Source organism: Simochromis diagramma, unplaced genomic scaffold (assembly GCF_900408965.1).
Source record: "Simochromis diagramma unplaced genomic scaffold, fSimDia1.1 OVJJ01000517.1, whole genome shotgun sequence".
Classification (NCBI taxonomy): domain Eukaryota; kingdom Metazoa; phylum Chordata; class Actinopteri; order Cichliformes; family Cichlidae; genus Simochromis; species Simochromis diagramma.
In genome coordinates this window covers 286,683-350,019 of record NW_024387173.1, presented here as the reverse complement: position 1 = coordinate 350,019, position 63,337 = coordinate 286,683, and the positions used below count along the sequence as shown (strand labels likewise).

Genomic DNA, 63,337 nt, shown 5'->3' with positions numbered 1-63,337 from the left:
TGGAGCCTTGGGTCTCTGATCGGGCCCACTTCCGGGAGGTGGGTGCCCCGGCCCCTCTCGCCTGGGGCTTCGGTCACTCAGTGACATCAGCACAGCTGGCTCCGGCGGCGCTCACGGGCGCGTCACTGCAAACTCCCCCTGGCTTCTGCTCCGCGGCTGCTGAGTGAAGCCCTCATCTGGGACTCTCCTCAGCTCTTACTTGGGACAGTGGCGCGGCTGCCCCTCTGTTGGTCTTCCTTGGTCTCTTGTGTTCTGGGGGCCTCTGGATGTCTGGAGTTTTGATCTCCTCCATACCTGCTTCATGCCCTGGAGGACAGGGCTGTGGCTCCCCACACTCCCTAGCAGATCGTTACATGGAGAAACCTTTGGAATGCAAGCATGCTGATCCACACAGGTATGCACACAGGTGTACACACGGGTATTCACAGACGCGGACTACAGCTTTCTTGGCTGCTGCCTCAAAGCACATTGTGCGCTGTCTATCTTGCGTGCTGCACAATATCGTTTATTATTTAGTATCTACTGATATCTACTGCTAGCTAGTTTATTGTGATGGTGCCGTTTTTTTTTATTTATTATGTTGCTCTTTGTTGTTTGCTTTCTCTTCTGTTTTTTTTCTCCATACAGGTGACCCAGGAGTTTTGTTCTTTTTTTTTTTTTTTTTTTTTTTCTTCTTTCTTCCCCCCCTTCTCACCGTCTCTTCTCCCATTTGGTTTTCTTTCTCTCCCTCTCTTTCTTTCATTCTTTCTCCCTGTCCTATCCTCCAGTCATGTCTGTCCCGTTTGTAGCAACTGAAAATAAAATAAATTCATAATTATAATAAAGGTCAATCAAATGGACCAATATGGCAAGGCCATGACGATCCACTTGGTAAAATAAATCCGCTTGGCATCTTTCTTGGCCTTAAGACAACAATTCTGATGGCTATAGATCCAAACGGGACACAAAAAAAAAAAAAAAAAAAAAAAAAGGTGTGTTTCCAGAATCACTAAAAACTGCTGTAATCAAACCTATACTGAAAAAGGACAATCTTGACAAGACACAAATGAACAACTACAGGCCGATCTCAAATCTCCCATTTTTAAGTAAGATCATTGAAAAAGCAGTTTCTCAACAGCTCAGTTACTTCTTAAAACAGAATAATTGCTACGATGCCTTCCAGTCAGGTTTTAGACAGAACCACAGCACTGAAACCGCTCTGACCAAAGTGTTTAATGACATATGTCTGAATACAGACAGTGGAAAAATGTCAGTCCTAGTTTTACTGGATCTCAGTGCAACATTTGATACAGTTGACCACAACATATTACTCAAACGACTGGAGAACTGGGCAGGTCTTTCAGGAACTGTACTAAACTGGTTCAAAACATACTTAGAAAACAGGAAATACTTTGTATCAATAGGTAACTTCACATCTGAGCAGACAAGTATCACATGTGGAGTTCCCCAAGGTTCCATCTTGGGACCCCTTCTGTTTAACATCTACATGCTCCCACTGGCACAGATTATAAAGAACAACAAAATAAACTATCACAGCTATGCAGATGACACACAAATATATATATCACAATGTCACCAGGAGACCGAGGCCCTGTACAGGCTCTTGGTAAATGCATTGAGGAAATCAATGACTGGTTGTGCCACAATTTTCTCCAGCTAAACAAAAACAAAACTGAGGTAATAGTCTTTGGCGCCAAAGAAAAACGATTACAGGTCACCAGAGAACTTCAATCTATACATCTAAAAACCACAAACCAGGCGAGAAATTTGGGTGTAGTGATGGATGCAGACCTAAACTTAGAAAAACACATTAAGACAATAACAAAGTCAGCTTACTATCACCTCAAGAATATTTCAAGGATAAAAGATCTGATGTCTCAACAGGACCTGGAAAAACTAGTCCATGCATTCATCTTTAGTAGGCTTGATTACTGTAACAGCATCTTTACAGGTCTACCTAAAAAATCAGTCAGACAACTACAGCTCATTCAGAACTCTGCTGCTCGAGTCCTCACTAAGACCAAAAAAGTGGACCACATCAGTCCAGCTCTGAGGTCTTTACACTGGCTGCCTGTCCGTCAGAGGATAGACTTTAAAGTTCTGATGCTGGTCTATAAAGCTCTGAATGGTTTAGGACCAAAATACATCAGTGACCTCCTGACCCAGTATGAACCTTCCAGATCCCTCAGGTCATCTGGATCCGGTCTTTTATCAGTTCCCAGAGTCAGAACCAGACACGGAGAAGCTGCATTCAGCTTTTATGCTCCTTATATCTGGAACAAACTCCCAGAAAGCCTCAGATCAGCTGAAACACTCAGTTTATTTAAATCCAGGTTGAAGACTCACCTGTTCTCAGCTGCATTTGAATAAAGCACCAAATCCACACTTTTAAGCTTAAATTTCAGAACTTACATTTAACTACTGATTTTATCTACTGTTCTGATTTTATCTGTTTTGATTTTATATACTGTTTTGTTTGTTTGTTTGTTTGTTAATTAGTTAGTTTATTTGCTTGTTTTAATCAATTTTAAATCATGCTTTTTATTTGTTCTAATGTCTCTGTAAAGCACTTTGAATCACCTTGTTGTTGAATTGTGCTATACAAATAAACTTGCCTTGCCTTGCCTTGCCTTGTTACCTTCACCCTCCACATCTTCTCGAGCTTCTTGTGTTCCTTTTTCTGATGTTGCTGTCATTCCATATCGCTACCTCTGCTTGTCCACCACCAGTGTTGGTCAAGTTATCAGTAGGACATGTCCTTCAGTAACTATTTACTATTTTATAATCAGTAACTAATTACTGATTACTTCCCCAAAAAAGTAATCCCGTTACTTTACTGATTACTTATTTTCAAAAGTAATTACTTAGATACTTAGTTACTTTTTAAAAACACGATTTACAAGCTGAATAGGTGATAAAGCGATAGATCTTTAAGCCCAATTCTACTTTTTCTGCATAATCCATCATACAAAATGTAATCAAATGGAAACGTCTCTTTTTAAAAGTTGTTTTATCAGTTTTAATCTTTTAACTTTATGCATCAAGTAAAAATTTATTTATATGCAACATTCTCTGACTGGAAGAAATTAGTTTAACATTTAAACCTATTTTCTGCACATTCCAGCACATAAAATAAAATATTTTTTATGTTTACACTCAGTCTTTCAAATAGATGCAAGTAAAACACAGCAGAAAATAAATAAAGTCAAAGACTAGCGGTCCTTTTGCTCTATTTTCACCTGTAAAGCAGGACTGCGGTAGGCGGAGGTTTACCCTGGTGCAGGTGTGCCGCAGTGGTCAGTGGAAGAATCCGCGAGTTTTTCTGTGAGTTTCCCATTACGTCGTTGCGCACTCGGTGCTTGTTTAGGGGTTTTTTTTTCACTGTAAAAAGAAGTTTTCTTCCCACGCACAACGGACACTAATGTTTTTGTCACTTTTTATGGAATCAAACTCAAAGTAAGGTCAGTACTTCCACGCTTTAAAGGCTGCACGCTCATACTCTCTCCCGCACTCGATATATGATCCATTGTTGATCTGCACACAGCTGTTGTCACGAACGTCGCACTCGCTTACGTCACTGTCATGAGACATTCTTGCAAAAAAAATCACGGTTTTAGTAACGCAGTAACGCAGTAACGCAGCGTTCCTACAGGAAAGTAACGGTAATCTAATTACCGTTTTTGCGATAGTAATCCTTTTACTCGTTATTTTAAAAAAGTAATCAGATTACAGTAACGTAAGTTACTGCCCATCTCTGTCCACCGCTACTATGTCTGGTTGGTTGGCCACCACCACCACCACCACCACCACCTGAGGTCTGTATCTGGAAGTCTGGAAGCAGGATCTTAGCTTGGTCATTCTCAGCCACCCTAGGGGCGTCTCCCATTTTGACCTCGGGACAGGCCATACTAGGCACAGATGTTCCTGTATACTGTGCCAGCCACTTGGTTATGGTGTTCCATGTATGCCCTGCCTGCTAGCATCTTGCAACCTGCTGTTATGTGCTGGATTGTCTCAGGGGCAGGTTTACACAGCCTGCACTTGGGGTCTTGCCTGGTGGTGGTAGCCTCTAGGATTTTGTACTTAGAGCTTGTTTCTGTGCTGCCATGATTAGTGCCTCTGTGCTGTCTTTCAGTCCAGCTTTCTCTATCCATTGGTAGGATTTCTTGATATCAGCCACGTCTTCTACATGTATCTGCTGGGTGTACATGTCGTTCAGGAGCCTTTCCATCCATGATATTTCCTGTTCTTAGCTATCTTAGCTATTCTTTAAACACATGATTAACTGTAGATCAGGAGTAGTCTTCAGTGCCCTTCTTTCCGTTTAGCATACAGGGTGCTGGATTTGGTGGACAGTGGTTCTGATACTCACTAGCCACTGGCCAGCTTATTATCCCAGCAGGTTAACTGATCACCGGAAGGGTGTAGATGTTGATAGCTTGGATCTAACTCCTCATGACTTGTCTGACCCTCTGTAGGTATTTGGTGGTTGCAGCTTTCTAAGCGGCCTCTTCATGGTTCCCATTTGCCTGTGGGTTTCCCAGGTACCTGTAGCTGTCCTTATTGTCCACAATGTTGCCTTCTGGTAGTTCGATCCTCTCAGTTCTGACTACCTTCCCTCTCTTTGTTACCATCCAACTATACTTCTCCAGTGCGAATGACATTCTGATGTCATTTTTATATATCCTGGTGGTGTGAATCAATGAATCGATGTCTCATTTACTCTTAGCTTGATGTCATTCATGTAGAGGAGGTGGCTGATGATTGCTTCCTTGATCTTGTACAGTTCTAAGCATTCCAGGATCCAGGTGTGAGGTTTTTTTTGTAATGAATCTAGGCAGTGGACAGGTTGGTCAGTTTGGTCTTGCAGTCTAGAGTGACTTATCTGTCTGCTAGTAGCTGGTGTTTTGCTCCTCTGGCATATATATCTATGCATCTATATCTATAAACTCATCTTATGTTGACCCAAGGCTGTTATGTCTAACAAATTTTGCTTTAGTTCTTGCAAATATACAAGCATTTGCTAACTGTAAGTAGAGTTCCCCCCACCCCAATCAACCTAAAAAATAATTTTGAGCCATTCAACTGACATAATGGGCAGTAGATGAATGTGTTCACTATGGTTTCACTGCTTTGTCTGATCCAGCTGCAAGATAGAAAAAAAAAAAGTGTGACATTTTGAATTTTTCAGTATACGTTTATAGATTGGCAATTTAATGTTTTAAACTTTTTTCTATGTAAGTAAGCTCTTGAGGCTATCACATTTAGCTTACCAAGGTCCTGGACTTTAGACCTTGTGAGAGGAGAATCCAACAATGGTACTGATGCTAAGATCCAAAGGTTTCAGAGTAAGTGCGCATGTGTCGACCAGCATGCACCCTGTTTCAGTTGCTCCTGCTTTTTCTCTTTACTTTAACTTTTTTTTACTAATTCCTTTGGCCTTTACTAAGTACTTTAAACATGTGGATCGAGAAAGTTTTTTTTTCTCCTTGTTGCCACCATGGAATGGAACCGAGGTGCACACAGCAGCGTTGTTTACTCCAGAGATCAGCTGATCACCCTGATGCCAGCTGGCTTATCTGTCACAGAAGTACCAGCTGAAATCTGGAGGAAAACACACCATGGATGCAAAGGTGGAGGACAGACGGGGAGAAGGAAGGCAAAGGTGAGACAGCAAAGGCTTAAAGAGAGAAGGAGGTACAAGCTGCCATCTATTATAATTGGGGAATTTTTGGGTGCTAGCAAACAAGATGGACAAGCTAGGGAATATCTGGCATGTGGATTGATGTGCTTTACCGAATCATGGACGCACCACTATATTCCTGATGACAATACAACTGTGGAAGGCTTCCACTGTTTTGGGTCAGTGTGGGGGCTTGCCGTTCTTGTTAACAACCGGTGGTGTAACCCTGCTCGCATAACAATCAAAGACCCGACATTGAACTTGCACTGTTGGCCGTATTATTTGCCCAAGGAATTTACCCTTGTGATGGTCCTCCCTCTGCTAAGGCCACAGCTGTATGTAACATTATTCACTCTGCTATAGCCCGGTTACAGACTCAGCACCCAAGTACCTTCATGGCTATCTTGGGTGACTTCAGTCATGTCACCCTCACTCCACTGCCAATGTTCACACAGTATATGGTCTGTCCCACCAGGGAGCAGAGAATTTTAGACCTACCGATAAATCAGAAGACTCTACTCAGGCAAGTCTGCTGGACTAGAAGGGGTGAGTCCCCATGTCCTCAAGGACTGTATTCCCCAGCTTTGTGGAGTCTCTCATAAACTGTTCATATTGAGATTGAGTCTACACAGGGTCCCAATGATGTCCTGTACCAAGGATGCCACGTCCCAGTGTTCCCCAGAATTACAGGCCTGTGGCACTGACTTCCCACCTCGTAAACACCCTGGAAAGACTCATCCTTGACCAGCTCTGACCTATATTAAGACCACATCTCCTGATGAGGCCTGACTATACTTTTTGGACTTTTCCAGTGCATTCAATACCATCAGGCCGGACCTCCAGGGTGAAATAGCTGACAGTGATGCAGGTGGAGGCATTTCTTGTGTCCTGGATTGGATTGGATCTGACTGCATTATGCAGAGCACGGATGGGATTATGGCATGGGGTTAGTGTTCAGGAATGGATCTTGGCCCCTAAGTTTCTGTGAAAGGAATGCTTAATGCTTCAGTATACCAAGATATTTTGGACAATTTCACGGAGGACAGTTTGGCCCCTTACTGTTCCAACAGGTTTGGTGTGGAAGACCATGACTGGCCTGCACAGAAGCCTGATCTCAACCTCATAGAACCCCTTTGGGATGCTTGTAGAAAGCATTCCTATAAGAGTTGAAGCTTCTATAGCTGCAGAGGGTGCAGCTAATAGAATTAAACCTAATAGAATAATTCATGGGATGTCACTCAAGTTTATTGTATGTGAAGGCGAATACATTTTGCAATATAGTGTACTTCAATCAAACTAACATCAACTGCATTTGAATAGGGCATTAAAAGTGACTTTCAACCAAACAAAAACCAGGATATATTACTAGTTTCAATTACCCATAAAATACTCATAGATGATTGTCTGATTATGTTTTTTGTATTACTTTAGGGTCTTATAATTTAAAGCACCTTGAGGCAACTGTTGTTGTGATTTGGCCAGACCGTTCCCATTCCAACGCGTAACATACAGACAATTTGTCATTTCTTGAGGCGTCACAGAAGAACGTGAAAGGTAACCTTTCGCATCCCTAAGATACGCGCCAGATTGTGGATGGAATCCAATAGAATGACGCTCCCGGCGGTAACACACGTTCCAGCCTTAAATTCCAGCCCTAACCTCACCTTAATTGTATTATATAGTGTTTTCCAAAGCGATTGATGATGAGAAAGTAAAATAAATGTACATGTGTAGAGTCATTCCAAACAGTTCTCATGTTTCCAAACGTAGGGCATATGGGTGGGTTGGGTGGCCGAAAACGTAACATACGATGATTTGTCACATAGCATTGGCATGTTAAGTTTTGGGATGAGAATATGTTGGAATTGGCCCAATATAAAGAGATGGACAGTTTGTGGTTTATTCAGTGGTTTAACAAACTGCACTTATAAAACATAATCCCTAAGGAAAGAACCAATATTGTTCTTAAAACATGCGATTTTAAACTGAAACTTAGGTCAGTTGGGGACATTATCTGCTCTCAGTAGTGTCCATTCTCTCAGGTATTGTTTTGGTAGCGTTTAAGAGTTTGAGAATAAAGATTAAATATAAAAAACATAGGCTTAGTGTAAGTACAAAATTATTATTATTATTATTATTATTATTATTATTATTATGACGTCTGGAAGTACAGACTTCTTATAACAGGTCCTTGCCAAACTCCAGGACACTTTATTTTGATTAATAATTAAACTAAACCCTGTGTGATAGTCACAAAATTTTCCTTCAGTTTAGCCAAATTCAGTTCAATTTATATAGCACCAAATCACAAAAACATGTGCCTTAAAAGTTTACAGGTGTGACCAACTGAGCCCAACAGGCCTAGTCACTCTCATTTCTACAAAGCTTGTTGGAAGAGAGATTGAACTATGCAAATATTTTGCTGGAGTGATGAACAAAATTTGGTTGACTGATCCCATGTCCCTAATTTAAGAATACAGACATGAAGCACATGGTAATTTTGTAACACGCACACTTCCAAACCGAGAGCATTTCTTTATAGTCAGAGGACTGCACTAATCAAACAACTGACTGCACTGAGAATACTTTTACGCAGCCGTTTGTTAGATAATAGCAACTGGATTTATTTCGGGTAAGCACAAACACAACAGGACATTTGCTTTAAAAAACACACACGTGGTATAGCTACAGATTTTTTTTGTATTTAATGTATTGCATTTATTTATTCAAAATGTTAAATCTCTTGTTGGTAAAGTCATTTTAATACTGAGTAAAAAGTATATATATATATATATATATATATATATATAATATATCTTGCACACTTAGGCAGTATTATATATAGTATTTAATTTTTAATGAATAACCGTTGGGATATAGATACTGAACTGAAGTGCTTTTCTTTAATATTTTGTAATTACTTTATTTATTTTACTTTGCTCTTATTTTCATTGCAACACTTATTGTATCTGTCATTTTTTTTTACAGTAGAGCATTTCAACTCTTTGTCCCCGAACACTGAAAATAACACTGATATGCTGACACTTAATTCTTGGTGCAAGTGAGGTGTCCAAAATGATGAAAGGCATTGCAGTTATGATAGTCCTATCAGGTCAGTGTTAATTTTTTTTGTATAAATCTCTAAACTCCACATGTATTTTGGTGTGAATCCATGTCTGGGAGGGACAGCATTTAAAAATTAAATTAAAAAAAATTATAATGTAATGTGTAATGTGTAAACTGTATATGTGAATTGAAAATGCTGATGAATTAATCAACCTCTGTTTTGACAAATGTCAAATACTGTATGAAGTGTGCTGTAAAATATCTTTATTGTTAACACAGGACTGTGTTTCCTACCTGCATGTTTACCTCACATCTATCACCTTGTTAAAATTCCAATGAACTGGACTCAAGCTCAAAATTACTGCAGGAAGACATACACTGACCTGGCGACTGTACATAATGCGCAGGACCTTGCCGCACTCAGTGAAGTCATAGGATCATCAGGTTATGTATGGTTTGGACTTCAACCTGACACAGAAGCATGGGAATGGTCTCTGGAGAACCAGGATCACTTTGATGAAGGAGAGGCTGACTTCACGATGTGGAATAATGGGGAACCCAGTTATCGAATAAGCAGTTACATGGCTTGTGTGGCAATGCTTCAAAATGGGAACTGGGATGACCAGTTGTGTGGAAACCTGTTACCATTCTACTGCTACAACAAAAGTAATGAAAACCAAACTATGAGTGTTATTATTATTACTATCAATTATTCCCTTTAAGGCTGTGTTTGAAGCTGTAAAAGAAATCGTTGCTGAACTTCTTTGGCCATTTTATATGTTATCAATGATCCAAACAAAAATTAACCTTAAAAGTCTCTTAGAGCTCATAAATGTGTCTCTTTTCACATCTTCAAAGGAAGGGACTAAAATACAAAGAAAAGATGAAAAGAAGGAAAAATGCACATGGTATTCATTTTCAGAATCACCATAAGCGATTCTATTTGTAACAGAGCCAGATCATTTGAAATTATATTTTAACTCTGCTGTAGTCCTGGTTTAAATGACACATAAATAATTGCAGTTTTACACCATGCTGAGAAATTACAACATGGTTTCTATTACTTGTTTGGATATTTGTAATGACTTTGGAGTAAAACAAAATGTTTTCAGACACATCAAGTTTCATCTTTGTGGGTGTGAGTAAGTCCTGGAGGGATGCTCAAAGCTACTGCAGGGACCACTACACTGACCTGGCCAGTGTGAGGAACCAATCTGAGAGTCAACAGCTGAAGGCAATTGCAACTTCCACTGCTTGGATCGGTCTTTACAGAAACTCCTGGAAGTGGTCAGATGGGAGCACACTTTCATTTACCAACTGGCTTCCCAATGCACCGTCCACGTTAGTGACAGCTTCTTGTGGTGCTTCATCATCTGTGAACTGGATCAACTCTAATTGTATAAATACCCGTAACTTTGCCTGTTTCACTGGTGAGTTCTCCTCTCAGTTTTTAAAAGCAAACTAATGTTCACAGAACTCGTTAATCCTTAATTGATACAATTCAGTTTTAATTTGTTTTGCTAATGAAACAGCTGTGTCTATGAGGAAGGTGTTGAAAGTGCAGCTGAAGACAACTAACACTGCTGTGGATATGGAGGGACTAAAAGAGAACATCTTGGAAAAGGTAATTATATCTGAGTGTGAAGCAAAACTTCACCATTATAATAAAAAATGCTACATCTAGTTGTGTTATTTCTATTTCTGTTTATTTCTATTACATTTCTGCCAATATTTACAGCTATGGTTGACTAAAGTGAGGTGTTTGTGTTTCACAGTTCAGTCAGACATTAAATGAGCACAGCCAGAATGAAGAATTCAAGCTAAGATGGTTGAAGGAGCCTGATGGGAAGACCTTCAACAAGGACGACGAGAAAGAATTAGACAAGAGTTCTGGTCAGGATCAGCAGCAGACCGTATGCAACCAAATCTGACAGCGAGCCTAGATAAAGGCAATGGTTGAATTTTTTTCATGAGCTACACTTCACTGTTTAACATTTTAATTAAACAGGACTATAATTTCACTTTGTGCTCTAATGGGTACTTGACTGTTTGTTTAAATTTGGCCTCTGGAACAGGTGAAATATCATTCATAGTCGGATAGGTTCTGCTCAGCTGTACACAAATCCTTTTTTGTATAGCTTGACAGCTGTGTCTTAAGAAACGTCATAGTTCATAGTTTCATAATATATTTGATTACCTGTGTGTGTGCCTCACATGTATATCCTGTGAGTTTTAATCAATGTCACATCTTTGTTAACATATTGTGTGTAAGCTGGTATATTTTTCTCTGCTGTGCTGACCAATTTAGTTCAATTTTGGCTGTTTGTCGTTGTCTGTTCAGTATAGCAGGTTCTGCAATTGTTTCAAGGGTGACATCCTATATATATATATATATATATATATATATATATATATATATATATATATATATATATATATATATATAGATGAGAGAGAGAGAGAGAGAGAGATATCAACATAACCCACTCCTGGGTAGGGGAGGAGGTGGATATGAGTGCAAATAATGATAACACACAGCGATATCAGTCAACTGTGACTTTAGTTATCAGTAGGAACAGTCTAGCTGTCTAGCAGTTTCATGCCTGGTGTATTCATAGTCTGGAGTGCACTCTTTTTGTCTGTCCACTGTTGCCAGTTGGGATGACTGTTGGAATCCTACCACAAACCAAATAAATCATTCGCTGTCTGTCTGATGAGGAAAGTCCAGTGATGTCCAGTGATGGCGAGCCTCACACAGGTGAGGCTCGCCATCACTGGACATCACTGGACTTTCCTCATGGAGCTCATAGCAGCCACCTGTGCTGATTTTGGCAGCTCTGCCTAACATTCATCTCACTATTGAGATGTTAGCCGATAACTTCTGAAACACTTTTGAAGAACTTTCACGAAGCTTTGCTTCACTAACCGAGGCAGTTTCTGCTGCTAATCAAGACAGTGTCAGCGTTTTTCTTTTTAACTTCCAGTTTCTGGTAACAACATGCCGTGCTAACGCACAACTTCCTGATCTTCAAAATAAACATCATCACTTATTGTAACAATAAAATCAGTAAAATAAAATAAATGAAAGAATGCTTTTATAATTAAGCAAATCACTTACAAGTCTTACAGTTTAACAGACGTCTAACAGACGTGTGCAGATCAACAGTGGATAATATATAGAGTGCAGGAGAGAGTATGAGCGTGCAGCGTTTAAAGCGTGGAAGTACTGACCTTACTTTGAGTTTGATTCCATAAAAAGTGACAAAAACAGTAGCGTCCGCTGTATACTGCATGGGAAGAAAACTTATTTTTACAGCACCCCCCCCCCAACACATTCCCTGACACGGGAATGTGAAATTCACAGAGAAATCCCCGGATCCCCCCACTGACACGACCGCTGCTGCACCAGGCAAACCTCCACCTTCTACACTCCTGCTAAACAGGTTAAAATAGATTTAAGAGCGACAGGACTCAGTGCAGCTGAGTCTTTGATTTTATTTATTTTCTGCTGTGTTTTACTTGAAAGAGTGAATGTAAACACAAAACGTTATTTATTTTATATGCTGGAATATGCAGAAAATAGGTTTAAATGTTAAAAAAATTTCTTCAAGTCAAAGACTATTGCATATAATTTAATTTTTGCTTGATGTAATGCGCATAAAGTTAAAAGATTAAAACTAATAAAACAATTTTTAAAGAGAGTCTTTTTATTTGATTGCATTTTATATGATGGATTATAAAAAAAATTGAATTGGGCTGAAAGGTCTTTTGCTTTATATTCAGGTTGTGTATCATGTTTTTAAAAAGTAACTAAGTAAGTAAGTAACTAATTACATTTCAAAATAAGTAATCACAAAAGTAACGGGATTATTTTTTGGATAGGTAATCAGTAATTAGTTACTAATTTTTTTTCAAGTAACTTGACCAACACTGCTTCTGACAGTGTTCTCACATCTACGCCTTTCCTTCTAAACCTAAGTGTAGTGTACAATCCACTGGAACCAGCTTCCAGTTTGGATTCTGTAGACAGACATCCTCTCTACTTTTAAGATTAGGCTGAAAACTTTCCTTTTCGACAAAGGAATACTGAATGTATGTGGTAAAGTCAGTAACAATACATTCATTTATACAGTACAGTGTACCTACAGAAGGTTTTTCTTTTTTTCCCCCCCTGTCCTGTTTGATTCTTTAGCCATCAGAATTACTGTCTGAAGGCCAAGAAAGATGCAATGGATTTACTTTACCAAGTGGATCATCACAGCCTTGATTGACCTTTGTTATTATTATTTATTTATTTTATTTTATTTTCAGTTGATACAGATGGACAGACATGACTGGGGGTTAGGAAAGGGAGAAAGAAAGAAAGAGAGGGAGAGAAAGAAAAACAGAGTGTAAGAGGGACAGTGAGAAAGGGCACCTGGATCACCTGTTGAGAGAAGAAAAAAGAAAAAAAGCAGAAAACAAGCAAAAAAGAGAGCAACATAATAATCACAACCCCATCACAATAATCTAGCTAAGTGTAAATAACAGTAAATACTAAATATTGAATGGTATTGTGTAGCACGCAAGACCGACGATGTTCCCCTTTTTCCTTTGGTGGAGACAAGCAGACCTCCCCCGGCGCTGCAGTAGCAGGGAGGCTCCGCATCCCAGACCCCACCCAGACGGCCCAAGACCCCATACCTCCCTCCGCCTGCTCATATGTAGTGTTGTTGCGTGTTGTTCTTAAGTGCATTTAAAACTCATGAAATGTTTTTTCTTACTAAGCATATAATCAGAGCTGGATCAGGTAACCCTAAATTTCCCCCTAAGGCTTCCCATGATGATGAATTGAACTCAAGATGGTGCAGGGCCTGTATGAGAACACTGATATAAAAGGGTGTACAATGGGAGTGAGAAATGGTATTAAGCTGGATTACACTAGGGATCAGCTCTGAGCCCCTTCTTTTTTGCCGTGGTGATTGACAGGTAGACAGAGGAGGTCAAGCAATAGTCTTCATGGACAGGTAGAATGAATGAAAGTCAGTCGAAGCAAGACTGAATGAATTTGAGCAAATGAGAAAGAGACAGGTGCAATAGTGAAACTGCAAGAAGCAGAGGTAGTAACGGAAGTTGGGTTTAAATATATGACGTCAACCATGCAAAGCTAGATGAGTGTGGAGAGGAGAGAGTCAAAGTGGTGGCTACAAGATGGCACTGAGAACTGCTGTGATAGATGGTTTGGAGAGAGTGGTACAAACATCTGTGTAATATGGTACGGTCTACCTTACAATATAAAGCATATTGAGGCGACTGTTGTTGTGATTTGGCACTGTATAAATAAAATTGAAGTGATTGAAAACAAACAAAAGTAAGGAAGCTGTTTCTGGCTCCCCCAGTCTACATGTTAAATATCCTTGGGCAAGATACTAACCCCAAGTTGCTCCATCAGAGTATGAATGCGAATGAATGTGTGAGAATGTTAGCTAGAGAACACTTAGAAAAAGCATAGAAGGAAGCACTTGTGCAAATGTGGCAGGTTATATAAAGCGCCTCGAGTGCTCCAGGAGAGTAGAAAAGTGTTATAGAAGAATCAATCCATTTACCACTCTGCAAAGAACAGAGATAAAATTCTGAGGCCATCAAAGTGGAAGCCTTTTGCCAATTAGCTCCATCAGAAATTCCATTAAAATTATGAACAAAATTTGTGACAGAAGAGAGCCCAAAGTCCAACACCCACCCCAAAATAATACTTCATAGGACCTACGACCTACTTGCCAACCTTGACACCTCAGAATTAGGGAGACATTGGGAGGGGGTCATATATATATATATATATATATACATATACATATATACAAAAAACGTGAATTTTACAGTGTTTATTTATCGGATAAAAAAAAGTTAAATGTCGCCGTTATTACTGTCCAACCGAAACAGCGGGGATGTCCAGATTCAGGCTGCATCCCCCTGAGGGCTCGGCCTTCGTGGTCTACATGGGCCAGGTCCTCCAAAGGCCGGGTAGGCCGGAAGTGAGTGACTGTGAAATTGGACGGTCTAGCCCTCAGAATTACGTCACGAGCTCTCTCGATGGAGTGAAACTCTGCCATCTGCTCCTTGCTATCTAAAATATGACCGTACACTGCCGTAAATTCTCGGTCATCTCACACTTTCGTTTAATCAGTTTTCTGTTTGATGTTTATTCAGCTGTGTAAAAACCAAGGAGGAATCCACCCGAGGGATTAATAAAGTTAAATTTAATCTAATCTAATCTAATAACTTTAATCTCAGCCAAACCGATTCACTCACAAACAAATAAAACACTGAAAAAAGCCAAACTATAACGTTTTTAGGTTATCTAAGTGACTTATATATCATGTTTAACCCGAGTAATCCAAGACCACGGGGGTTTGAAAATGATGTGTTGGGATTTCGCTGCTCTTGCCAGTTCATTCATGTGCTTTTTTTGTGCAGAGGAGTTTTTTTGTTTCCTGTTCTCGTGCTGTCCTACCATGGAAGCACAGCATGAGTGGAGGTCTCTTTTTTTCCTCTTGTACCCTCCTGTTGTTGTGTACATTTCAGTGTTCTTTTCTGTAACGCTACCGATCTCCGACTTGTAACCCCATGTGATGTCTGTGTTATGTGTGTAAGGTCGGGGGGTCCCATTTCACTGCAGGGCAACCTGCTTGTGACAAATAAAGCTTTGATTGATTGATTGATTGATTGAGATAGTTGAAGTTTACACAGCTACATTCTCGCCTGAAAATATGTTAAAAGTTTATTTTACAAACCAGAAAGAGTAATACAAGTAATATTAAAGCTGCCATCATTGTTGGAAACTGGAATTAGCTGGGCCGCGCTATGAAACCAGGGATATGGTTTTTTAATTTTCTTGTCCGGGTGGAAAATAGGATGGAATTCAGGAGAATGGTGGCTCCGGGAGATTTTCGGGAGGGGCACTGAATTTCGGGATTCTCCCGGAAAAATCAGGAGGGTTGGCATGTATGTCTGACTTATTCCCAGCCATGCGGACTAAGCTCTTGCAATCTTTGTAGAGGAGAACTGGCTGACAGCCTGATTGCTGTCTTATTTTCCAGAGAGTCACTGACTTAGATTTTATTTTTATATGATATTGCATTCAAAATGCCCAGTGATATAAACTGTGTACTTATAATTTAGATTGGCTGTGTTTAAGAGGGCATAAAAATAGCAAGAAAATAATATTTAATCAGTTTACAAAGATGTAAACTTCTTTAGATGAATGAGCACGTTTCACGTGCTTAAAGCTATTTTTTATGTGGACAAAATTACATGTGAAAAGTTTGCTTGGTACATGCTTTTCACATTCAAACTAATGTATATATAACTACAACTGTATGAACCTTGAAGTGATTCATATGATTCTCATTTTGTGGCCCTTACTGAAAGTGAATCTGACACCCTTAATGTAACGAATAATATAGTTTGTATTTTAGCACTGTCACCAAGCAGTTTGTTCTAAAGGCCCTTATCTTCTCTATTTTTGTATCCTATAACTGTAAAAACTAAAAGCTGTTGTTTGAGCCACACACATCCTGAGACTCGTGTAGAGTGCCACTTCAAGTTTTTTCTCCTTTGTGTAAAATTAAATAACAGCTCTGCTAAAACAGATGAAGCTCTGAGAACTGATATTCTGGCTTAAGTCACATGTAAGTACATACTATCTCAGTTTTTACTGTTACCGGTTTTCCTTTTTTTTGTCATTTCGATTAAATTCTAATGATGATGATGTCTGAGGCTCCTTAGGCTTGACTTGAGTAACTCTAACAATTGTTTATACAAAGATAATAGAGACTCAGCTTTTAAACAATTCTTCCTTGTGAAAGTTCCCTCTTTTATATTTTTCTTTCATAAAATGAGGATTGTCAGATTTTTTAGATGTGCTGTTTGTTACTGTTTTTATTGCATGCAAATGTTTTTGTAGTATTACAAGACAGCCACATTAGGGGGGAAGAGCATTAACAGTCCATTGTCCAGGTAGTCTCTTATGAAAGACATGATAGTGTGAACAGTGAATGTGTGTAACTTTAGTCAAATAGTGTCACGGTCTGGCTGGCAGACCGTGGGGATGTGGGGAAAGGAGGACCCAAAACGCAGACTCTGCGATGCAAACAGTGCTCTTTATTTACAGTGAAAAGGCTGTAAATACAATAACTCCCCGTTGCTCCCTCGAACCCCGTGTGCGTGCTTCCCTCCGATATCTGTGCTCGTGCTCCCCGCTGTAGTGTTTCCGCACCCCCGTGCGTGCTGCCTCTCCGGACCACTCCTCCTCCTGCAGGGAAACCAGAGACGCAGCCGTCAACACTAACCCTCCGCGGGCATATATGAACAGCACAGACTTAAGCTAACACACACTGACTTGGTAAGATCACTCAATGATCCCGTGCCGGTGGGAGCTCCAACTCTCTCCTAAGTAGCTCCCCCGACGAGCCCTGGGCCCTGTTTCAGGAAGCCGGTTTAGAAAACTCAGAGTGAAAAACGATACTCAGGGTTGAGTAACCCCGAACTGTCCAACTCGGAATATTCGGTTTCAGAAAGGCTGATAACAAGTAGTTCAATCAACGCGGAGTTGCTTTAACCCCAAGTTAAGCTCGCGCACGAGGATACATAAAGCCCTGATCAGTGGAGCACAGATTAAGCGAGTCACCATGGAGACGGAGGGAAAGAAGGCGCGGTCAATGTATTTTACAGCGCTTGACGCCGAAATTCTGATGGCAGCATATGCCGATAACATGCAAATTTTGCAGAAAAAAAGTAACACAGCCCCAGCTGCAAAAGAAAGGGAGCATGCATGGCAAAACATAGCCGACAGAGTCAATGCGTGAGTGTTAATTTAAACATTGATCTAGGGATTTCCACCCATTTAACACGTTATTTATTATATTTTATTTTTTATTTTATACATTTTATTTTGTGACGTGATGTGAGCGCAGGTGCAACCCAACAGGCCCCAAACGTTTCTGGCAGCAAGTAAAAATGAAATATAAAAATATAGTCCAAACAGGTAAGGTGTAATTGTATTATGGGCCATAGTGCTTGGTCTGTTTGTCCCATGTAAATCAATTGCAGTTAGAGGCTACATTAATTTTCTTTCTGTAAGCACTTATTGAAATTATCTGAGCACATTACAAGTACATATTTGTTTACTCTGTATGCTCAAATGTGACCCGTTATAGCCAACAGAAAAAAAGCGGAGGCCCGAAAAACAGGTGGGGGTCCTCCACCACCACCACTCACAGAGGCTGAGCAGTTGGCCCTCAGCCAAAACAGTGGGCGCCCTGTGGCTGAAGGCATCTCTGCGGGGACATCTTCTGAGTCAATAACCCTGCAAGACACAAGTGCCTACATAGGGGGTAAATTCAAAATAAGACATGATGTGCATACATCCTGTCTTCACAGTCACCTTTGCAGTGCTACTCATTCATTTGATAAACTCTTTACCATAATGGATTTGTTTGTAGTGAAGTTATTTTCCTACTGATTTTGCCTTCCCTCAGTCTTGGTTGTCTTTGAGAGCAATATGACAATGAAGTGTAAGGTGATTGGTATGTTTGTTAATTGCCATTTGGTCCCTTGTAAGTTATAAGTGACCTGTATAAACCTCATATTCTATCAGTTGATGGTGGTGGTGTACTGCATCTGGTGCAGCCTCCTGTTGAGCCAGAGCGACATGCAGTTGTGAGTAATACTCCACAGATTATATGAGTTTACAGTAGAACAGCAATGTTGTTTATTTCTTTACTACAGGAAAATAATGAAGAAACATTGACAGCTGTTACAGAGGAGGGAGCAACAGAGACACTTTATGAGGTTTACATCTTTTAATACTTTGTGTACAGGAAACACAGGCGACCAATAAAGCCAGTTGAACACAAAATCTGTTTATTCTTCTTTCAACACGTTGAGGTGATGGGTCAAAAGAAATGATTGTGACATATGGTGTCTCTGACTGCGCTTCCATCTTGTATGTCCGTGGGAGGGTCAGGATGTTCAAGGTTTGGATCACTGCTGATGTTTGGTTCAGAAGGACAGTGTTCTCCTCTAATTGTGGCAATGTTGTGAAGAATCACACATGGCCACAATAATGTCACATGCCCTTTCTGGGGTGACCCTGAGTCTTTGCAGGCACTGGAACCGGGCCTTAAGCATTCCGATAGTCATTTCAATTCTGGCTCTTGTCCTGCAATTAGCCAGATTATATCGCTGCTGTGGGCCCGGTTCAGGGTCAGGGTAAGGGGTAAGCAAATAGGGTAAACATGGATACCCCCTATCACCAAGCAAGTAGCCAGTGAACTCTCCTAAGACAGAAGGATACACTTCAGTTCAAATGTCCCTGAAGCAATTGGTCTTTATATATTTTAAAGTATTCTCAACTCACCATGTCCAAATTTTGTGCTCAGTGTACATTCACGGAATATTTGTGAGTCATGGACAGAGCCTGGCCACTTGGCTTCCACATTTGTGATAATGTTGGCAGCATCATATATGATCTTCACAGTGCAGAGAACACAAATTAGCATCCATTACTATAATGAAATAATCTGTTAGTTTGAAATGCTACAGGGAACTATGTACCTGTACATTAATGCTGTGGAAAGACTTCCTGTTCACATAGTCTCCTTCATTTACTGAAGGAGCAATGATTGGAATGTGAGTGCCATCTATACAGCCAATCACGCCTGGGAACCCTGAAAATAAATGTAAAATTTAAGTAGTAGTCCAAGTATCACCACATCATAAATTAAGTTTTGGTCATCCTGATACCTGCAATTTTGTGGAATCCCTCTTTGATAAATCTTGTGGGTCTATGACCGGGGAACACCACAGACGAGTACAGGAGACGTTTCAGTGCAACTGTAACATTCCTGACTGCCCGACAGACGGTAGCCTTGGAAACGTGCTCAGCGTCACCAATATTATACAGAAAGCTCCCGTTTGCAAAAAACCGAAGTGCAATACAAATAATATGTAATGAACTGAGAGCATGTCCGCGATGTGTCACATGAGCAATATATGGCCTGAGGATGTTATCCAAATAACTTATAGATTGTGCTGAGAAACGGTAACGTTCACACAGAAAATCATCAGGAAATGATAAAATGTCCAAACGCGCTCTAATCACTCTCTCCCGGCGGAGAGCTCTGCGGAGAATTCGGGCTTCACGATCTACTGGCTCTTCAAGGCAGGGGCACGCCATGTCCGACACTTCCTACTGTCAGGTTTCCGACAAAGGGGCGGAGACAGTCAGGGTTAGTTGTAGTAAACCTGCTAGGGGGCAGGTTAGCTTCACGGAGTGTGTCGTCATGGTGACTCACTGAGGCTTCATCTGAACTCGCTTTGTGAAACCGAAAACCCAGAGTTTTCGTTAACTCAGGGTGTACTTACTCAGTTTTTCCAGTAAACCGGCTTCCTGAAACAGGGCCCAGATCACCAACAGGTGTGGCATGAACTTCAGGTGTGGCCAGTCCTTCCGCAGGACCAAACCCCTCAGGCCTGCAGGTGGCTGAGCTCCATCCTCCAGCCACACCCGCAGACATACACACCCATACCCTGCCTATACATATGAGTGGGACACAGACTAACACAGCACAGTGCAGAAAAACACATACATCACCAAAATAATAATAATAATAATAATAATAACAACAACATCAACATCATCAACAGTCAAAACTGCTCACGGACCCCGAGTCCTCCAGAGCTGGGTCCGTGACAAATAGTCCAATAGTAGAGTTCATCCTATATCCTTGTCCTAATCACTTTACCTTGACATTAATGAAAAATATGAAAGGTGTGAGGTACAATTTAGAAGGACATGGGAAAAGAAGAAGAAGAATAGTCCACAAAATATCCCGTCTGCTGTGTTGAAAATGTACAAAAAATTGACTAGAAAATTCACACATTACTATGGTATGCGTTCAGTGTTGTTTCATGCAGCTCATATAAATACAGGGCAGCTGTGGCTACAACTGTAGCTGCCTCCACCAGTGTATGAATGTGAAAGTGAATGAATAGTGGAATTGTAAAGCGCTAGGTAAGTGAGGGAAGGCAGGTAAGTGACGGAAGTGACGGACAAGGTAAGCGACTCGTGTTGTAACTGACGTCAGACGCCGGAGATTTTGGCGGAAAATTAAAGCAAATGGTAGTTTAGATTTGAACAAATTCATTTAAGCTTCAGTATTACCAAATACACTTATCAATTGTCTTATAACTAACACTATTTGTCTAAATAATCTCCAACACCCTGGAGAACAACGGGGAGAGTTTAGAGACTCTCCAAGATTATATTGATCAGTGCTTTCAGGATCTCGTGATGAAGAAGACCCAGTGTGCAGCTTCCCCGGCCAAACCTGAGACGCCGTCGTCGAAAAGACAACGCCCGGCAGATTCCCCCGGCTCAACATCGCCAGCCGGCAAAGATATTGCCGACATACTGGAGTCAATCGACAAGCGATTGTCCAGTTTCGACGCAAGGCTGTCCTTGGTGGAGATTCTTCACCGAGAATTTAAATGCTTGCGAGAATCCCTGGAGTTCAGCCAGCAGCAGGTGGAAACGCTTGCTGCTGAAAATGCCACGCTAAGGGAGTCGGTGAATTGTCTCACAGAAAATGTTACCCAGCTCAATAGAGAAAATAAAAAAATAAAAGAAACAGTTATTGATCTACAAGCTCGTAGCATGCGTGATAATCTGGTATTTTCTGGTATTCCAGAAGCCGCTGGAGAGGACGCGGAGACCACGGTAAAAAGCTTCATCAAAACCCACCTGAAGCTGCCGGAGGACACGGTGAAGAACATCGTCTTCGATCGGGTGCATCGCCTCGGCCCCATTCGGGCTACGGCCGGGAGACCACGTCCTATCGTGGCCAAATTCGGCCACTTCAAACAAAAGCAACATGTGAAAAGCCGCGGCAGGGAATTAAAAGGAACGGACTTCAGCGTGAACGACCAGTTCCCCAAAGAGATCTTGGAACGACGCAGGGTCCTCTTCCCAATCCGACTCGGCTTCATCCTGAAGGGCTCCCGCGCTGTCATCGCTGTGGACCGGCTGTACGTAGACGGACAGCTCCACCGAGACCCCAACATCACTCCGTGGCTGTATTAACCTCACACCAGATAAGAATCAGCTGCACCCTTTCCCTATCCACTCACACTAACTTGCATTAACATCTGTTTAACTTACCGGTATCAAATCGCATCTTAAAGTGTGATTTCATAGCAGAATTAACACCGTCACTCTCCGTCAGTGATTTAATTGGAATGTTTCCGGTTTTTTTTCTTCTCGTTTTTTTTTTTCTCCTCTCTTTTCCCCCTCTTGGTTTTATGCTGCTCACCCCTGTCCTTGGTTTCTTTCTTTATTCCTTTCACTGCCTCGATCACCTGCTTCGACACTCATCCACAAACATCCCATACGCACCATGCACTCAACAGCAGCACATTTACATCAGTCAGACAGCGCACACAGTCGTTTAGGATACACACACTTAAGCCAAGCCTACTCATATTAGTAAATATGCAAACACATAGTCAGACTCAGGGAGCATCTCGCCACACATTTTTTCTCTCTCTCCTTCTCTTTATTTATGAACAAGTGATGTATTCTCTCCACCTGTCTAAGCGACGCACACAGCATACATCCCTAGTTATACACAAACATCTATGGGTACACTGAGGTTCATTACATGGAATATAAATGGAGCTGGCTCCAGAGAAAAGAGGTTAAAAATATTTAACCAACTCAAAAAACTACAGGCAGATGTTGTCCTTTTACAAGAGACCCACAGACCTCTTAGAGGTTCGAATGAACTTAAAACACCTGAGTTTCCTAATGTGTTCTCGGCTTGTTATAATTCTAGACAAAGGGGAGTAGCAATTTTAATACATAAAAATATTAATTTCACAGTACTCGATACAGTTATAGATCCAGAGGGCAGATTCTTAATCATTAAACTATCTATACTTGATAAAAAGCTATGTATTGCAAGTGTATATGGTCCAAATGTTGATGATCCCTCATTCTTTCACGGTTTTTTCAGTGCACTCTCTGAACACTTAGATGGCACACTTGTTCTTGGAGGCGATCTCAACCTTGGACTAAATGAAGACATGGATAGGCTCAATACAGCGGGAACTCAGCGTAATTGGCAGTCCACAAATATAATCAAACAGTATATGAGCGACTTTGGTCTTTGCGATGCATGGCGCTCCCTTCACCCCACCAGTAAGGAATATACTTTTTTCTCACATGTCCATCACTCCTACTCTCGTCTGGATTATTTTTTGGTCAGCAGCTCACTGCTGTGTGACATTTCAGACACTGAGATTCACCCTATAGCTGTCAGCGATCATGGTCCTGTATCTTTAACACTAATGCACAAGAATAATACTACGCCAAGAAAAAACTGGAGATTTAATATATCACTACTTAAAGATGAAGACTTTATTAAATATTTTTAAAAAGAGTGGACTTCATATTTGGACTATAATGACACTCCCGAAACATCAGCTTCTGTTCTATGGGAAGCAGGGAAAGCTGTGATGAGAGGCAAAATAATTTCTTTCTCATCACATAAAAAGAAAAAAGAAAACAAAAATATTCAGGAATTAGAAAAAAACATCAAATCACTAGAAGAAGCCTACGCGTCCCACCAAGATCAGGAAACATTGAACAAAATACGCAAAACAAAACTAGAATTAAATGAGATAATTAATAAAAAACAAAACAAAATTCTTAGTACAAAGACTACGCTTACAAAATTATGAACATGGTAATAAATCCGGTCAATTTCTAGCAAACCAGCTAAAAATAAATAAAGAAAAAACAACTATATGTGCTGTTCAAGATTCATCTGGGAACACAATATATGATCCGATACAAATAAACAACATTTTCAGGGATTTCTATAAAACGTTGTATTCACCACAAATAAACCCATCTAAAAAAGAAATTGATCAGTTTTTGGACAACATAACTCTTCCAAAATTATTAGACACTCAAGCAATGGCACTGGATTCACCACTGACACCAGGTGAACTCCAGGAAGCCCTGATAAGTATGCCCAATAATAAGGCTCCAGGTCCAGACGGCTTTCCTGCAGAATTCTACAAAGAATTCTGGTCGATTCTAGCACCAGTTTTCTACAGAACGTTGTTGGAAATCAAAGAAAAGGGCAGACTTCCATCAAATATGAATTCTGCAAACATTAATCTCCTGCTAAAACCAGGCAAAGACCCTGTATATCCCTCAAGCTATCGTCCAATATCCCTTATAAATGTAGACCTTAAAATAATCTGCAAAGCTCTCTCAAAGAGACTGGAGAAAATAACCCCCCTCTTAATTCATCCTGACCAAACTGGTTTCATAAAAGGTAGGCACTCATCAACAAATACACGTAGATTACTTAGTATGATAGACTACTCATACAGTAAAAACCTAGAAACTACAATATTCTCTTTAGACGCAGAAAAAGCATTTGACAGAGTTAACTGGAAATTTCTATTTGCAACTTTACACAAATTTGGTTTTGGATCCTCTTTCATAAACTGGTTAAAAATATTATATAATTCCCCAACAGCTTGTGTCAGAACAAATGACCAGACATCCTCCAGCTTCTGTCTCTTGAGGGGCACCAGGCAGGGATGCCCACTCTCCCCTTCACTGTTTGCAATTTTTATTGAACCACTAGCAGCAGCAATTAGACAGAATTCAGTAATTAAGGGCATAAAATGCAAGAACGTGGAACATAAAATCAGCCTTTATGCGGATGATGTGTTACTCTTTCTCCAAAATTCACAAACCAATATCTCTGGGGTGATTGAATTGATAAACTCTTTTGCAAGAATATCAGATTACTCAATTAACTGGTCAAAATCTACAGTCCTACCGATTAATTGCTCCCTCCATAATTCCTCTTCTACACCACTGCAATCGGGAAATATAAAATATTTAGGTATTAATGTTTCTCCCAAGCTTGCAGATCTAACTAAATTAAACCATATCCCACTTTTAAAGAAGGTAGAAGATGATCTGGCTAGATGGAAATGTCTACCCATATCACTCATGGGAAGGGTTGCCGCTATAAAAATGATGGTCTTACCAAAAATAAATTATTTATTCTCAATGATCCCAACTAAACCGCCACAAGATTGGTTCAGATCTCTAGATTCATGTATGTCCAAATTCCTTTGGAAAAATAAACCCCCACGTATAAGCTTAAAAACACTACAAAAGACCAAGGATAAAGGAGGACTAGAACTGCCTAACTTTCAGCACTACTTCTTAGCCAACAGGCTTCAGTTTATCTCAGGATGGCTAAAACATACCCTCTTAGATGAACCTTGGCTAGATGTAGAACAAGCACTTTGCAATAATCTAGAGATCTCAGACCTACCATTTATCAGCTCAAACATCCAACGACATGAATGCTTTAAAAGCGTCAACATCAGCTCTTCTCTGACAGCATGGTGGGAGTTTCTAAAATTGACGGCGTCTTCATTAATCCCATGCAAACGTACACCTATCTGGAACAACCCTGACATATTACAAAACAATAATATGATAAACTTTTCAGATTGGAGTGGTAAAGGAATCAAATATTTAGAACATATACTAGAAGGAACAGAATTTATTTCATTTGACGGACTAGTTACACAATATGGGATCAACAAGAAAAGATTTTTAGAATATCAACAAATTAAATCCATAGTATAAAAGAAATTTAAACCGGGTCAAGTTGAACTTCAAACACCACCAAGTGTGGTTCAATTTCTTACTCTTAAAACCCCCAAATTACTATCCAAAATATACAGAATGCTTTCTAAAACAGATGAATCAATATCACTTCCTATTGCAAAATGGGAAGCGGATTTATCAGTTAACATAGACCTAAACTTATGGTCTCAAATTTGCTTAAAAACCTTTCATCTAATTAGAAATCCCAGTCTTCAATTAATTCAATACAAAATATTACATAGAGTGCACTATGCAGGTCATCGGATGTTCAAGATGGGCTTTACGTCTACCAACAACTGCTCACACTGCCAAACCAATTCACCGGACAATTATATCCACGCTCTTTGGTTCTGTCCACCAGTTCAGAAGTTTTGGCGCGAGATATGTGAGGACTTATCGAAGTGTCTGAAATGTAACATTCCAACTTCCCCCTTAGTGTGTTTGTTGGGCAGCTTAGATAATGTCACTTCAGAAAAGAATATCGCCCATATGGTCTTCACTGCCCTATGCATAGCCAAGAAAACAGTCCTCATGAACTGGAAAAATAAAAATAATCTTAATTCTAACCAATATAGAAATTATCTATTAGATTACATTAGTCTTGATACAGCCTCTGCCACCACAACAGATCAATTGCTCTGGGCTCCTTTGATCAGCTCCATCACCTAGTGGGGGTGGGGGGGGTCATAGTTTGGTCCCGCCTTCACTGTTGTGATTGGTGTGGGGGTAGGGACAGGCCTAGGGCGTCGGGGGGTTCCCCGGAGGCATCTTCCTTGGGGGGCTCAACCCGGGGTAGCGGTCATGTCCGGTTAGGGGCTCTGTTGGCTCTCAGGTGACTGTTTCCTCGTGGCTGCGTGCAGCGGGGCTAGGGGAGGCTCTCTGCTGACGGACGTGGGTTACTGACCTGGTAGCCTGGCTGCCCCTGGTGGGTCCGGGATGGGCGTGAGGTTCTGGGGGCGCTCCGTCTCTGGGCTGGGGCCCTGGCCGGGCCTCGGGGGCTTGGGTCCTGGTTGGTGTGTTGCCGGGGTTGTGGGCGGGTGGGTGCATGGGGGCCCAGCCCTGGCGCAGGGTGCCGCCGGTGCGTCGAGCCACCTGGGGGGCTCTTCAACTGGTGGGGGAGATTGTCACACCTTGCAGGAGCTTTCCTCTCTTCAGGAACTCTCTCTGCAGGAAGGGGAGATACAGGAGAGGTGGAGGAAGATCTCAGCCTGGGCGTCTATTGTCTTATGTAGTCTGGAAGATGAGTGGATGGTAGGATGGGTGCAGTTTTCTCTGTGGTGGGGTTGGGTGGGCTGTCCCGGGCTCTGTGGGGCCGGGAGGCGCTGCTGCACTGGGCCCCGGTCTGGATGGGCCTGGGCCCCCTTCCCCTGGCGGGTCGCGGAGTATGGGGGTGCCTACTGGGGTCAGCGGGGGAGCTGGCCCCAGGGAGGGGTCACTTGCCCCTCCCTTCCTTCCCTCCCCATCTCCAGCTGCCTCCCTCTTCCCGCTCCACCACAACCACCCACACATGCAGGGCCTTGGAGTAGGGGTATGTCACCAGGGTGCAGAGGAGGCTACCCCCCCCCCCCCCTCTGTCCCCTTCTGGCTGCCTCTGCCTCAATTTTATCTCACAACTTAGACATTCACATTACTCACACTCTCATTACACATACATATAGGATCTTGGGGGTGGGCACGATACACGGAATCCAAAGTACCATCAGGTTGTACACCTTACCCCTGGCGTCGTTGCCCACCTCTCAATTTTAAACACACGTAGACATTGAGGGCTAGCAGGAGGGACTATGCGCTTACCTGCTCCATGCCCTCCTGGGTTTTAAATGCACCTTAGAACACTCATGCATCAACACTACAATGAGCGGGTGGAGGGAGGTTTGGAGTCTTCTCTCACCCCCCGTTCTCTGCGACCTGCTGGAGCGGGGGGGCTAGGAGGAGGAGTTGGCCGTCCGACTGCGGTCTGGAGTGTGGGGCCTCCCTGCTGCTGCGGAGTTGGGGTGGTCTGCCTCTCCCCACCGCAGGGAAAAGGGTAACACCACCTGGGTCTGGGTGCAGTTCCCCCCTCCAGGGGCAAGGGTACCTAGACCCGGTTCGTAGAGTACGCTTGGGGAGTGTGATCGTGTGTACAGCGTCTCTTTATGTCTGTCTCCACGTTGGTTGAGTGTGGAGTAAGTGCATATGAGAGCACGAGGGTGGGAATGGATGTTTGTATCTGTGTGTGCCTGTATGTCTGTGTCTATATGTCAGGTTGGGTATCAGACGCCACCTCTCTGGGGACATCTCAGGCCCTCCAAGCTTTGGAGGCCTATCTCCCCCCACCACCACTTCCCCTGCCAGTGGCGGACTCCCTCAGACATCGGTGCGTTGGTGGTTCTTTGTGTCTGGGGATGGGCGTCCAGGTACACACCGGCTCACTCCTTGGCGGCCGCTTATCGGGGCCTGGAGCCTGGGGCTCGCTCGGGCCACTTCGGAGGTGGGGTGCCCCCGGCCTCTCGGCCGGGTCTCGGTCACTCAGGCACAGCTGGCTGCCGGCGGAGCTCACGGGCGCGTCACTGCAACTCCCCCTGGCTTCTGCTCCGCGGCTGCTGAGTGAACCCTCATCTGGGACTCTCCTCAGCTCTTTCTGGGACAGTGGCGCGGCTGCCCCTCTGTTGGTCTTCCTTGGTCTCTTGTATTCTGGGGGCCTCTGGATGTCTGGAGTTTTGATCTCCTCCATACCTGCTTCATGCCCTGGACAACGGGGCAGTGGCCCCCCCCACACCCTCTAGCAGATCATTACATGAAGGAACCTTTTAAAAAAACAAGCGCGTCCATGCTCACAGGTGTACACACGGGTGATCACACCCACAAACTACACCCTTTTTGGCTCCTACCTCAAAGCACACTGTGTTCTGTTGATCTTACGTGCTGCACAATAATGTTTAATATTTAGTATTTACTGTCATATTCCCATATATCATTGTGATGTTGTTTATTCTATTACTCTTGTTCTCTTCTGCTTGTTTTCTTTTTTCTTTCTCAACAGGTGATCCAGGTGATCGATAGATGCATTTTTTTTTCTGCCCATTCTGTTGGTTTTTGTTTTTTGCCCTTCTCCCCCGTCCCTCTTCTCAGCAGTTTCTCTTTCCCTCTTTCTTTCTCCCCTTCTTTCCTCCAGTCAAGTCTGTCCCGTATTCAGCAAGTGAAAATAAAATAAACAATAAAAGGTGAATCAAATGGACCATTATGGCAAGGCTGGGATGGTCAATTTGGTAAAGTTAATCCGTTGGGCATCTTTCTTTGCCTTTAGACAATAATTCTGATGGCAAAAGAGCCAAACGGGACAGGCAAAAAAAAAAAAAAAAAAAAAAAAAAAGGAATTGTAAAGCGCTATATAAATGCAATCCATTATTATTATTTTTATTATTATAAACAGCATTTTTGAATTCACAAATGTTTCTAATCTAATCTAAGGAAAGAAGAACGTATATAAGTCAAAAAAAAAAATTCTGTTTCAAGTGAACGTCTTTCCAGCTTTCACTCATTCAAACTAGGGTCAGGGCCCCGAGCCTTTACAACCGAGCACAAGTAAAATGAATCGGTAATAGCACTAAAGGCTGACAATACAGTAATGGATGTAATGCAAACTAAACTGTGATTATTAAATACACTTCTTTAAACAAACTAATAAACATGTATTTAGAGACATAACACCTTGATGAAAAGCTGTATGTTATTGCAGCATGATGTCAATAGTAAGAATTGTGAGGGAGTGTACTCTCCTCACAAGAAATTGACACACACAATTTGTTTTAACAAACTGAATATCAAGTAGGAAAACCTTAAATTTATGGAATTCACATAGCATTCAGACGCCATTTCATTCGTAGTCTTTTAATGTCATATTTTATCGAAGGTTGTGCTCAGTCCTGCTGCAAATTTAGTATGGGATTACCTTGGACTCCAATAACACTGTGAGGAGTCTTGGAGTGGTTGAAATGTCCTTCAATGTGCAAATTAAACAAATTTACTTTCTTTCATTTGTGCAATATCTCTAAAATTAAAAATATCCTGTCTCAGGGTAATGATGAAAAAGTAGTTCATGCATTTATTACTTCCAGGCTGGACTACTGCAATTCATTATTATCAGGATGTCCTAAAAACGCCCTGAAAGGCCTTCAGTTAATCCAAAATGCTGCTGCAAGAGTCCTGACAGGGACTAGAAAGAGAGAGCAGATTTCTCCTGTTTTGGCTTCCCTTCATTGGCTTCCTGTTAAATCCAGAATTTAAAATCTTGCTCCTCAAATACAAAGTCTTAATAATCAGGCCCCATCTTATCTTAATGACCTTATAGTACCATATCACCCTATTGGAGTACTTCGCTCTCACACTGCAGGCTTCCGTGTTGTTCCTAGAGAATTTAAAAGTAGAATGGGAGGCAGAGCCTTCAGTTTTCAGGCCCCATTTCATTATCATCAGAACTCTCTGCTAGATAATGTTTAATGTCACTGTCCTGGGAAATATTTGAGATCTTGCACTGCAACTATGACATTATGGTCAGATGCCTTTTAATTTTTTCTGCATTTGTATGTATTATGTGTAATAAACATTGGTCTTAAAATTTCACCCCCTAAATGGACAGAGCACAATTTCCTTCATTCTTAAATGCTTACTCAAATGAACAAATATGTACCTCTCAGCAAATAGTTGCTGGAACACTGGACAATGACATTTCACATTAATGCTCAAATTAGGACTCTGACTTAGGCTTAAGTTTTCTAAAAACCAAACAAAAAAACATAACAATATAGCACTCTGGTTGGAAAATACAATGTCCTGTAATGTTACTGAAAACCACAGGGATTGTTTTCTGATTGTAATTATTTCAAAGTTCTTTACTCATCATATTTTCACTCACTTTGTGTTTATACGACACTAAGGGCGATCATGGCTCAAGAGTTGGGAGTTCGCCTTGTAATCAGAAGTTTGCCGGTTCGAGCCCCGGCTCGGACAGTCTCGGTCGTTGTGTCCTTGGGCAAGACACTTCACCTACCGTCTACTGGTGTTGGCCGGAAGGGCCGATGGCGCGATATGGCAGCCTCGCTTCTGTCAGTCTGCCCCAGGGCAGCTGTGGCTACAACTGTAGCTTGCCTCCACCAGTGTGTGAATGGGTGGATGACTGGGTGTGTAAAGCGCTTTGGGGTCACTAGGGGGGACTAGTAAAAGCGCTATACAAATACAGGCCATTTAAGCATTTAATTACTAATTAATACTTAACTAATATCTGATGTTCTTCTTCAGTGTCTTTTATTTCAGTGTCTTTTATCCTGTCTTCCTCGCATCACCCCAACCAGTCAGGCAGGGCAGGTCACTCACTCAGCCTGGTTCTGCAGAAGTTTTCTTTTTGTTAAAGAAGAGTTTTTCCTTCCCACTGTCACCAAAGTGCTTATTCATAGGGTGTCATATGATTTTAGGGGATTTCTTTATCATTACAAGCTCTTTACTTTGCAATAAAAAGGGCCTTAAGGCAACTGTTATTGTGAGGTTTGTGCTATAAAAAATGATATTAAACTGAATTAAATTGAACTGCAAGTTTTTGATGCAGTCACCACTGTGTTATAGTGTAAATTTACATAAATCACCAGGATTTAAACTCATGAGAGACTTTTATAGAAACACCTACAGGATCGATTTCCAAATCCTACTTTGCTTCATTCACGAGTAATGATTCACAACAAATGACATTCACAACAGAAAAAGTAAAAGTAAATGGCTAGGCTACTCCATGACCTAAATATTCTTGTTCTTTAGCTACTCCTTTGTTGCCTTGACAATATTTTGGGGGGTCATTGTCATGCTGGACGATCCATCCACGACCCACCTTTAGTTTCCTTGGTAGTGGAAGGAGGTTCTCATCAGAGATTTTATGTTACATGGCCCCATTCACTGTCCTCTCAGGCCAGTGAAGTCATCCTGTACCTGTAGCAGAAAAACAGCTCCAAAGCATGTTTCCAACACCATGCTTTACTGTGGGGATTGTGTTCTTTGGGTCATACTCAGCATTTCTCTTCCTCCAAACAATGCAGCTCACGTTGATGCCAAAAAAACTTTTATCAAAGTTCTTTTATCAAAGCACAGCATTTTCTCCCAAACCTTTTATTTCAATCTGTTGAGCTGCAGCGTGTTACTAGTGGTGTTCTTGGTGACAGTTGGACCAACTGCCTTCTAACAATTGTTCCTCCCGTGTAGTTCTGGACTTATCCACACACCTTTCTCATGGTCATGCTCACTCCATGAGGCAAGATGTTGTATGTAGCTCCAAATCAAAGGCAACTGATGGTCATTTAATATTTTTCCATTTCCGAATAATCGCACCACCAGTTGCCAAGAGTCACATACTCACCAAACCTGTGGCTGATGGTCTTGTAGCCCATTCCAGCCTTGTTCAGATCTACTATCTGATGTAAAAACAGACACATCAAAATGCTGAAGCATTATTTTTTTATTCAGCTCTACTTGAAATTTGGTGCTCTTATTTAATGGATCGCTTATTAAGATGAAGATGTAAAACCATGATTGTAAATAATTGTTTTTTTTTTTGTTTTTTATTACAGTAAAATAAAACACAAAAAGATTCAAAGCCTGGATGGTATGTGCTGTAGTGCGTGTGTGTGTGTGTAAAGGTTGTGCATTCTCAGTCTAGTTAGTTTTTTCCCCTGAATCCAGTCTGAATATGAGTGTTCCAGCTTAATTTGTTTAGTCAAATAAATCCCTTTCTTTGGGAAGGCCAATATTTAAATAAACAGATCCCATTTGAAATCCTCATTTGAAAGCGCAGTCATGACATGTGTTTTTGACTCTGTGTTGCTTTGAACTGTGTTGTTTTGAAAATGTTACTGCTAAACTGAGATAAAATAAAATCTCAGTTTACAATTTTCTCCATTATTGTAGCTCTTTGTGGCAGGTGGAATAACAAACCATGTGCAAGGCTTCTTGTATGTTTTCTACATCATAATTTGTTTTCAGTATATTGCTGTTGTAGATTTGGCATTTTGGTCTGAAGTAGGCTGATCTAAACATAATAATCCATGATCTACTGATGTCATCACTCTTGCTTGTCTCTGAATAAATACTGTTGTAGGGTTTATAATGGCTTTATTGTTTGAAAAGTGTCCAGGATATATTTTTTTAACATTATTTCAGTTAATTATCAATCAAATACAATTTATTTAAGCTAGTTAATTTGTTTAGTAAAATATATCCTTTTATTAGTAAGGCCAATATTTAAATGAATAGATCTCACTTGATATCCTCATTTAAAAGTGCAGTTATATGTTTTTGACTCTAAAACTGTGTTGAACTCTTTGTTGAAAGAGATACTACTAAACTTACGTAAAAACCTGTTAAAAGAAAATTGTATATAGTGTGATCAGCTTCATGAAATGTGTTCTTTTATTGATCACTAAGCAAATGTCTACGTGACTTTTGACATGAACTCTTGTGTGATAAACAACTAACAGCTTCCTCTTTCTGTAAGAACATACAGACTTAGAAAAGGGGAACCTCAGCTCTGAGTTCTTAGAATAACTCTGTTATCTTTGTACACACACAAACAGACACGAGCTTGTATAAATAAAGAACGCAAACAGTGATACAGCGCGAGTCTGGAGTACGAGCACTCCATGACCATCTTCGCGAGTAAAGACAACTGCAGTGTTTGTGTTTTCTAACTCAGGTGTCTCAGCTGAAGAATTGTGGGGTGATTCTTAGAAATCCCCTGTCATTTAAATTGGTCCTTCGAGCTTAGCGATGGAAACAACAGACACGTTTCTGTCACTCCAAATCCAAGGTCTGACTGCTGTATCCTGACATCGTGGGAAGCCAGTACAGAAGTTTGTCGACAGCCCTCTCCAGGTAGAGGAGAAAGACCTGGGCATTCAAATTCGGGTCCAGGCCGGTGAACTATTTCTGGTCCACGACGCTGGGATCCAGCCAGATGACCTGAACAACCAGCAAAAGACAACTGAGGGTGAGAAAACCTTAACTTTGGTCTTAAACCGCCGCAAGGGTTTAGTGAAACGCGTAAAATAGGTTGGAAGTAGCCGCATTTACTTCGTGAAACACGTGAAATAGGTTGAGTTCGCCGAAAAGAACTGTGTTTAGACTGGATTTAGAAGTAGCCGTTAAATACTTCGTAACAAAATAGGTTTAAGTTCGCCAAAAAGGAACTGCGTTTAGACTGGTTTTAGAAGTGGCCGTGAAATACTTCGTGACAAATTAGCATGCAAATGTCTATGTGTGTATGTGTGTGTGTATGTGTTTGGAAGTAAGTTGATTTTACAGCACAAATAAACTGCTGAACTACTTCCATCTTTGTGTATCCTGCAAAAGCCCACGTACTGGTGACAAAGGGGAAAGGTTGAGTTCCGCCTCATAAAACTTACACTGCTCCGTGAATAGCGCGGAGTAGAAGTGCGTGTCAGCCACCACCCCTGAGTCAAGTCTACCAGAGAAGGCTCTGGAGTTCTGTGATAATGGGGAATCAGCCCACCAAACTCACTGCTGAGGAGCAGTGGCTAGAAAAGAAATGTCCAGGCGCCGGACAAATCAGTGCTTGTAGATGGAGAAATCCTAAGAAAACAAAATGTCCCACTTGGGGAGGGAAATGCATCCCCTCAGCGCTAACACATCTGAAGGAAGCTCTTTAAAAGAATTAGGAGAGACGAAAGACTTTTAAAAAAAGAAAAAAAGGAAAATGTACTCAAGAATCACAGTACTTCCTGGCCTGAAAAAAAAAAAACAAGAGAAAAAAAGATAAACAGTCAGAAAAACAGAACTTAACTGCCAGTTTAGTAAAACCAGAAGACGAGACACTGTGCAGTCCTTGCAATCCTTTTATTAATCCACCACCCGCTCCTGCAGCTGCAGCACCACCCATTATACACTCACCCATGTCAGGAAGAACATAATAATCCCTCATCAAGTGAAAAATTAGAGATCAAAGTAGTTTAAAGTAGTTTAAAAAGGGTTGGAAACAGACCAGACTGATTACATATAAATACAAGAGGAATAAAATAAAATAAACAAAAGGCTAAATTAAATTAGAGCTTATCTTTAATGTATTCAAACTAATAATAGGAAGGATAACAACCTGTAAACTGATATTAACAATGAAAGTTGAGATGACGACCATGCCCAGAATGAATAGAATGAATGAAAGCAGATAATTCACACAAACACATATTAAATAAAATAGAGAGATGCATAAGGTACATTAAGGTTGTGTCATTGTTCAGCCAAGGAAAGTGTGTGAAAAGGAAAATGTCTCCAGCTTGGGAAAGGGTGAAACTGCAGATCACCCGCAGCCCTTGATGGATACATAATAAAATTATACATTATAATAAACTATTGTATATTAGTAGTATAGTAGTATGATGTAATATACTAATAAAATATTGTAATATACTATTGCTGTTATATAAAAAAAAAAGATAACATTAATAATGACATAATATTAATATGAAGAGGCACCTCAGTCAGTTATGATGTGAGGTGGATAATTGTTAAAAGCAGTCTGCATCAAGCTTACGGTTTGCTCAAGTTCAGTACAACGATATATGACATGAAGAAAATAAAGAAAATATCTAAACTAATTAAGTGCATAGAGGCACTTGACCTGCTTGAAAACCTGTCATCCTAGATGAGACATTATTGAGACATAGAGCACACCTATACTAACAACTAATAAGCTAAACCCTGTATACAACAGTTAAAGCTACAAGATTGAGAAGCTGAATTAAATATGTGGACACTACTAAGCTAATGTGCATGTTACACATTTATTTTATTTTATTTTTTTAGAGCAGGAGCTGCATGCTATTAAAGCTCACACATGCAGCTGTCTGTGAGCTCAGTTTTTTCCTCACACTTGTGATTTGTTTTTGGCACCAGCTTTTTTCTTTTTGTGTCCTGGCTCATGTGTGTAAAGCGTTTATGCCATCAGCAACTTGTTTTTGTTTTTTTTGTTTTTTGTCTGTTTGTTTTGTTGGTTTGAAAAATAAACAAATTTGTGGTCATACTTGTGGATCACAGTGACACATAATGATTAGGCATATGATTTACTAATGTCTAGTTTTAGAGCTGTGAGCAATGCATCCACATGGAAATTATAAGTCTGGTGCATACTTTATATGAAGCTGTTACAGGAAGAATGGAACCTTGTGGGAAAAGTTCCAAATAAAGAAGTTTTTTAAATCCTAACTTAAAAGTTTGAAACATGTAAGATGTGTGAGATGTGTGAGTTCTTTGAAAAAAAAAATAGAAATGACCTAAAAGCCTTAAATAAAAATGTAATGTTGCATCTACAAAAAAGACAGAAGAAGCATACAGTAACTTAAAACCAGCTTTACAGACAAATACAGTTTTAGTATTGCCTGACTATGATAAGCCTTTTGTTGTGAAATCAGTCAATGCAGAGCAGTGTAACAAACCACGGAGGCCCCAGAAAAGTGCAATCAAACGATGAGTTTATTAACACACAGGAGAAAACATCAGCATATGTCTTCTGACAAAAATACATGTTGTGAACACTTTTAAAGCACTGAGGTATCCGCCCCTCCAAGGCGTAAAAATAGGTTAAAGACGTTAGTTACAGTAAATGGTACATCTTAGATGGCTATAAACAGACATAGAACTTCTCTTTTCTATAACACCTTCCAAACAAGTTAATAACTTCAAGCCTTCAGGGTCTCTGAGGGCTGGTTGTTGACTCCGGTCATCTGTTACCAAGTAGAACAAAACGCCACAGGTTGCAACAAGAAGCTGAATACATTTGGGCCTTTGCTCAGGCCTGTTCCTAGATTATATGTGTATTGTAAGCATGTATGCAATTATCCTTCTATGATTTAGTCCTTGACACAATAAATTGTGAAGACTCACGCTTCACAAAGCTTAAGACCCTCTTGTAGACTAATGCAACAACTCTGAATGAGCAAATACGATGCAATGTGTATGAAATACGTCTGGCTGTACCTGTAATAAAAGTTAACATAATGGAAGGATCCTTAAATGAACATCTTCAATAAACAACTTTAATGCAATATCAATACTGTGAGAAATAATATTAAATGGAATAATGCTGAAAATAATGTTATTAATGCAATTATAATAATGCAGGTTATATGGCAGCAATAAAAGAATTTCTGTATCTCCACATTTTGACTTTTAACATTCCAAAAAGGAATGTCACCACACCTCGTGTTGTATCACTCCCTGCCCCACTGTATGGCTTCTAAGTACGTCAGGTAGATTGAATCCACCCGGGGTCCGCAGCCCTTGCCATTATCTTTACCAACAATCCTCTGACACAAGGAATGACACAACAACCACAGGTGACCAGTATTCCTAAAAGTATGGCCAGGAAAAGCATTACTGACATGGCCAAACCTTTCCACCATCCAAACATGGATGCCACCCAGGACTCCAGCGGGTTTTCGATACCTGAGTCCTCATGCATGATTTTAGACAGAGTTTTCAGGCCCTCCAGAGCTCGGGTTACTGAGCCATCTTGGGCAGTATTATTGGGGACAAAGGTGCAGCACATGTCTCCGAACATAGCACAGACGCCCCCTTTCTCTGCCAACAACATGTCAAGGGCCATTCGATTTTGCACTCCCATCAGCAAACTCGGACCCAATTGTTCTGCAAACCCTTCCATGGCGTCCCTGGTAAGGTTAGAGAGTCTCAGCAAGTTGTAATGAACATAGTTAATGCAATCAACATTCTTATTAGGCGTTATCCAAATGAATATACTTTCAAATCCTGAAGCTACTGGGTCTGCCAGCTTATACCCGTTTGGAACTCCCCTGGGCACTCCTATGGAGTCTATCCAAGTCGGTGATTTCAGCCGAGGATCGTATGCATGTGTACCCTGGGTCCCTCTTTTTGCCAAAACGTGTCTCTTACGTCTGGCTGCTAAGGTACGTGTGTTATGTTGCAGAATGGTTTTTACCTGGTTTCCAATAAGTATGAGTGGAGCTCCCAGCCGCACCATCGCACATGTCCCTACACTTCCCAGAGGAACACGAACCAAAAGAGTGCTCTGCCCACAATAATAATACAACCCACTTCTTGCCCATGTTCCAATTAATGTGCTTGGGTCACTTACATTATTGGTGGTTCTTCCCGTGAGTGTGACGGCACACCAAGTTGGGTCGATTTCTCCCACCTTGTACTTTACGTTATCGGTAGAAAACTTGAAACATGTATAGTTATCTTGTTTTGGCATAAATGGTCCCACTGTTGTCTGTTTTGAAATGGGAGGGAAAAGTCTGGACAACATAGTACAGTTGCCAGTACTCACCGCACCTTTAGTTAGCTGCAGCATACAATCGTAGCCCCACTTATCCTCGGGATACAGTGGTGCGGGCTCCGTGAACAAACGGGGTCTAGCTGAAGCACAGGCAACACAGTCAGATACATGTTGTTCTTTAGCATTTTGAGCCACCCAATCAAGCTATGGATTACTATCCTTGAAACCAGTGGCACGCTCAATTAAATCCCGAGGCTTCAATCTAGTATAATCTACTGTCAGAACTGATTTCCCTTTTGGTTCCCGCTCCTCTGGAGCTACAGTTGACGACCCATTCTCTGCTTGCCCTATTGTGTTTGGTGCCGAGACTATTATTTTGTCAGTTAGAGTGGTGATTAAGTTTTTTAAGAGTGGCTGAGGCTTTGGGTCAATTAAGTTTACTCTAATTACCCCAAATGGATCTGTTCCTGACATGTCCACCCCGATTACCAGATAGAACACGCCTCCCGGGCTCTCGGCTTTAGGCAGTGTGTCCCATGGACCTAGGGAAATTGTGACAGGGTTATGAGAAACAGAATAATCTCTCTGAATTGCTATTCCTCTCCGGCCTTCCGGCACATGTGGTTGCCATCCTACTCCTGTCCAACTTACCACATTTCCCCAGGAGCACCACTGACCTGCTGTGTATGTATGGATGTGTTTGCCCCACGAGGGGCTCCAATAAGCATGACTGGAGCATATCATGGGGTGATTGCAGACCCACACATCATATGCTCTCCAGCTGCTACTAGCTCCTGCACACTTAATGACGTCACACAAATCAAACGTGAATGAGCTGGTGGACCCTTTAACGTAATTTAATTCTATGCCATTATATGTGCTGAGACACTCATCACCTTTACCTGACTCCTCGCGCTTTAGTCTTTTCAACGATCCTGTTTTAGCAACTACTGTCTCAGGAAGTGCTGTGCTGGACTGGCATCCGCGTCTGACCGATTCGCAAAATGCGCCCTGCAAAAGATAAACAAGAAAACACACGGCCGCAGTCATTATTAATGTACATAGAATACGTAGAATCAAAAACAATATTGAAATACACCTCCTGTCTCTACGCTTCTCAGGTTTGGGCATTTCCATTATGTTGTGTGGTTTTTAGCTTTAACCTACACCTTCACTCTTTCTAATGTTCTTTTCAATTTGTTACCGCTCCTTTTTGGTGGCGCGGCGACCTTCTGCGATGTTCTTCTTCTTTCTTCGGCCTCCCAGGTGGACTACTGGTCGGCCCTTTGCACAGGTGAGAGGATTTATTCTGCCTCTGTTTGTTGACACCCGTGTTAGTTGAAGATGAGTTTTCCTCTACCAAGCTCTCGTGTGCTGGTGCACATTGCGACCAGTGGTACCAGGTGTCGCCTTTCCCTTTTAGTTTGGTATAATAATAATAATAATAATAATGGATTGGATTTATATAGCGCTTTTCAAGGCACCCAAAGCGCTTTACAATGCCACTATTCATTCACTCTCACATTCACACACTGGTGTACAGCTTCTTATGAACACCGGCATTTAATCTTCTACACAGGATTCAGTTCATTTTAATCCTTTAACTTAAAAATGAAAATAACAATTTCTGCTTCAGTTTTACCATATCTAAATGATCAAAACCCCCAAAAGTCATAAAATGATCCTAAAACCCATTTCAAATTAAACCTTAAATCCCCCCTTTTGACACATCTTATGTGTCACAAACTCAAGATGCTTCACCCGAGCTTAGGAAATTAAAAGTGAAAGGTTAGTCATATCATTTCTCAAAACACCTCAGCGATCCTCCTCTCAGGTACATCTGCTCCGGCCCTGCAAACCTGTGTTTAAGGAATGAAATCAATTTAATCATCATGTCAAATCTTTTCGAACTCCTGGCTCCATCCAGATCCTGCATCCTTGCAACTTCCTGGAAACAGAACCTGTGTGTTGACCTGAACTTCACATTTCATACTCAGTTTTCCTCACTTATGATCCAATCTGTGTTATAAGAAAGAAAACTTAAAACAGAACAGTTATCAGTCATGTGTTAAACCTTAGTCCAGTCTTTATCTCAGTGTCCAGTTGGTCCAACTTTAGTTCACCTCGTCCGTCCAGTCACCGTCCATTTACACACATCCATTCACACGCATTCACACCAGGTATTGCTGATAGTGGAGATTCCCACGCAAATAATCAGATTCTCCACCCGCAGCAACATGAGCTCATTCATTTGTTTTATTTTGTTTTGTAGGAAAATCGTTCTTTATGCTCTTGGACTGGATTGGCTCGCGGCAATCTTTTTAGACAGGGACTTTCAACCTGATCAGGTCCCCACAGGTAGCCTTTTCCTCTGTCAGTTGTAATCTGGAAAGGTCACCTTATATTTGTTCTCCAAGAAATTTTACAGCGCTGTTATTCACTATTGCAGGCCTGCTTAGAACAAAAATGAGAAAAAAAAGAGAGCTGATTATTAGCTCATCAAAGCACAAAACAAAATCACCTGCCTGGTTTTCTCTAAGTGCACTGTTACAAAAATAATGGGCCCCTCTTAGACATGTCCATGTTCAATAAAACTCCCTCTATTAAAATAAGAAGAACACCCGAAGCAAACTGACCGAATCAACCCATCACTACAACAACCTCAAAAATCTTAAACACACAAAAGCTTTGCCACAAGTTCTTCAGGGTCCTGACACTCTCAGGTCAACTGACATAATTTCACTTGCTCAATACACAGAAAGTCTTGTTAAACGCCACACAATTTGCACACCATCATCACTAAATTCTAAATTTCTTTTCTAAAAACTATTACACACTAAGCGATTTGGACAAGACGATAAACAGACTCACACGCTCAACATGCTGTCTAATCTTCATGAGCTGTCTTGTATTTCTAAGGTTAATGCATTTTCTGTTTGTGTGTGTGAGTTTGTATGTTTCTTTTGGCGGTGTTTCAGACTCCTTCACAATTTTCCAACTTAAACAGTCAGTTTTCTCTTTCCCAGGTTTGCTAACCCAAATTTTGATTTCCCACATTAAATAACAGCATTCCTCTGTGTTCAGCCAGGAGTGAGAGCTTGCTTGTGAGGTTCAGGGACACATGGCGCTGTAAACACTTCAACCAAAAACTTGGCCTGAACGTTTCTAATAACGTTAACCTATAACTTTCTTCCGACCGCTGCATGTGGAAAATTGATCCAGGTCTTTGCACCTGAACATAACAAAACTGAGACATTTTCATTATTATCATGAGTGCTTAAACGACCCGTTTCCCTCTCTTTCTGGTCAGAAATACCAATTATGTCATGTATATAAATGTAAGCGTGTTCTTCCTTGCGTTCATGTTATGTGGTCATGTTAATGTTCGGTGAGTGTAAGCTGTTTCTTCATTGCATGTGTATTCTATAATCAGGTTTAATTCATGCATCTTTTCACTGAGCTGTGGATTCAAACTGTCTCACTTCTGGTTCTTTCCAAAAATAATTTCACATGTACCAATTTGTGTATGTGTGTTTTCTATTTATTCATGTAATCGTTAGTTCATGTATTTATTTTCCTCGGTTTTTCTCTTTTCTTTTCTTTTTTTTTTTGATGTGGTGGACAATCCTAAACCTGCATGATTTAGCTTCCATTTTCAATCCAATTATATCCTGTACTCTCGCACTCAAACTCATCCGGGCTTGACCTCTGACTGGTCCCTGTCCCTCTCTTCACAGTGTCCTGTGTGGCCTTAAAATCTCCAACAACACAGTCCCACTCGGATTTTTCTGCTCCTCTGTTTCTTCTTCGTTGATCTTTTTTTAGTTTTTTCTTTTAGGTTAAGTCCCAGCCTGGCAAAATATCACATTCAGTGCCTTCAAACAGTCATGTCACACTGTTCTTACCAGCCTGCAGTTCGCCGTGCATGTTGCATCACGTGCTTTCTTTCATGTTGCTGCTGGAGTCGTCAGTGTTATGGTTCAGTTGCACTGTCTTTTGCCTGCTGTTAACTCTTCAAGTCCACAATGTTCTGTCTGTCTTCTGTCTTCATCAGGAGATCGACTGTCCTTTAAGCTTCTTCTCAGGGTGGGGACAGAATGAGAGGTCAAGCTGTAAAATTTTTAAGTGAAAGACTGGCCTGTTTCTTATCCCAATTCTGTTAATCTATCCTTTTGCCACTGTAGTCATGTTTTCAGGTTGAGGAGAGTCCACCTGTATCGACACACTAAAACATGTAATTAATATCATTTTATTACTTTTTCTTAAGACCTTCAGTCTCTAATTCCTCTGTTTTCATGTTGCAACGTCTCTCACCAGCTCACAAGCTATAATCAGACTTCCTGTTTAACGCACCCACACAGACTCTCTTCTCTCAGACTTCCTCTTTTTCCCGCACTCTGCTATGAACCTTCGTAGTGTTATTATTACTTATTTATTATTTTGTACAAATCACAGAATCACTCAAATCCAGTACTCACAACATTCACCCACTTAGAATCACTCACAATACGCTTTCCTAAGAGTATTTTATCAAACATTCTTTTTAGAATCAGAAAGAGGAAGTAGACAACACCCAGTTAAGTGTGTATGTCCTCTTAAAAGAGAAGAGAAATAAACACATATGGGAAATTTCTCCCCATCTTAGACAAAATGTGACCTTAAATGTCCTTTTCTAAGTCATGTTCTTCTCTATACACAACTCTTGGCCTCCAGGGCATAAAACCTTGAACATAATCTTTTACTTTACCAGAACCTAATCTAAATCCTGTCTCATTCACTGCTGAAGTTCTAGTTCAATGAACACATGTGTCGCAGTTTAAAATTAAAAGAGGAAGTAACTCACACCCAAGAACTGTGTGTGTGTGTTAACGTCTGTGTCCCTTCAAACGAAGAAAAGGTGAACATATATGGTGAGCTTTCCTCAATTTACACAAAATATGACATTAAATATCCTTTTCTAATTCCTGTTCTCCTTTAAACACAATGAATGACCTCCAGGTCATAACCTTTGGACTTATAACTCGGATATAAGTCCACACAGCGCACCGAGCTCAGAGAAAATTCAACCTCAGTGCTTCAGAATTCTCCTCAAAATTCAGAAACTGTTTCTGTCATTTATCTGCCCAAGAACTTCATCAAATGGACCTCTATGGGTCCAGTAATCTTCAGCACATGTATATCACTGCAGCCAGTGAAGATTTAAAAGAGTTTCTTGTCTCAGTGCACCCAGTATTAACTTATCAGATGGACCGCAGCCGATCCATCAATATCAAAACAATTGTGTGTCCACATGTACACAACTTATTCTTCACTTGTATCACAGCACATCTAGTAATATCTTCAGAATTACTTCAACATGGTTAACATTGATTTTCCTTTCAAATCAATTTACCATTAGAACTCAAGATCACAGCTGACTAGATTCTCTGAAATCCTGAGTCAGTTAAACACCTTGCTCAACTCAAGGTGTCCTTTTCTCGGACTTCCTCGTCCGAGCTCACTCTTTTTACCCCGGTATCGCCACCAGAATGTTATGAGATCTTCCACTCTTACTTGGTGAAAGAAGGTAACTTCGTAAGTTCTCTCCACTGTCTCACAGTAGCAAACAACCTGCGCCTTCAGAAGATCACCTTCCCACTGTAATTCAATTTTCATAGACCCAAAAGTAAGCATATTATTTCCCTAGTCAAAAGTGAAACCGTTCCTCACACAGTAATTCTTAATCCAACCTTAAAGTGAAACCAAAACCCTTCGTGTTTTGAAACTAAAAAGAGGAAGAAACAGCGCCCAATTTTTAACTGCGCATGTTGTTACTCAACAGCACACACACACAGACCCAGGGCAATTCTTCCTGGATCATTTATCAACATCCAAACCAACACAGTCCGCATTGATTATTCTTCTGGACCTCAGCGGATCCACCAAAATATGAATTTTGGTGGATATACTTACATGAGTAAGTATATCAACCATTCACCGATTTATTTCTTTTCCTCAGACCACGCCGGATCTGTTACTTCAGCACAATAAACACTGATTTTCCTTCAAAATCAGTTTACCAAGAGCCACAGAACCATTTCTGACTCGTTTTTCTGAAATTCTGTGTCACTTAAACATCCTGACAGCACCTGGTGTTTTCTGTCGGACTTCCTCGTCCGAAATTAATCTTTTTACTCACAAATAAGTGTATCTCAAAATGATCTTCTGATCATAGCTATTTCTGAGGCCACAGCAGCGCCACCTGAGTAAACTCTTAGTAAATGTCTTTTCTAAGGAGGAAGTTCTTCAACTTCGTGACTAAACACTTATTAAACCATAAACTAACCAATAACTCTTATATTCTCTTATTCTCTAATCACACATTGGTCTCTTTTCTCTCTTATTTCCTTAAAATGATATCTCAAGTTACTTTTAGCTCAGTACAGTTTCTTACGAGTCAACCTTGAATGCAACGCTACTTCAAAGTTTCACTTTCGCTCAGGCAAAACTCAAAAGCAGAGATCAACACGTAACTTCTTGACTACCTTTTTTAAAAATTTAATCCAATACAGCACAATTTCAGTTTAAGAGGCTTGTGCTTACCTTATTATGTGGGCCCACAGTAGTCAAGGAATTACCGTGACGTCTGCCCGTCTGACCACCAGTCTGGCCTCGACCACCGCAGAAAGCAACACATCTAGTGCTCTACACTTGCCCGCATTCTCCACTAAAGCTGTCACGAAATCAATCAATGCAGAGCAGTGTCACAAACTACGGAGGCCCCAGAAAAGTGCAATCAAATGATGAGTTTATTAACACACAGGAGAAAACATCAGCATATGTCTTCTGACAAAAATACATGTTGTGAACACTTTTAAAGCACTGAGGTATCCGTTAAAGACGTTAGTTACAGTAAATGGTACATCTTAGATGGCTATAAACAGACATAGAACTTCTCTTTTCTATAACACCTTCCAAACAAGTTAATAACTTCAAGCCTTCAGGGTCTCTGAGGGCTGGTTGTTGACTCCGGTCATCTGTTACCAAGTAGAACAAAACGCCACAGGTTGCAACAAGAAGCTGAATACATTTGGGCCTTTGCTCAGGCCTGTTCCTAGATTATATGTGTATTGTAAGCATGTATGCAATTATCCTTCTATGATTTAGTCCTTGACACAATAAATTGTGAAGACTCACGCTTCACAAAGCTTAAGACCCTCTTGTAGACTAATGCAACAACTCTGAATGAGCAAATACGATGCAATGTGTATGAAATACGTCTGGCTGTACCTGTAATAAAAGTTAACATAATGGAAGGATCCTTAAATGAACATCTTCAATAAACAACTTTAATGCAATATCAATACTGTGAGAAATATTATTAAATGGAATAATGCTATAAAGAATGTTATTAATGCAATTATAATAATGCAGGTTATATCGCAGCAATAAAATAATTTCTGTATCTCCACACTTTCTACCTACATGTAGATGGAGGAGCAGGTTACATGAAAGCAGTTTTTAACACAGGCATTTGGAGAAAAACAACGGCCGCTTGCATTTTACTTGTGCAAATTAGACTCTGTTGCGTCAGGCCTGCGTACGTGTGTGCAAGCCTGTGCAGCCGCAGCAGAGGCAGTAAAAAAGTCAGCTGACATTGTTTTAGGGCATACTTTGATCATCAGAGTACCACATGCGGTGACTTCAATTTTACTTCAAGCCAATCTGTCCTACCTCACACATGCGAGACAACTGTCATATGTTGGAATCTTACTGTCGCAATCACACATTAGAATCGGGAAGTGTGGTCAGTTGAACCCAAGCACACTTTTGGCCTCACCCGAAGAAGGTCATCCACACTGCTGTACGCAAAAATTAGACGAGGAAACAAAGCCACGTGCTGACGTTCACAGCACACCACAACCCGGTTTCGCTGACATTTTTGCCTAGGACAAAACTGTGTAGGTTATGCAGTAACCACAACAGACAGAGTCATAGAAGCGAAACCACTCACATCCTTATACTCAGCTCAAAGTGCAGAACTCACAGCAGTAATACGTGCATGTGAATTACACGAAGGCCAAGACATAAATATACACACAGACAGTCAGTATGTTTTTTCAGCAGTACATCACTTTGCAAAAATTTGGCAGAACAGAGGAATGATTACATCTACTTGAAACCCAGAAGATGATCTAATGAGTTGTGAAGGAAAACCAATACTTCCAGCAAAGGAATTTGTGAGAACATGCATGATCTGTCAAAAACACAACTCACAAGGCAGTCTGAGGACAAAAAGAGGACATTTCCCAACACCACCTCATCCGTTTCACACCATTCATATGGATTTCATTGAATTACGCTCTAGTGATTATAGACGTATTCTCAAAATGGCCAGAGATTTATCCAGTGAAAAAAGCAGATGTAATCTCAGTTGCAAAATGTCTATGTAATCATTTCATCCTAACATGGCATCCCTACTCTGATAAGATCAGATAATGGGACACATTTTGTCAATGATATGATCAGTAAAGTCTCTGAAGCACTAGGATTCAGCATAAGAAACCATTGTGCTTATCACCCACAAAGTGCAGGGTTAGTAGAGAGAACTAACGGCACCATAAAACAGAGACTCAGAAAATGCATGGAAGAAACAGGAAGACCATGGCCTGAATTCACAGGCCTAGTAAAAATGTGGATGAGATTAACACAAGGCTCTCAAAAACTTACACCATTTGAGGTTGTTCATGGCAGACCTTTTCCACTACCAGTAACAAGTGAACCCTTAGACAAATCTGTCAGAGAAACAATTGGCAGAATGGATGGCAAAATTACTAGAAAATAAGGATATTGTTTTGAACAATAAACTGCCGTACGACTCTTCTCCAGTCTCTTGCAGGTTGAAACCAGGCGATTGGGTCCTAATAAGGGTACTCCAGAGGAAAAATTGGAGAAGGCCCATACCAAGTGTTATTGACCACACCCACAGCCTGTAAAATAGCAGAGAGACCATCTTGGATTCATCAGAGCCACTGCAAAAAAGTAGAGCTTAAAGTCCAGACCACCAGAGATTCACAAGTGTAAGGGGTGTCTCACCAGGTGTCAGGGGGTTCAGTGGTGAGAGGGGAGTGCTGATTGAGCTCAGCTCGCACTCCTCTCTCCAGCCACTGACCAACTTTAGGCCCACTGATACATTTGAGTGTGGCCAACCTCAAGCATGAAGTGTTCTCAGGTGATGACTGGCGTCTTACTACTGGCAACGGCTCTATTCATCAGACTATCCGACCTGGAAGACGGCAGAAACCCATACACGAGCCGAGATAAGAGATGGACACATGACAACTCACATCTACCGGACATGACACAAGACCACATCCATCTTTGGATGAACAATGCCTGATATAGATACGTGTTTAACAGAACCACAGAGAAAGACTGTTACGTCTGCTCGCACATCCCAAGCACATCAGTACAACCAACCATATATGGGAAACACACTGGAACATGTGCACCAATTCTGATCTCTGACCACATCTTCAGAATGACTTGTGTAAAGTGCACATCAACATCACCATCCTCATCCAAGAAGAAATGCTCAACTTCAACAGTCAGACCACATGACTCAATCTGGGGAACCGACTGTACCTGAAGAATTCAAACTCTGGACAACTGGACAAAAGGTACTCAACTCACTCTTCCCATGGGCAGGAGTTGGAAAACATGCTCTCGGAATTGAGACACTGGACTATAGATTCGGCTTGTTCCTCAATGCATCCTGCAAGGTCAACGAGGGACAAAACCAAGAAATAGACGGTCTCAGAATTGCTGTAATGCAACATCGTGTAGCACTGGACATGATCCTGGCTGAGAAAGGAGGATTGTGTGTCTTATTCAACACCACATGCTGCACCTACATGCCATATAATGTACATTCTTCAAAAATGGCTTCAGATTCTAAGGAGACTGTTGATCGGTGTTGGAGTTTCCCTGGTTTTATTTTGCTTTTCTTTACTTGTGTTATTCCTTGTTTAGAAGCTGTAATTTCACAGATGATAAGTTTATCACTCACAGCATATGCAGATGTACCATAAACCGATGAAGATCATGAAGACTTCTTTTCCTATTTGTAAGATGAAGATGAAGTGCAACTAATTATGTAGTAACTGAAAACCAGACAAGTAGTTACTTACTGATGAATTGTACATTTCATTTTCTGATCTACAGGAGGGAATGTTAAAAGAAAATTGTATATAGTGTGATCAGCTAAGCAAATGTCTACGTGACTTTTGACATGAACTCTTGTGTGATAAACAACTAACAGCTTCCTCTTTCTGTAAGAACATACAGACTTAGAAAAGGGGAACCTCAGCTCTGAGTTCTTAGAATAACTCTGTTATCTTTGTACACACACACACAGACACGAGCTTGTATAAATAAAGAACGCAGACAGTGATACAGCGCGAGTCTGGAGTACGAGCACTCTATGACCGTCCTCGCGAGTAAAGACAACTGTAGTGTTTGTGTTTTCTAACTCAGGTGTCTCAGCTGAAGAATTGTGGGGTGATTCTTAGAAATCCCCTGTCAAAACCTTTTTAAATCTTTTCTGTTTATGGCAGCTGAAATAATAATTCAGATTATATTGCATCTGCATTTTCTGAATCGTGTTATTTTTTTTCTGTACAGTGGAGTTTTAATTTTGGCAACTTAATGGAAAATAAAGTATAGTTTGCGTATGTTTATGCATGTAACTTGGATTTGCCCGGTCATACATCTGTCATAATATTTTCCATTATAGCTGAAGGGAATCATATTGATTATCTCTTTATTATTCCACTTGTTAGTGGGTCTGATATAACAGAGAGCAAGTTAATATTTTGTCCTTAAAGTTGGTGTGTTAGAAGCAGGAAAGTGGGCAAGCATAAGGATTTCAGCAAGTCTTACAAGGGCATAATTGTTTACGCTCAATGACTGGGCTAGAGCATCTCCGAAACTGTAGATCTGCTGTTCTCAGTCTGCAGTGTTCAGTATCTATCAAAAGTGGTCCAAGGAAGGAACAGTGGTGAACTTGCAACAGAGTCATGGACAGCAAAGCCTCAGTGATGGGAAGCAAAGGCTGGCCCATGTGGTCTGATCCAGCAGATGAGCTACTGTAGCTCAAACTGCTGAAAAATGTAATGCTGGTTGTGGCAGACAGGTGTCAGAATACACAGTGTATCGCAGATGGTAATGAGGCTGTGTCAGGGTTCCTGGGTCGTTGACCCAGTGATTTCAGTTTGTTCATGTTCAGTTTAGTTTGCCACATTAATGTTCTCACTTCCTGTTTTTTCCCGTGTCAGCTTGTCTCCCGTGTCATTAGTCAGATTATGTTCAGCCCTGTACTCGCCTGTTTCCAATCATTGTCATCATTCAACCTGTGTATTTAAGTTCCTCGGTTTCACCAGTTCTCTGTCGTGTCATTGATGTACGTCTGATGGTAATGTGTCTCTCCGCCAGTATGTTCAGTTAGTTAGTCAGCCATTCTTCCAGTCTTTCAGCCAGCCAGCCAGCCGCTCCATCGTTCCTGCTTTATTCTTTCACCCTCCAATAAATCCTCTTCATTTCTGCACCGTGAGTCCAGCGTTTGGGTCATCTCTTCCACGCCTCCACACACACCGCTGACAGAATGACACGACCCGTGCCACGAAGACACATTTCCGGCCCAGCGGACTCAGATCTGTTCGAGCGGCAGGAGGCAGCGCTCTCCATTTGGGCAGAGAAGCATAAGGAGAAACAGCGGCTCTTGGCGGAGCGAGAGCACATCTTCGAGGGTACTCGCCTGGCTCTGGGCGGGCCTCGGAGACACCGCGTTCTCCCACTTGCTGTCTCATCTGCACCGGAGCATCTGCCGCGGAGAGTGGGCGTTTCGGGCCGCGCTTCGGCGGCTCCCTCTCTCGCGAGTCCGCTCCTCGCTCACACATCACCTGCCTCATTCACCGGACCTTCAACCTCGCCACGGCACAGCGGTTCCGCCTCCCACCTCGGCTCAACAGAGGCTCCCGTGCCAGAGGCTCGGACGTGTACCCCGCCCGCTTCCTCCATTATGTTTAGCAAACCCTACCTCAAAATAAAATACTAAAATTACTACTGCAGTATAGGAGAGACTGACTATGTTTGTAACACTTTTTGCTTCCGCACCTGTAACTCAATTTTTTGGTTAGAGTTCCCACTTTTACATCTCATAAATGGCATCTATTCAAAGCCCTGGAAGAATAACACAGACCTTGTGTGTTAATGTTAAATACACTGTGTTTCTTGTTACAACCTACTCCACTGTAACTCATGTTGGGGAGAATTGTGACAATTAGATAAAAGTGTGGAGTCCACATCAGACAATATGCTTCAAAAATGTCTTGGAATGAAAGAACAGTCTGTGTCTCTATTTCTGACCATAACTAAGATGCTGTCACGGCGAATAGAGTGAGCCATGTGGGGAAAGATAAATGAGGATCCAAGCGCAGGCACTCGCTGAAGGTGGTTTATTGTAGAACAACGGTGGAAATGGCAAAATGGAACAAAACGAATTTATACTGACACAAACTAAACTATAGAACAGCAAACATGAACATGGACATGAAGGAGAGTCAGCAGAGGCATATGGAGGTTGATAGCAGGGAGAACACACAGAATGAAGCACAGTAAATTCACAGACGGACCAGCAACTACAACAACAGAAGACACGACTTAAGTAGACTCAGAGAACACAGGGAGATTACACACAGGTGGGGAACACAGCTGGAAGTAATAAGGGCTAACGAGACAAGGGGAGAAGTAAAATGAACACGCTGACATCACACATGAACGTGACTCTTCAAAGTAAAACAGGAAACAAGACACACTTTACTAAGGCATGGACTAGACACAGAGAGACAGACTTGACACTGAACTAAACCTACTATGATAATAATAATAATAATAATGATAATAATAATGACCAACAACACAGTATCACTAAGTAATCAGAACATAAATCATAATCCAGAGAAATAGAAAACAATCCATCATTCAAAAATAAACCAAAACAGAAGAACTCAAAATACTGGGTCAAAACTGACCCAGAACCGTGACAGATGCACTCTGGTGTGTGAGGGTGTGCAGTTTACACGCTTTCACAACACTATGACTACTTAATAAACATGTTAGTACAATACATCTGTATGAAAAAGATATAGGTCTGTGTGGTGGGGGTGTGGGATCTGTGGACCAGTGGATTTAGGGTGACGTGTTGTGGGAGGCTGGCTGGCACAACTGGGTCCTATCATCATGCATCCAATATTGTTGCAGTAGTTACCTGAGGGACCCAAGGAGGAGACCACTAGCTGAGCGTGGGTCATACTTGCTACAGTCTCATTTAAAGCATATATATACTATTTGTATCAAAAAACAAACAAACAATAGCAGCGTGCATGTATATTCTTAATCAGATTCACAATGTTGACAGATGAATGTTGGTAGCCCACTTGCCCTTCTTTGAGACCCCATCAGATGCTTTTTTCTTTTATCATCATCATCATAGTTTATTTATATAGCACTTTAAAAACACACAAGGCTGACCAAAGTGCTGAACAATAGAAACATAATAGATACCATAAGAATAATAAACACGATAAAATAATAAACATAGCGAAAATAATAAAATATAAGTAAATACAAGTCAGTCAACCACTGAGTCAAAAGCCAGTGAATAAAAATGCGTTTTCAATCTGGATTTAAAAACCAGCACTGATGTCGATTGCCTAATGTGAAGAGGAAGATTATTCCAAAGCTTAGCAGCCACGATAGAGAACGCTCGGTCTCCTCTCAGTTTTAGCCGTGATTTGAGGACTGAGAGCAACAGCTGCTCAGCTGACCGGAGCGAACGAGTGGGGACATAGGGCTTCAGCAAATCAGACAAATATGCAGGTGCTAGACCATTTAAAGATTTAACAACCAATAAAAGAACTTTAAAATGAATCCTAAATTCAATTGGAAGCCAGTGCAGGGAGGCCAGAAGCGGAGTAATGTGCTCAAATTTCCTTTTACCAGATAAAAACCGTGCCGCAGCATTCTGTACTAGTTGCAGATGTGTCAGAGTGCCCAGTCCAACCCCTATTAAAAGGGAGTTGCAATAATCCAAGCGTGAGGTTATAAAACCATGGATAACAGTCTCCAAGTCACGCCTTGAAAAAAAAGGTTTAACCTTCGACAGACGCCTGAGTTGATAGAATGACGATTTCACCACCCCATTAACATGGCCATCAAAGGTAAGTGCAGAGTCGATTTTTAACCCAAGATTGGTAATCGAGCTCTTCAGGTGAGGGGTCAGAGCAGCAAGGTCAACATCAGGGATATCAGAGGAACGATTCGGGCCAAACAGAATTGATTCCGTTTTACGTTCATTAAAATTTAAAAAGTTTTGAGCCATCCATGACTTAACATCACTAAGGCAATCTAGCAGGAGTCTAATTGAGATGGATGTCTGGAGTTGGAGTTTTGATCTCCTCCATACCTGCTTCACGCCCTGGAGGACGGGGCTGTGGCTCCCCCACACCCTCTAGCAGATCATTACATGAAGGAACCTTTTAAAAAAACAAGCGCGTCCATGCTCACAGGTGTACACACGGGTGATCACACCCACAAACTACACCCTTTTTGGCTCCTACCTCAAAGCACAAGCTGGCGATCTTATGTGCTGCACAATAATGTTTAATATTTAGTATTTACTGTTATATTCCCATAGATCATTGTGATGTTGTGTATTCTATTACTCTCGTTTTCTTCTGCTTGTTTTCTTTTATCTTTCTCAACAGGTGATCCAGGTGATTGATATATGTATTTTTTTTTCTGCTTATTCTGTTGTTTTTTGTTTTTTGCCCTTCTCCCCTGTCCCTCTTCTCAGCTGTTTTTCTTTCCCTCTTTCTTTCTCCCCTTCTTTCCCCCAGTCAAGTCTGTCCCGTATTCAGCAAGTGAAAATAAAATAAACAATAAAAGGTGAATCAAATAGACCATTACGGCAAGGCTGGGATGGTCAATTTGGTAAAGTAAATCCGTTGGGCATCTTTCTTCGCCTTTAGACAATAATTCTGATGGCAAAAGAGCCAAACGGGACAGGCAAAAAAAAAAAAGGAAAAAAAAAAAGGAGTCTAATTGGGGAGCTATCAGAATGACTGAAAGGAAAATAAAGCTGGCAGTCATCAGCATATAGATAAAATGAAACTTTGTGTTTACTAAAGATCGCACCCAGTGGCAGGAGATACAATGTAAACAGTAATGGCCCAAGAATAGATCCCTGTGGTACACCCCATGGCAGAGGGGCCACAGAGGACGATGACGAGCCCAACTTAACACAGAAGCTCCTGTTTGAGAGGTATGATTTTATCCACAGGAGTGCCAAGCCAGAAATGCCCACACAATGCTGTAATCGAGAGATCAGCAGGTCGTGATCCACTGTGTCAAATGCAGCAGTCAGATCTAGTAGTATAAGCACTACATGTTTACCACAGTCCGTCGCTACCAGAATATCGTTCATAACCTTTATGAGAGCTGTCTCTGTGCTATGAAACGGCTTAAAGCCGGACTGAAAAACTTCAAACATTTGAGAGTTGTTTAGATAATCCATCAGCTGAGTGTGAACAACCTTTTCCAAGATCTTACTCAGAAAAGGAAGTTTAGAGATGGGTCTAAAGTTTGACATTACTGAAATATCTGAGCCTGGCTTCTTAAAATCATCGTTTGACTTCACCCGGCCGGATCAGTGTGGTTATTCTTCGATCACCTCTTGTACCCTTCCTCAATATTTGAACCTTAACAGTTTCTGGCCTCATCTCTAAAATCCCTAACTCAATTTAAGAGTGTCCAACACCCAAGGTCCAACCTTTGCTGCCCAAAAAAGCGCAGATTACCGTTCCAAACGGTAAAGTGGTCCAACCACTAGCTTATTCCAGGATGCCCTGTACCCCACAGTTAAGCCACACTGAACTAACCCTCTTCGCCGAGAGGTCAATGTCGCGCGTCCACGACAAGGAGGGAGCGTAAACTCCGGGCTATGCGCTTCTAACCAGTCCAACTGGCGTTCTTGAGTAATTTATAATACTTTGGAACAACAGTAAAACACCCAACAAAGTGTAAGACTGAAGCAGGTCCAACCTTATAACCAAAAAATAACCAAATTCCCTAACATACTAAAATCATTGAGCAGTCCAATTGCTTTCCACGGTCCAACCGTATTAAATCCTTTTAGCGGTCCAACCGCATTCAATCATTTTCAGTAGTCCAACTGCTTTAAATCCTCAGTACTGTCATGAGATTCTCATCAAAATCAAAGCAGACATCTACCAGTAATTTCAGTGAGTAGACTTAAATTTTATCATGTCCAATTTGGCACACTTTGGAAATAATTCAACAGGTAGTGCCTTACCTTTGGATAAGCCGGCTTATGCCCACTCACTTCGACCACTGGCACTCATGTCTGCCCGTCCGACCACCTCAGACCACCGAATTTCTCCGTCTACACCTCCAACTCTCTCCCTCCTCAACCAGTGGACGAAGCCCCCAAATGTTAAGGTTCACATAATTGAGGAAGGAGAGTACAAACAACCATTGGTCCAGAAGATCTTGGTCAAACAATTGATTTTAATGAATACACGCGCGGGAAGACCACTCTGTACGCAGACAGGAATTGATCTTCGACTTAATCAAAGCATACACAGATTTTTATAGCATCAGGGTTTGAATTAATGACGCCCCTTCATACGTCACAGACAGAATATATACATACGTCAAATCAAAACCACAATGACTTTTAACACGGTTTAAAAGAACATTGTCTTCTATCTCGTCTGGAACACGAGCCCCACATCCTGCCAGACGCTGTTCCTCTTTCTTGCAGAGACAAACATGACCAACTTCTCACCTATAAATGATTCTCTCTAACTGAGTGTGTGTGTGTCGTCCTCAAATGCTCTCTCAATTCACCCGTTGCACTTCTGACCTTTCACCAGAACAGAGGCTCATCCTCACATGTAATCCTCAAAATAACCTGCACTTAGACTACTTTCGGTTTCAGTTCTGCAAAGCCTGCAACTTCCTGTCAGCCTGCAACTTAGTCTTTCTGAAAGACACACACACTGTTTAAACCTCTGAATACAATATCAATACTGTAAATTATATTATTAATGCAATGGTAATGATGATGATTATTTACCAATAGCAGTAAAATAATTTCCCTGATCCACACTCCCTCTCTCGACCTCTGGAACACCAGAGGTCGCAATACATTGTGTCCTCGCTCTGACCCTCTCTAGCCGTCCTCTGGCTCAGCAAATCAGACAACCTCATGTCATCTAATTGGTCCAGTAATAAACACCAGCTCCCACTCGAGAACACTCCATGCGTAAGATTAGGTTTTCTCGGTCCTTCTCTTGTGGTCCATCAGGCCTCGGGCCTCCAGGATCCTCACCCCCCTGTGGTCGCCAAAATCTTCTGCAAAGGAAACAAAACACCTTTTCCTGCACCTCCCTAACTTATCATATTTGGGACTCTGTAATCAAAAGCCTTATCCTAATTATCTTCTTAACTTATTGACTTGTATTTATATATCCTTCAACGTTACTCATCACTTTAAAACTCTTAAAACGCTGGTTTCACGTCCGGTGGCTCGCTCTATTTTCCCTTATCTGATCATCAACATCCTGTACACGAACTGTCGCTGCTGCACGGGCCTCTACTCTAATCTAAAGTCACCTTTTTAACAAGAAAATCATTATAAACGCCTATTCTACTCAAAGATCCAAAAGAAAACAACCACTTTAATCAATTAAGTTTAAGCATATAAGCAATTACTCATGCATACATTTCATCATAACTAAACGCTGCCTAGAAACAACTCCTGTGTGTTAACACTAACTTCATTTTAAAACCTCACATTTCCTATGTTATAACCTGTTTTTTAATATAGCCTTTTTATTTCATTTTGCTCATTCTAATGTAACAATACCTTCTAATTCTAGTTTATCAGACCTAACCAAAATATATGCTTTCCTTCCTTTGGTCCTTCTTTAAGTTCAGTTAAAAGCTAAATTAATTTGAGGCCTTTTGCCTGGAATCAATACTGTCATGTGTGTTTCTGGACTCTGTGTCTGTAAGCGTGTGCAATCCTTCAATAACTCATATCATCCTCACAGTAGATTGGCTAATCATAGCGCTAGCCAAAGGCTCGTGACCCTCAAGAGACGAATTGAGCCACAACTCCTTTAAAGGCACAAAATGCAATATGTATAAAAAATCATTTCTACTTATAAGCTCTCCCCTTTATCCTAAAAATAAATCTATGTAATATCTGTATGTAAGCCTACATTATAACCACTTCTTCTAGAAATCAAAAAAGAAATCAAACCTTTTCTACTCCTACAACCTTCACCAATGTTCCCCAAAGCATATCTTTTTGTCAACGTGTCCCACAATTTCCCTCTAAGATTTGTACACAGCTTTAAAACACTGGCATTGTATCTTCTAAACAGGATTCAGTTCACTTTAATCCTTTAACCTTAACATAAAAATAACAATTTCTGCTTCAGTATTACTATATCTAATGACCAAAAACCCCAAAAAATCCTAAAATGATCCTAAATTATTAAACAATTAAATTATTAAACCTTAAATTCCCCCCTTATTTTGACACATTTCATGTGTCAAAATTATATAGTTACTTCATCAAAAAGGTAACTGAGTTTAGCAAACAACAACGTTTTTTGCAGCTATTTTTTTAAAATGCAGCCAAGGCATTTTTAAATAAACATTTCAAACTATTTACAGAACAATCAGCTGTTCTGCATCAAATTTGATGCCACACAAATTATTTGTGCCACTCCAAAAATAATTTCTGTCCACTATGAACAACAGCCTGATACCTGCAGGCCTGACAACAGGAGATGTATCACTGCTGTAACATTCAGCAGTCGCCTCATTGTTTTGACACACACAACAAAACTATTGACTACACTACAGACTAACTACACAAGATTTGCGCTAAACGTCTCAAATCTCTCACATCTCAAAACACCGCCGTCACTCCTAAAACTTCCCCCCGTCTCTTAACAACAGATGCCAAGTTGCCATATCATTTTTTTGATTGGTCGACATGGTACTTTTTTGGACGAATAGGAAAGGGGCAGCGGGGGCGAGGGGGCGGGGTTGTTTTTGCTCACAGGCGGAGAGTGCTTTCGAGTGTTTTTCCTTATAAAACGCAGTTTTTACCGTTTCTTCCCGCAGTAAATATAAACAACGACAGTATTCAGGAAGAAAACCAAACATTGCATTTCTTTTTATCACAACTCTGGTTTTACGTGGCCTTTCAACACAATTTAAAAACTGGTATAAAGTCCAAACTTTTTCCGTCATTTGTTCCGTCTGTCCTGCTCACATCTCCAATGGTTGTACACGTTGTCATTAACGTGGCTTCACTCCACATCAGCCACGCCGCTTTGCCAGCTAAAACGCCGGTGTCGGCACATAAGGACGCTGTCATAGCCTGTCAACCACGTTGATTGGCTGCGTATATACGAATGTGAATCGCATTATTGGCTGGACTATGGGATAAGGTGGCATCGTTCTAATCCCATACGGGAGCAGCCAGTCACTCACTGACTAACACTGCAAAACAGAATTGTTAAAGTATTAATTTTAATTTCAATTCAGGTTAGATTTTTTTTGTGCCCAACGCAGATTTTCTGTGCGCAGAGACCGTGCCAGCAGTGCGCAATTGCGCAGGCGCGCAGCTTAGAGGGAACATTGGTATGGAGTGCCAGGACTGCCATAATGCATTAATTAAATACACCATTAAATAATTAATTAAATGTGGCAATAATTAATTAAAATTGGAATTAATTAATTAAATAAATAGTTATGACACATGTAATTAATTAATTATTGACACATTTAATTAATTATTTCTGTATTTCACATTTTAATTAATTATTGACATATTTAATTAATTAATTATTGACACATTTAATTAATTATTTCTGTATTTCACATTTTAATTAATTATTGACACATTTAATTAATTATTGACACATTTAATTAATTATTTAATGATATATTTATTTATTTCATTTTGGCAGTCCTGGCGCCTGTCTCTCATCATGAAATAATTTTATCTGTCAGCCTCACTCATCAAACTCAGGGGGCGGGGTTAACGCTGCCCATGCAGCTTCTCTAACATTTGATTGGTTGCCGTGCAAAGTAAGTCAAAACAGGTCGATCCTAGATAATCGATTGCTTGTGTAGACTTGGGGCAGCAGGTATCCCAGAATGCAGATCAAATCACAGGCAGCAATGGTGGTGGTGTAGTTTTAAAATACCCCGTTTTTCTGTCACCAGCTACACTTTTAACAGTGTTTTAGCCGCGAATGTCGCGACGTATGTCTGGTCAGGTTGTCAACATAGAACATGTTTGCAAAAGTGCTCAGATGTTTTCAGAGATTTCACTAGCTCTGCTAACAATTAGCATGCAGAGTGCACCCAGGGGGTTACGTTAACCGGTTTGCTTACATATTCCACTCTCCGTGTTCCACATGTTGCATTCGCAGATTCTCATTTTCACCGAACGATCGTCTCTTTCCGCCTGGTCTTGTGTCTCTGTGCTTCTGTAACATAAAGAACGAGCTGACATTTTTCTCACGAAACCAGCGATCAGCTCAACAGACCCTCAGTTTACCTGCATGCATCCTCCTCTTCATCTGTCAGCTGTTTAACACCTGCTGCTAATTCAAGAAACACGCCTACGTTACCTGGTGATAGTCACAGTTTAACCGGGCAGCCGGTACTCGATATAAAGAAATGTCAGCGCATTTTTCTGCACAAGATAAGTAAATATAGTGTTTTCCCCGAGCGCAGAGCTGCTGGAGCTTGTTTCCTTACAGAGCACTTTATAGGCGAAGCAGCTTCATCAGCGGCTGATGTCCAATCACCGGCACACAGCTTTGAAACCTCAGCTGAGTTTTAGCTCTCAGTGGTTAAACGCTGGACTTCATTCACTCAGGTTCTGTCTGTCGGGTCACGTTTACTTCGCTGTTTTATTTACAACTGAGCAAATCGGTTTGGCTGAGGTTAATGTTACGTTTCATAACTGCATAGTTTCACAGACGTTTAATGGTTCACTGGCACATGTGTTAGACTGAACTATCATCTAAATATCATCTGTTTTTTAATAGTTATTCAACTGTATTCTAAGCACCAGCTGTCTGTTAGAATGTGATTTTTTTTCTCTCTGTTGGCAGAGGTATAAAAATGCGCAGGAAAATCTGACGTGCATGGCAAACTTCACCGACGATATTTAGGGAGGAATAAACACACATCAAACATAAATGAACCATTTGCCTGTCTCCATAATTGAGAGCATTTTCTCTTCTTATGTCAACACTCTCTCTCTTTTTTTTTTTTTTTTTTGCTTTTTCGGTCATGTTATCTTTACCTGTCAAAGGCTTGTTACAAACTATGAAACACATCGTGCAGACTTCTGGATGTTAGAAGAAAACTAATACTGCTCATGAAGGAGACTAAAGGCAGGAAGGTGTCCTTTAAAACTAAACATGTTAATAGGACCTCCCTATTTATATCATAGTTTATGATATAGCACGTGTATTTCAGTAATAGCCTGCTGATTTCAGGTGAACAGCCGCTCACGTAGGCGTTATCTGTGAAACTCCTTAACTATAATTTATCCAAGTTAACTTCAGTTAACCATTCAGACAGTTCTTTTGCAATGAAAAACATAAACACCCATGCTGGTGTAGGTTTCCTCAGTGCCAGCTGTTAACATTATAGCTGCTTATGCAGTAACCATGGTAACCACGGACTCTGAGCGGCTGGATCGACGGAGGTCAGACAACAATTTTACATGTATGATCTTAAAACAGGACACAGCCACTATACGTGCTGGCCTCATATCAAATGTGAAGGCAGACTGAGTCTATGTTTGACGTTTTTTATATCTAATCTTCCTTTTCAAACATTTAAACAGCAGCGAGTCTGCAGCTGAGGGAATACAAACTCAAATTGTCGGAACAGGTTTGCTCGTTTCTTGGATTCATTTGGTGATTTATTAAATGTATAACTGTTATTCTAATCTGCTGCTGAGTCTCTTACACTTTTCTTTATGCTGTATATTTTCACGTCTCTGGAATAGTTGGCAGTTAGATAGTCAGCTGGGAAACTCTGTGTTAACTCATGGAGCTGAGGATATCGTGGATATGCTGACCTCGCTGCGTGGTGTACAGAGCGAGGTCAGCATGATTAATATTCACAATAAAAATATTAGCCGAACATCATGAAGTCTGTATGTGTTTCATAGTGTCGAACAACCTTTGTACAGTTAAAGCCAGCAGTTACTACATGACAGAAACACCAACGTTATCTCTTTTATGCGTTTATACACAGGTCACGCTGATTACTGAACAAAAACCCAAAGATCAGATGTTAAACAGATTTATTTGCTCTCTCTCCTCCTTAAACATGTTTTTAATGTTAGTTATAATTCAGAATTGGCGACTGAAACACGTAGGACACATAAGAACATCAGGAAATAAAACACCGATAAATATAACCTCAGTAAAAGAAGTCAGCGGGGGTTACTACAGCTGTGTACCGGGGCCTGCGCTTTGTCGGTGGGATTGCTTGCGAGGCGAGCGGGTCTATCCCACGCTTTGCCGTGAGACTGGGCAGACATCTCCGAAATCATCGAAGCACTTTTGCAAAGAGGCTGTATCTTGACAAACCGACCAGACACATGAAGATTAAACCACTACATTCTCGGCTAAAAAAATATTAAAACGGTATTTGGTGACACACAAACAGGGTTTTTCAAAGTTCAGTTCTGTTAGCTTCCACATGCCGGTTGTTGTGTGCTAGAAACAATGGCCACCAGGCCAAAGCAATGGTTTTGACTCGATCAGCGTTAACCCCGCCCCCTGAGTTTGATGGGTGAGGCTGACAGATAAAATTATTTCATGATGAGAGCCAGGCGCCAGGACTGCCAAAATGAAATAAATAAATATATCATTAAATAATTAATTAAATGTGTCAATAATTAATTAAAATGTGAAATATATAAATAATTAATTAAATGTGTCAATAATTAATTAATTAAATGTGTCAATAATTAATTAAAATGTGAAATACATAAATAATTAATTACATGTGTCAATAATTAATTAATTACATGTGTCATAACTATTTATTTAATTAATTAATTCCAATTTTAATTAATTATTGCCACATTTATTTAATTATTTAATGGTGTATTTAATTAATGCATTATGGCAGTCCTGGCACTCCATACATTGGTCTCAAACTGGCAACCTTATCCACAAAGAAATTAAGAAACTTATTACACATAACCTCAGAAGATTGCAAAAGAACATGATCCTCTGCATTCACTACAGAATTAATGGTATTATACAGAACACGAGGGTTATGTGAATTAACAGCAATAAGTTGTGAAAAATAGGTCTTTACTGCCCTCTGATAAGACGTACAGTCTGTCCTTTTTCCATCATCTTTCACATCTCCTACATTCTCTTCTAATGGCTCGAGTAAAATCGGTTAGAGCTGGCCTTGGGTTTACACTGCCTGAGTCTTACAGGTGCAACAACATCAAGGGCAGATTTACAAACAGAGTCCAGATGAGATAGTAATCCATCTGCGGAGGACGACTCAGAGGGACTGGACACAAGTTGTTCAAATAGTGTTGAAAAATGCTCAGCAGTATCTGAGCCGAAGGCACGATAACACTGCGTAGGTGCAGCCCGTTTAGCAACAGGACTAAGAGGACAGGACTTTTATATCAGCAGGCACACCTCTATCAGTCTTTCTCTTCCACTATCTAGCCATGATGCTGTAAAAGTATATGTATGAGTATATGTAACATCAAAAAACTATTCACACTTTGAGCAAGGGGATGGTTGTAACACTTTTAAAACATATGTCATAAAACACCCCAGCCTTGGAAGTCATTGTTTCACTAACTGCATAGTGGGTTAAAATTAGCAGGCAATCACAGTTTGTCTAAGAAACTAAAAATTAATATACTGTTAAGTCATAATTTTTTATCTGCAGTTGTGTAACAGTTTAGTTCTTTCGTCAAAATAAATTTTTTCCCAATGAAATCAACATGCAGTTGCTTGTAGCCATGACAACCAGCATGTGAAATCAGGAATGAAAGTGAGTAAACACTTAAATGATAATATTACTCCTATATCATGCCTGATTGGTGTGATTGGTGATGTTACAACTCTCTCCGCGTTACAACCATACGTCCCCCCTACAGAAAATCAAACACGAACTAGAAAAGATATAAAGCAGCCATGCACATGCAATATAATCTGAATTATTATTCCAGCTGCCACAAGCAGACAAGATTTTCAAAAAAAGGGTGAACTGAGATTTTATTTGACATGAGTTTAGCAGTAGCACTATCTAAACAGGGTTCAACATGGTTTTGGAGATAAAAACAGATGTCATGACTGCGCTTTCAAATGTGGGTTTCAAGTGGGATCTATTTATTTAAATATTGGCCTTACCTAAAGGGGGATATATTTTCCTAAACAAATTGATTTGGTTGACTTAATTCCTTTACCTTCCCCAGATACCTTGAAAATTCAAATTCAATTAAATAAATAAAACAAAAAGATTACCAAGAGGACCCTACGGAGAGTCTATACTGCTCCTCTTGGCAAAACAATTGTGTTCAACAAAGGTTGCAGATGATGATTCTGCTTGCTAAAACTGCCAGACAGGGTGGGTTCAGGGGGGGAAAAAAGAGTACAAACATTTTTTCACCATTTCACTCCTGTGACATGCATTTAAAGTGGCTGGAATAATGCTTAAAGTATTCAAATGTAATTCAAAAACTACCTGGCTCATTCTCCACCTCTTCATGCCATCCCTTTCTAGGACAGAAGACACATGGTAATATAAACATAGTTCCAAACACATGACAAGGGACGAGGCTTGAAGTGTGTTTCAGCTGTTTGCTAGATGCTGGAGCTCACATATTTGACTTATTCCAGGTAAGTATAAATGTAACAAACATCAGAGGTCTTCTGTGGGCTTTTTGATAATATGTAATTGTGTAATGTTCATTTAATGTTATGTTTACATCTCGCTGGAGTCTGATGTTTGCATCAGCTTACATAGATGTCTTGCCTCGTTCCTGCTGGCCCACACTGCTGTTGTGGAGTGCAGCCCTCCACAACAATGTGGAAGTTTGGGGAAATTAATTTCCCACCAACTTCCTATTACATTATTAATTGGCATTAATTAATCTTGTAGTGAATATTTGTATTTATGGAGAAAAAAGTATAGAAAGTAATAAGTGGAATGCAGATTTTCCTAAATGTAATATTTCCATTTGATGTCGCTACCAGTCAGAGGGAATTATTTCTGTTTATTTATAATTTAACTTCACCTACTGTGTGTTATTTAGAAGAAAAAAATAACTTTTAAAATGAAGTTTTACTGCCAGCTTTCATTGATTTCATTTAAAGTTTATTATTTAATGAGT

The 63,337-nt window shown here is 40.7% G+C and overlaps 2 protein-coding genes and 1 long non-coding RNA gene across 3 annotated transcripts in view; all 3 read left to right on the top strand.

Moving 5' to 3' along the window:
- Positions 1–3,979: 3,979 nt before the first annotated feature.
- LOC120744749 (macrophage mannose receptor 1-like) lies at positions 3,980–11,146 on the top strand. Its single transcript, XM_040049291.1, has 6 exons — positions 3,980–8,315; positions 8,672–8,795; positions 9,029–9,415; positions 9,862–10,179; positions 10,282–10,373; positions 10,525–11,146. Exons 2-6 carry the CDS (start codon positions 8,759–8,761, stop codon positions 10,678–10,680), a joined length of 990 nt encoding a protein of 329 aa, XP_039905225.1. The 5' UTR covers positions 3,980–8,315; positions 8,672–8,758; the 3' UTR covers positions 10,681–11,146.
- Positions 11,147–32,876: 21,730 nt separating this feature from the next.
- Positions 32,877–43,704, top strand: LOC120744736. The gene is made up of 3 exons (XR_005698448.1): positions 32,877–33,501; positions 39,049–39,076; positions 43,604–43,704. It is a non-coding gene; the product is annotated as an uncharacterized LOC120744736 (long non-coding RNA).
- Positions 43,705–62,728: 19,024 nt separating this feature from the next.
- LOC120744735 (macrophage mannose receptor 1-like) overlaps positions 62,729–63,337 on the top strand; it is a 3,544-nt gene continuing 2,935 nt past the window's right edge. Inside the window, exon 1 of the mRNA XM_040049281.1 lies at positions 62,729–62,843. The gene's annotated coding sequence lies outside the window, so the exon portion shown is untranslated. The remainder of the gene's footprint in view (positions 62,844–63,337) is intronic.

Bases quoted from the DNA above. Each gene is read 5' to 3' on its own strand.
- LOC120744749 (XM_040049291.1), top strand. From the start codon at position 8,759: ATGATGAAAGGCATTGCAGTTATGATAGTCCTATCAG. The intron at 9,416-9,861 runs GTAATGAAAACC...AAATGTTTTCAG, and splicing joins ATTCTACTGCTACAACAAAA to ACACATCAAGTTTCATCTTT. The intron at 10,374-10,524 runs GTAATTATATCT...TGTGTTTCACAG, and splicing joins AAGAGAACATCTTGGAAAAG to TTCAGTCAGACATTAAATGA.